Here is a 60,575-nt window from a genome sequence, read left to right on the forward strand (position 1 = left end):
TCTCGACAACCCTTGAAAATGTTTGGCAATGCCTGAAAATATTCTATAATGCCTAACAACCCCGTCAACCACTGATAATGTTCGACAATGCCTGGAAATCCTAAACAATGCCTGAAAGTAGCTACTCTACAATGCCTGACAACCCCTGAAAATTTCCGACAATGCCTAACAACAAGGCTGTCAACCATTGATAAGTAAGTAAAGACCTTTTTTGGAGCTGTAGTTCCAGGACAAGCTGAAGTTTTATCCCAGCTAGAAGTTTCACGTGTATTACACGTAGATTCTACGTACCTTGGGTCGTGTATTATACGTTAATTTTCACGTATAATACACGCATATGTGTAGACACTATTTCACGTGCATTACACGTATATCTGGTGGTGGATTTTACGTGTTTTACGCCCGCATTACACCTAATTTCCTCGTATCTGACAACACTAATACACGTGTTTTCCACGTATATTTGGTAGTGGATTTTACGTGTTTTACACCCGCATTACACCTAATTTCCTCGTATCTGACACGTAGATTCTACGTTCCTTGGGTCGTGTATTATACGTTAATTTTCACGTATAATACACGCATATGTGTAGACACTATTTCACGTGCATTACACGTATATTTGGTGGTGGATTTTACGTGTTTTACGCCCGCATTACACGTAATTTCCTCGTATCTGACACGTAGATTCTACGTACCTTGGGTCGTGTATTATACGTTAATTTTCACGTATAATACACGCATATGTGTAGACACTATTTCACGTGCATTACACGTATATTTGGTGGTGGATTTTACGTGTTTTACACCCGCATTACACCTAATTTCCTCGTATCTGACACGTTGATTCTACGTTCCTTGGGTCGTGTATTATACGTTAATTTTCACGTATAATACACGTATAAGTGTCGACACTATTTCACGTGTATTACACGTATATTTGGTGGTGGATTTTACGTGTTTTTACACCCACATTCTACCTAATTTCCGCGTACCGTATCTGAAATCAACAATTTAACACATTTGTATTTATTTAACACATATTGTTATAAGAGGCTACTGTCCAATTGTGACCCTTCTAGCACTCATTCGGAGAGTTAACGCTTGTTTTGAACTTTATTTGGAATTAGAGAAGAAAAAGAGCAATAGCAGTGGTGGGAATCGAACCCGCGTCAATGAAAGCCAACCAGCTGACAAAACCCCTAAGCCAACCAGCTGACAAAACATCCATCACTTAATTTGCTTTGTATCATCTTCTTTTCGCCATTTTTACGTCACTTAAACCGGAGCTTATGATTGGTTGGCGGTTTCATTCTAGTCATTTTTAGTGGCAGAATTTCGACTTGTTAAAGTGTCTACCGTACCAAACCTTAGTAAGTAATTGTTTAATATCAGTAAGCGAGACCACTTAAATTTACACTAAGAACTATCGTTAAAAGATCACATTAATTTGCGACTAAAAAATGTCATGAAGTTTCCTTTTTACATAACGTAATAAAAACGTGTAAAAACACCTACAAAAACACATAATCTAACTTATATCCTAAAAAATGCGGAGGAGCGTGGTTGACACCAATCCACTTGAGTGGAGAATTCTTTCTGTTTATACCGTCCTTGGGAGGTAGTTTTACCTAATACAGATTAAAAATTGCCCAAATGAACGAAAGAACTTCAACACGTTTAATATACGTGGAAAACACGTGTTACTTTTCAACAGATGGAAACGTGCAATACACGTGGAAACAACATATAATCAACATACAAAAAATTCCGGTAAAACATCCTTCTGCTCGGGTAAACATTTCTTCTCTTTTGTATGCCCTCTTCTGGGTGTAATTTTACCTTATATACCTTAAAAATTAGTCAAATAATCATAGGAATTTGAACACGTGTAATATACGTGGAAAACACGTGTTATTTTTGCAAGAGTTATATTCAAAAAAGAATCCCTGATAAAACTTCTAGAATCATATATACACACTAGTCATACTAAATGATAGCTAAAATATGTCTCTAAAAAAATGTTTTTTAAACAAGTGAATTTGTGTTGGTGTACACAAACTCCTTAATAACACCTGAATTCTATATAAGATACCATACTACCTAAAATCAACCAAAAATCAACGTGTAATATACGTAGCTTTCTAGCTGGGATTCAATTAATCTACTGAGTGTTACCAAAATGAAAGTTACTGCTGGCTACCGAAAGCTGTGCTACAGCATTTGATAGCCTAGTTATGGTGTGTACCAAACATTAAAATTGTCTTGGTTTGGCGGTTGGATCCGTGATGCTAATGAAGCTGTCTCAGCAGGGGGGAGGATGCCCCCTGCCCTCAAATTTTCTCTGGATGGGGGGCAATTGTGCCCTTTTAAGGTCATGTAAGCTACTGCAAATAGCCAAATTATAGGGCCTATAGCCTACAGTAGGCCCACACAAATTATCCCGTGGACTCATTTTATACTTTGCAGCAGATTGTGATGCTATGAATGTGAAATTTACCTTTCGTTTCTTGTTCAAGCTATTGCAATTATTCATCTGTCTCACATTTCGACTTTCATGGCTAATAGCGGGAAAACGAATGAGTTGCCCAGCATTATCGCTATATCTCATCCTAAAACTCTCGTCCTAAAATTGTTCAGGCGCCCCTCTATCTCAGGTTTGTAAACTGCCTACAACAAGCTTTAATGAGTCACTGGAAATAAGCTTAAATGAAAGTTCCAACGATCATGAAACAGAAGTTGCATAACCTACGTGAAGAAAGATTATTGTCTTGATTTTTCATAGTAGGCTATTCTGTGAAAACTTGAAATATACGCCAAACAAAATTTTCCAAAGGAGCTCAAAAGCCACCACTCGCCAAGCCCAAACCGTACAATAATAGCCTACCATAGATACGCTAGCCAAGCTGGCAACCTTGATTGTTGATTGTGTCCATAAAGTCAGTCGAGCGTGACGATAATTCCACGATTGCTGAGTTGCATATCTATAATGTAAGATATCTATGATGTAATTACATCAAATTTGATGTTTTTGGGTAACTTTTTGATGTTTGATGTTTTTGCCCAAAAATCTGATGTTAAGCGATTTGGTGTTAACTAGCTCAGACTAAATAAAATATAATCAATTTGGTGAATTCAATAACTTTAAAAGGACAGCTTCTAGCTCGCCAACTTGTATCCCAAAGTAGTGGAAGCTGCACCAGCTGGCAACCATTAAATAGGCTAGTGGAAGTTATGAGCGATGGTGGTCCACGTAAAAGATACATGAGCATGATGAGCCGTTGTGAAGAAAACTGATAGGCTGGTTGTAGTATCTAAAATGAAGACATTAAGGGCCATAATTTTAAAACCTTACTTGAGCTCAAGTCGGCCTTGACTAAAAATTCGACCCCATGAAGTAGGCTAAAGTGTAATACCAAAACACTGTGTACCAAAATGATACTTTAGCTTGATGTTTCATAACTAGCCAATTGCTGGACTTCATTCATCATAAAAGATGCATTTTGTAAAATCAGTTTTGCATTACCGTACATCCGAAGTGAGTCAAACTTGAAGTCGAGTAGGGTTTTAAAATACAGGCCTAAGTTGTATATACTGTAGGTAAGCTTACTTGCAAATATCAGCCGCCAAAATTAAAAAGGTACCGCATTGAAAGTGTACTCACTGGTCTACACGATTTTTGCTCTAGGCCTATGAACTTTGAAAACTGATTTAGAGCAATTTTGGGGTGCTGAATCCGACTCTTACCTCAGATTTATCCTATCACGTCAGGTTTGTGAGATAACAGCAAATTGTTACTTTTGTCAAAAGTGGAAGATATGATGTTGCGTTTATTGCACGTATGCACATTGTGCTATATCCAGAAATCCAGGCCATGTGGTGCATAAGCAGGGTTGGTTGATTTAAATCAAATGATTTAAATCATTGATTTAAATCATGATTTAAATCAAACAATAAAAATCAAAAAAATCAATTAAAAAAATCAAATGATTTTTTATTTGCTAAAATAAAAATAAATACATCAACAAACGTTTCACTGCTTCTCTGTAATGCAAAAGTTATATTTAAATACTTAAGGCTATAGGCTATGCATGCTTTGAAAGGCAACTTAGTTTACTTGGCAGTTCACAAACGGTGTTGTTCACAAAACATAGTTTTTGATCGAGTTTTTTCCACTTTTGGTCTGGTTAATCAGAAGCTCGAAATCGATTGGGCACTGCAAAAGCTGGCGAGCTTGTATTTATGTACAAACTTCTCAATGCAAAATAAACTGCAATTTTGTGTCATCTGAACTTTTATTGTTTTGGTATGGTACGTCGGTAACATAATTATATTACACCGGTAAACTTTCTTTGCAAAAAGTCTGGTTGTAGGCTATGGATCAGTTGAGCAAAAAAGCAAAGTGATGTGTGCTCAAACGTAAGGAAAGATCTTAGTGTAGTGAGATGACAGTCTGAGACGTACCTCAATCTCGATATGCACATTATGATTTAGTATAAAGCAACATATCACACCTACTTAAAAATGTGTGCAATAGACAGGCTAGCCTACAATATGATAATAAAAATGATTAAACACTTGCAAACCAAAGCCTTTCAATCAATCAAGGGGTTAAAAATAATTCTGCTATCTTATTAAAATGATTTCTTCCCCCAAGTAGACTCGACGCTTTTTTATATAAAAAAAATCAAAAAAATCTGATTTAAATCAAAAAAATCCGATTTAAATCAAAAAAATCCGATTTTTTTGATTTTTTTAAAAAAATCATGATTTTTTCCAACCCTGTGCATAAGTAGCCTAGCTGAAATACACCCACCGACTATAATTTTGATACCAATTTGTTGTCTAAGCAACATTATTAACAAGGCAGTAATAACAAACTAAAAGGGAAGCTAAAAGTATAACTGAACCCTTCCTCCGTCAATGTTTTGCATGAAACCACAAAGATTTAAACAGGCCTATGGTCAATGGTGAGAGCAATGTGTGGGGTGAAAACGAGAAGGGAAAAAAGGACTGAAGAATTGTTGGATATGCTAGAGATGAGAGAGACCATAGACCAACTGGCAAGGGCAAATGGAGTAAGATGGTATGGACATGTGATAAGGAGGGAGGAAGAAAGTTTCCTTAGAAAGGCACTAGATCTAAAGGTGGATGGGAAGAGGAAACGCGGTCGTCCAAGAAGAACGTGGAAACAACAAGTGAAGGATGAATTTAAAAAAGTCGGACTGAAGGAGGAAGATGCAAGGGACAGGGTGAAATGGAGAAAAGGGATTAAAACAATTGCTGCGCGGAAACAATCGGCCACCCCCACTAGTGGGGAACAAACCGACGATGGATTATGATGATGATGATGGCAATGCTTGTCCAGTAACCTTATTTAGGCTGTTTTGGCCTGTCTAACACTAACCTTTCGTTATAGCACTGCATTATGTTGGTAGTAAATGCAACGCCAAATCTTTCACTTTTGATAAAAGTAACAACAAGTTTTGGATAAAAGTAACAACAAGTTTTGGAGCAAAAAAAAAAAATTCTTTTTTCGTAGACCAGTGTTATTTTAGTTGCATGTAAAATTCTGCTAGCCAAGTAGTCTTTCTTGAAAACATTTTTTTTAAATAAACCTTTTTAAAAGTAAATTTTACGAAGAAAATCTAGATTTAATGTAATTGTTATCTTTTTTTATCATTTTATTGACAAAACGCACCCGAGCTTTCAATTTGATGTTTTAATCTTGAATTTGATGTTTTTTATGAAAAAATTTGATGTTTTAAAAATTGATGTGAGTGGCAACACTGAACCCTATGGAGATAATTGATTTTGGTGCTCATTTTTTGATGGAATGTGCCAAATATAGAGATGGTAGTAGGCCAGGCAATTCTAACTTTGTAATTTCTGAAATTGAAGGTGTAAAAGTTAGATGTGCCTGATTTTCCATTCAGGCACGTTTTAAACATTTCAAGGTTTTGCCACCTTTTCCCATTCATTAACGTGCTGGTAGATCTATAACGATTTTTGTAGTTAGTACCGTATCTTTTTCGTCCCGGACGCGTTAATGACGAAAAATAAAATGATTGATTGATGTAAAGCAATGCTTGAAGAAGCTCTTCAATAAGTCACCAAAAGATTGCCATCATCTCAGAAAATATTTCAAAATTTGGAGCTGGTACACAAGTCCCCCCCCCCCCCCCCCCGGTAACTCATGACAAAGACAGGACTCGACCAAACATATAGGGTGAAACTACTTTACCTTTGCTTTACTGTTCACACACTTCAATCCACATGTTTTGGTCAATTCCTCTTTGTCATGAGTTACCAGGGGGGGGGGGGGGGGACTTGGATATCAGCTCCCAAAATTTGGTCCACCTAAGTTCTACGTAGGCTATGTTTTAAGTCAACCATCATGAGCTTCTTTTCTTAACTTCCTGAAAGTAATTTTACTCTTTTGGAAGAAGACCAATACAGAAAGATAATTTTTGTAGATATTGGAAAGAAGAAGAACCATTTAAATCAAATAATCAGCTGCTATGCAACACACATAATTTTGGTTAGAAGTCGTGAAAGACTCTCAATTTAAAGAGTTGGCTTTCTATACGCTAAAATGCTTGGCAAGTCCAGTTAGCAATGCTGTTGAGAGAATTTTCTCACTCGTTACCTGTTGTAAAACTAAGCCAAGGAACAGACTGCAAATCAACACCTTGGATTTGATTGTCAGAATTAGGACTGATTTAATTTTTTCTTCAAAATGCTGCAAAGACTTTAAAGCAGCTGATAAAATCCTTAAGTTGTTCAATGCGGAGATGTATTGTACATGCAAAGTGAAAGCAACTGTATTGATGGCTTTGAATCGTTTTTGTAATTTTTTTCAAATATGATTCATGATTTCATGCCAGCACCAAATTTTTCCGCCTATATGTTGCGTGCAGCCGTGCACCTTGCAAGGTGAAGAAAGAGTGTATAATTACCCCTCATGTCCTAAATCCTAAGTTTATTTTGAATGTGCAACAGTTTTTCAAAACAGGCTTTCTGGGTCTTCATTCAATATTTCACACTCTTTTTAAGAGTGCAAGACTTCTTACTGTTTAGTTCAAGAATATTTTGAAGAGCCTTTTCTTAGCCAAACATATTTTTGTTCTGGTTATGCTCTCTGCATCCTACGAAGTAAAAAGTGTTACTTTGTGCTGTTAATTCGTCCATTTAATAACGTCAAGTATATGATGATAACTTGTTTTTAGTACTTGATGGTCGTGTGGTGCTTGTGCTTTGTTTGGCTTTTTTATTTTCGTTTTGGCTGGAGTTTTAGTCAAGTTTGGCTTTTTTTTGCAATTTTGATCTGGCAACCCTGACTGAATCTGAATTATGTCAGTGTGTGAGCTGTGAGGATCAATCAATTAATCATTGGTGTATTGCCAGAAACAGGAACAGTACTTGGTCGAAATATGTAAGTTGTGTAGCCTATACAGTAGGGTGGCCAAAAAAAATGGAAATTTTTTATTTTTGTTTGCACACCCTCTCATTTGAGGAGGATTTATGAAAAAATGACACTGTGAAAATTTGAAGTGAATCCGACAAGAGGAAGTGCTCTCCCACCGACCTCAAAGTTTGCTTTCTTTGGCATAATTTGTCAAAATTCCTTGAATATGTGACGTAATTCTTTTTTGACTTATCTACATTGCAGTTGCAGCATTTTTGTGTAAACCATTGTTTTACTCTGAATTTATGATACAATAAGTGTTTCCACATGCAGAAAAACAGAAATAATACACAAAATAGATCACGTTAACAAGCGTTTGGTATGAAATAAAATGCACTAAACTTTAGCTAAAACCGCATAAAAGTATGTTCACCGGTCACGATTGCAACGCTTCAGGTGACAACACATTGCCCAGAAATTGCAAGAGAAATGTTTGTAAAGAGTCAAGCCATTGGTTGACTTTATTGCACTTGTTGGAAGCAGCTTTCTGTGGTGCTTGACCACTTGATAGAGGAGCTGGCGCTGTTGTTCATTTTTTATATGGACTTCATTGAAGTCAGTAGCTAATTTGACTGCCCGCTCTGCACAATCATTGACGGCTTTGAGATGACGCCAAACTTTGCATGCTTCTTTATTATCATCACGATCACGCCATGTGTCAACAGAAGCAGTGACTCGAAAAGGTTAAGTGAACGCTGTGTTACAAACTGTGCCAAAGAGAGACGTTAAAACTTGACAATTTTGTTTGGGGCAACACGACGAACATCTTCGGGAAATGGGTCTTTCTTAAGAGCATTAACGATTGCCTTCTTTTCATCATCTGTGTTATTATCACTGAATAAAGGCAGTGCAGCAAGATCCTCACTGATGTACCACAAGCGCAACCTCAACTTTTTTCTGCCACTTGAGAAATCGCATTGTCAACCTCTTTATAATCCTCTGTGAGCTGTAACATTGCTAGGTCATTTGTAGGGGCAGATATTGATGGTGCTGCAAACCAAAAAGTGGCATAGATGGTAGTAGTTCATATTACTTCATCTACAACTGTACTGCATGCAAGTGGCAGTGTAATCTTATTGACCTTCATCTCGTAGTAGACGGCGAAGAACCACACCCCATACAGGCAGCTGACATGGCCCTCAAGAGAGTCAACAAATGGACACCCACTCTCTAGTGTTGACTCCCTTGAGGGGCTATGTCAGCTGCCTGTATGGGGTGTGGTTGTACGAGATGAAGATCAATAAGGTTACACTGCCACTTGCTTGCAGTACAGTTCTTGTGAGTGAAAGCTAATATCGCTACCACTGCGAAGACTCACGTTGTTACCAAACTAAAACGCATCCATCAAGAGCATATAGGAGAATCAAAGCACAAAGGGAGGCGAAAATCAGCTTCCCAGCTGACCTCAGAAGCTGACTTCACCCAGAGTTTAAGTGCATTATTGATATTGCACATGCTAACTGGGAATGCCGCATAACAATACCAAAAGACTGCCAGTTTTTGATAGACCAAGGTGGTGCATGACAGATACTGATGACAACAGAGGACCCAATGCATCGGCAAGCTGCTGCAAAGTATAGAAAGCGCAAAGATGATGAACAGAGACGCAACAGAAATCGCATTGATCCAGTACCATCAAGTGCTGCTGCTTTCTCATCTGAAAATGATTAGCAGATGATGAAGATTCTTCCAGTGACCCACTGTTTGCACCGTAAATCCAAATAACACCAAAACAAAAGAAAACCCAGTAGGAGCAGCCATTACCAAAACGCTGCATTATCGATAATCCACTGTTTAATGCAGCACTGAACAGAACTATAACATCAAGTCGTCAAGCAATGATGATCGTCACTCCTGCTCTTGCTGCAGTTGGAATTGATATAAATGAATTGACAATGTCACATTCCTCTGTCATGAAGCTCGAAACACTTCACGTGAAAGCCTGGCAGCTGCGGTGCTGCAAAAATTTAAACCAACAGTTACAGTTCCACTTGTTCATTTTCATGGTAAACATTTGACTGATGCCAATGGCACAAAGTGCAAATCTTTGGCCATTGTAGTTTCTGGTATGCATGTTGAGATACTGCTTGGCATTCCGAAGCTGCCTGTTGGAACGGGATCACTAATGGGCCAAAAAGTAGTGGAATTCATACACGAGTTGTAGCAGAGCACTTAGCTGCACTTTGTTTTGACACGACATCAAGCAATACGGGAATCCACAGTCCACACTGGAGCTATCACTGTCATGCAGCAGGCATTTAATCGAAGGCTGCTATTTCTTGCATGCCATGATCTCAAAGTCGTCAATGATTGTGCAGAGCTGGCACTGGGCAGTTAAATTAGCTACTGACTTCAATGAAGTCCTTACGGAAAATGAACAACAGCGCCAGCTCCTCTATCAGGTGATCGAGCACCACAGAAAGCTGCTTCCAACAAGTGCAAGTAAAAGCCAACATGCCAACACCTCCATTAAATAAAATCAATGGCTTGACTCTTTACAAACATTTCTTTTGTTTTTTCTGGGCAATGTGTTGTCACCTGAAGCGTTGCGATTGTGACTGGTGAACGTACTTTTATACGGTTTTCGCTAAAGTTCAGTGCATTTAATTTCATGCCAAACGCTTGTTAATGTGATCTATTTTGTGCATTATTTATGTTTTTCTGCATGTAGAAACACTTATTATATCATAAATTCAGAGTAAAACAATGGTTTACACAAAAATGCTGCAACTGCAATGTAGATAAGTCAAAAAAGAATTACGTCACATATTCAAGGAATTTTGATGAATTATGCCAAAGAAAGCAAATTTAGAGGTCGGTGGGAGAGCACTTCCTCTTGTCGGATTCACTTCAAATTTTCACAGTGTCATTTTTTCATGAATCCTCCTCAAATGAGATGGTGTGCAAACAAAAATAAAAAATTTCCATTTTTTTTGGCCACCCTACTATACAGTGCAAAAGTTGCACAAATTCCTATACTGATAGGGAGACAATGGAGTCCGCCCTGATAGCTCAGTTGGTTAGCGCGTCACTTCTGGAACAGAAAAAGCTTAAGATCAAGCGGTACTAGTTCGACTCTCGGCTGTGTGCACCTGAGCAACGCACATTAAGGACTGCTCTCCATTCAGTGGCATCTAATGGATGGAATAGTTCCCCGGCAACAAGACTTCAACAATCGAAAACTTCACTCTGTCAATCTTGGTGACCAGGCCTGCATCAGTGTTTCAAAGCCTCCACAAGTATGCAAAACTGCCAGAATTAAGCTCTGCAAGAAGCTTTCCCAGTCCGAGGATAAAGATTCAATTAATCAATGACCATACGGTCTACTAGTCAATTGCCACAAAATCACGCCATTTCACGCCCGGCTTTTTTCCGCATTTCCGCCTTTTACTGTTGCCCCAAAATTTAACTCTCATTGTGAAACGAGATTTTCTATGAAAACGAAACATGACGCATAGCGCGTGATGCTTAAAATCGGCAAAATAGTTGACGGCACTAGCCTCAGCATCAACGCACAACACTGATTGGTCCCAATACTTGCATGAATGTTTTTCCAGATTCTGTGTTTGATCTATTTATGAAATAGTTACAGCTGGTCTGATATATTTTGCTATGCTGATAAATAGATGAAGCATTTGTAAATTACTGTAATCACAATATGTGGAGGGATAGCGTTTTGTATATACTTTGTACATATGTTTTTTATTTGGTTGTGGCTATATTTACACTATGTAGTGTAATAATAGCCTTAATAGTATTGCCAGATAAGGAATTCTGCCTTTATTTGAGAAAAGTTTAAAGCTGTTGAAAACAAAAACTTGTGTTTTGGAAATTTTTTTAGTCTTATAATTTTTCACAAACGTTTGAAACAGCTAACGAAGTGAAATATTAAATCCATACTGATGTGGTGTGGTCAGACCTTTTCTTGTTAGGTTGTTGTACATTTTTTTATATAGGCATGTTCATCGGCGTCGAAATAGGGTGGGCAGGGTGGGCGGCGCCCACCCTGCCGTGAAACGAGGGTGGGCAAAATATGTTTCGCCCACCCTGTTTTCATGACACTTATGAAGTGTTCGTTACAATTATTTCCGTTTTTGTTAATCGCTGAATTATTCAACCAACTGCAGCGCAACTTCTTATTTTACGTTATATCTTGCGCTAGGTATCCGACAGAACAAAGCAATTTCATAACAACGCTGCGTTGAAAAAAATGCGGTACTCACTGCATTGTTGCTACGGCAACTGCCACACGCTGGCAATTCCTGATGAGAGAAAGCCACGTTTGATTTTATTTCCGAATGGTCTCACTTTGGTTACGTCACAATCAAACTTCAGTTCCGGGTCAGCGTAAGAGAATATGAGTATGACATCATAATGATCATCATCACATTTTGTTCCTTCCTCGTATGGAGGGTTGGATACAATGCGCCATTGTTCTCGACCATGAGCTGTGCGTACTGCACATTCATAAGTTAATGAACATGACAATAAAATAACCGATAGAAACCAAAGACGTACTGAAACAATCGCTTTTTACAAGTCTTTCCTCACAAACTTGTTGCTGGGTATAAATTGGGGCACCACACGATGTGTCATTTCATTATTGAAAAGTTAAACATGAAGCAAAGTCAAACATCTATTCGCGCATTCTTGAAACCAGCTTCCAAAAGGCGTCGAGATGATAACGCTGAAGAAGCAACGAATGAACGTAGAGATGACATTGATGAAGACAGCAGTGCTTCAAGGATGGACAGTGGTGAAGTCAATATCTCAGGCAATGCACCGGTAGTTGTAGACGACAGCATGAGCCATGGAAATCTACCTGCTCCATTTGACGTTAGTATGCTGCCGGATCAGCGTCCGGCTCGGGAAGGTTCCGTCAGCACAGTCAGCAGTCACCTGTCCGAACATTTTGCGGCAAATCCAAATTCGCTACTTTAAAGATAACAGGTCACGAGTCACGAGCTTTTTAGGTCGCAAAGGAAACCATAAAAGAAGTTTGTTCAGTTTAGCAGCGCTAATAAGATCGCAAGAAAGCAAACATCAAACCTATTAAAGCTTAATTGCTGCAGCGACACTAAACGCAGTCTTTGTGAGAAAGACTAACCATTGCGAATTTGCGAACATACACATTCAATGAAATCTGTTTGAAAACTCTCGCCCACCCAGAATTCCTCTCTTCTAAGAAAAAATCGACGCCTATGGGCATGTTTGGAATATTTTTGTAAAAGTGGACAAAAGTGATATAGGCCTAAAATTGGAACATTTTTTTCCTGAGCCACTTTTAGTATATCATTATCAGGCAGAGCCCCTCGACCCTTGAAGTGGCGAAGAACAAGGTTCAAACGAAGAAGAAGAAGGAAATACTCCTTTATCAATACACTTGTTGAATCAATCAATCAATCACTGGTTTATTTTTTTCTCAAATTATCACGACAAATACATTGGTACATTACATAGAAGTGAGAGAGGAAGGAAGCGAAAGACCTTATGAGGTCACCAAGTCAGCTTCCACCCCGGCGGCAGTACCGTATTTTACAAAAAAATACTACCAATGAAAATTATACTGAAAACACTTAGAGAAAATAATGAAACGTTGAATAAGGTTACAATCGCAATGTGGGGGTTAGTAAATGCAAGCCAAAACATGAGAAGATTGTATATGAACATAACATAAAAAAACAAAACAAAAACAGAGAAATCAAACAAAACACAAATTAGATCCCAAAAGTTGTCAGACATGTCAGATCAATTTCACTGAAAAATACACAACAGAGTTGCATTTAGCAAGAGTAACAACCGACCAAGTGCGTTTGATATTGCTTTTTGAATGAAAAGGGAGACAAACATTTAATTTCTGAAGGAACCTTACCCCATGCTTGGGGTCCCAAGTACTGTAGCATTTTTTGCCCAGAGTTATTATTAGTTCTGGGTAAGAAATATTGGGATTTTATCTTGTGGCGAGTATTATGTTGATGGATATTATTTAAATCATTAAAATAAGCACTAAAACAATCAGGTAGAAGTCCATTTTTATATTTGTGCATGAAATTGGCATACTCAATTTCAATTAAGTCATTAAGCTTGGGAACATCAAATTTAACATATAATAAATTTACAGAGGCATGTCTAGGGTAAAATAAACATGCTCTAAGAGCTTTATTTTGAATAACTTCTATGGGATGTAAAATAGATTTATCAGCCCTACCCCAATTTATTAATGAATATTGTAAATGAGATTGAAAAAGAGCAAAATAAACAACACGCAATGTACTAAGTGGTACAAAATGTCTGAGCTTATATAAAATTCCACAAGTTTTATTTAGCTTTGTGCGAAGACAAGTTAAATGTGATTTCCATGATAGCTTGTTGTCAAGGGTAACACCAAGATATTTAATTGAATCTACTTGTTGAATAGGATTTCCATTAATACTTAATTGAAAGGATTTGGCTTTGAAAGGATTTTTACATATTATCATGTATGCAGTTTTTGAATAGTTAATTGACAGCTTATTTTGTCTCATCCAAATATCGACAAATTTCATTTCTTTATTTACTCTTTTTTGAAGGCAAGTTAAGTCTTTATCTGTCATATGTAAATTGGTGTCATCAGCAAATAATGTTGTTTTAAAATTTCTTGCATTTGGTAAGTCATTCACATATAACAGAAAGAGTAATGGCCCTAAAACAGAGCCTTGAGGGACACCACATTTTACCTGTTCAAAGTCAGATGTATTTCCAAGTATTTTAGTACATTGTTGTCTATTAGATAAGTAGGAATTTAAAAGACTCAGAACTTTACCTCGAAGGCCATAATTGTAAAGTTTGCTTAGTAAGATTTTATGATCTACAGTATCAAAGGCTTTGCTTAAATCCAGAAAAATTGAGCATGTGAATTCCTTTTGATTCATGGCAGATAACAGTTCGTCATATATTCTTGTTGTGGCTAGTGAAGTGGAGTCATTACTTTTAAAGCCATGCTGGCATGTAGACAAAATGTTATGTTTGTTGAGAAATTTATTAATTCTTTGATATAGAATTTTTTCAAAGATTTTAGAGAATGTCGACAGTAAAGAAATTGGTCGAAAATCAGTTAAGGCTTTGGGATGAGGGTGTTTTGGTACTGGAGTGATTTGTGATAGTTTTAGACAATCTGGATAAACTTCTTGAGCAATGCATTTGTTGAATAGTTTGACCAGGACAGGAGTAATGACACATTTAGCTAATTTAACAGTTTTAGTGGAGACACCATCCAAACCAGGAGCTGTTTTTGTCTTCATGCCATTGATACAATCAGAGATTTCGCTTTCATCAATATCTTCAAAAGCAAATGATTTTAATTGACTTTTTATATCACTACGTGGATGTACTGATGGTATTTTAGCTGCCATTTTTGTTCCTATTTCAGTGAAATGTTTGTTGATTAGATTTGTAAAATTCATAGAATCAGTTTCATACGTTGTGTCATCAATGATTATAATTATGTTGAGGTAAATTATTTTTTGAGGAAGAGTTTTTGTATGTAGTTAGATCATTAATCACTTTCCACATTTTTCCAGAATCATTTTTGTTAACGTTAAACAGATTGTAGTAATATTGTTTTTTTGCAATTCTTTTTAAGTGTGACAGTTTATTAGAGTATGCTTTGTAGGAAAGAATCTGTTTAGAATCATCATGCCTGTAACACAATCTGAAAAGTTTATTTTTTGTTTTGATTGATTTGTAAATGCCTTTAGTTATCCAGGGTTTAAGTGTTAGTTTTTTTTCACGCCTGGTTAATTGTCTTAGAGGTGCATGTTTGTTGATCATAAGTTGTAGGTGAGAAATAAATTGGTAAAAGTTACTGTTTACATCAACATCAGTTAGCGCTATGTTGTTTTCAATCTTTTGCATACCATCTTGCAATTCTAGCAAAAAATCTTCAAGAACAAAATTTTTCCATGACCTTTTGTATTGAGTATGTACATTAGAGAAGCATACAGTAGAATTCTTTATGATTGCAAAAACAGGTAAATGGTCAGATATGTCATATTTACAAATTCCACTAGAAATGTTTTGTTTGCAGTTGTTTGAGTATATATGGTCAAGAAGAGAAGGAGTGTTGTTAACAAGAAATCTGGTTGCATTTTGGATGAGACAATTACACCCAAGCGAATTCAATGACTCTTTATAGATTGTTATATTGTTATTTTTTAGAAGAAGATTGATGTTCATGTCACCACAAATTAAGTAGTCTTGTTTAGAGTTTTCTATGGCTGATATGGAATTACATAGTGTTTCTTGAAACCGATTGAAGCTGTAGTTTGGATGGCGATACATGACACATATAACAAATGCTTTACCTGTTTTTTGAGGAATTTCTATCCACAAATCTTCACATTCTGGCAATTTAAGGTTGAGGTCAATACGCAATTACGCAATGCATATGGAATGTTCTTTTTTATGTAAAAGGCAACCCCACCAGCTTTCGTTGTTGAGTCACTATGAAGAAAGTTATAATCAGGGAGATGGAGATTGTCAACTGAGTTAGTACTTATTTTTGTTTCTGAAATGGCTATAATTGAGGGATTAAAGTTACTTTCAAGCATGAACTCTTCGATACGATCTTTATTTTTGCCAAGGCTTCTGGTATTGAAATGAATGATTGTTAGGTCTTGAAGTTTACAATTTTGAAAAATATTTTTCATTTTAGAGATTGATAAATAATCATCACCGTCATCAGCAACAAAACAGTTGTGCATTTCAAGTGGTACAGCAAATTCATCAGAAAAATTCTTGGGGCATATATTAACAAACGGGAGGCTTTTATTCAAACATGTTATACAAAAGTGAGGACTGGCAGATTTAGAAAGGCTTTGAAACTGCTGGACAGTCATACTTATGCAGTTTAAATGAGACCACCTGTTGCATAAATCACAGCAGATGCAGTTTTGGTTTGTTTTACAGGCATTGTTACAATTTGAGCATGGGTATTTGTAATTTCGAACCATTATTTCAAAACATTAAATCTTAAACAAAATACAAATCCCACAAAATGTGAAATTAGCTTAATTTTGACATGTCTGACCGTAGGGCGTGTTGATTTGGAAAAAAAAATTTTTTTTTGCAAATTTCTCCAATGACGGGGTCTAAAAATATGTGTTTGGATCTGAAAAACACGAATCTGCTAATATTTTCGCATTTGCAAAACGTTTAGCTTGGTAAATCTGCGTTTCAAAAAATAGCAACAATTGCTATGGGAAAAAGCATTGGCTTTTCACGATAATAGGCATTAAAACAACACTTTCATTTCTTAACATGAAACAATCTTATTCAGGCAATTTCCAGAGTTTTATCAACATTGTTCTTGCTTAGGACCGACAAGATTTTGTCCATTGTTGTTTTTATTGTATAATGTGAGGCCACCATAGGTTGTAGGCATTCTGAATTCTATATGTAATTTGTGCAGCATTACAGAGATTATACGGTAGTTATTCTGTTAAGCTGGTCAAAGATTAACATTTGTCCAACTCCAATTTAATTTGTTCTAGAATTTGCAATGACAGATAAATATGTTGGCACTTCGGAAACATTATTTATTGTATAGTGTATATACCTGTGGATAACACATCGGAAATTACTACATGAAAGATACTAAGAAACTGAAGAGAACATTAAATTTGTTTGTAGCAGTTAAAACATTTACACAACAACTTTCATCAAGTCTTGCTTTGACTCGTTCTTTGACATCAGCCGCCGACTTGCCTCTTGCCCTCTGATATAGCCTTCACATTTCTCGTGAGTATTCACTTTGGCTGCTGCCTCTGTGACTTGCTTCACACACCTTTCTATTGACTGGGTATGGCAGGGCCAATTTGGAACTTGCATGGGCTCATCAATAAACTGCCTTACTTCAGCTGTTGTTAATTTGCAGGTCAAAGGTGGTCCATACACCCCCACAGACCAGTCTATCAACTCCAACAGAGAAGAAGCATCGGGGTTGATTGAAGGTGTCTTTCTGAGACGAACGGAAAGATCACCCAATGTACAGCCATCTCTACCCCTAATGTCAGCAATCTTTTGTACTCCAACTTTCCTCTCTTCAATATCTTTTGAGCACAAGCGTGTTTGAATTACCATTTCACTAAACGCGTACCATGCTGAACGCTTGATTGATGGCATGACAGCGTCCACCACAACTTCCTTGCACCACAACTTCCTTTGCAGCTGAAACATGATATGACGAGGACCTTCTTGTCCAAGTGTGCTTTATCTTGATGTTGAACCAGCACGGAAAGTAAACTCCAACAACGTATTCCACTATTAGTCATAATGTTGTTGAGGGTTTCACCTTTTAAACCATGTTTTCAAACCCATGTGACACAGTCTGTTTGCTGTTGTCTGGAATGGTTCACAGGACCTATTTCAAGAAGTGCAAGATTTGTGGGAAGTTGCCCTGTCCTTATGGCCTTTGCGATCCTATATCCATACATTTGATCAGTAGAGAGATTCCTTATGACATCGTCATGCAGTGAAATAAGAGGCTCTTCAATGGAGATTTTGGTAAATGAAGGATCCACTTCAAGTTCAGTAGCAGTGTCTAGCATTTTTCCAATCTTGCCTGTCCACTTGTTATGAGACAATGTCTTCCAATCCAGTTTTGTGATCAAGTGACGTAAGGGTAGCTCATTAGTGTGTAGAGAACAAACCAACCAGACCAGCTTACGACCAAGTTTCACCTCTACCCAGTGCATGCAACCACCCCCCCCCCAACCAGTATTAGCGTTCGTTAAATCACCTCCAATGGCTTGCAGATTGTTATCAATACCCTTTTTCTTAATGAAATCAACGAGATTGTCTGCAATAACTTCTGCTGGTTTTTTCTGTATGCTTTTCTCAGGAGTGAAATGGTACAAATATCTTCCACCTGGCTCACTACATACACAATAATGCTCTTCTTTAATGACGCTGGGGAACTGACGATCGGAATTATCTGCTTTCAGCATAACTTTAGTCATATCTTGACGACCATCAAAGAAAATACAGTCAATTTCACCCCTGCTACAACGATCATCAAACTCTTGATCTAGAAACTTCATAACTTTTTCTTGGGCCCTCTTGACTTTACTATGATCAATTACAAGACTCTTGTCTTCTTCACTGACCAAACCAACATCTATTAAGGCAGCGGTGGAGATGGCAGCTGCGGCACGTAGGCCAACACCATATCTGATACTTTGCATGGCAACATTACGTATCTCTAACGTGTTGTAGAACTGCTTGTTGCTGTAAGCGGAAGATGCCGATGTACTTGGCATTTGAACTGTGACTTCCTCATCTTGAGTTTGAGCACTGTCACTTTCATCATCTGAGAAAGTAAACAAAACATCTGACTGACAGTTTTGCCTGTATTTATCTATCCTTCTTTTTCTCATCTTCTTCCCTTTTCTGCCTTTTAACTTGCCTCTTATGCTCTGGCAGATCTGGTAATGCAATCTGATGTGGTCCAATTGAACCAGTCTTTTCCCTCTGACCTTTGATGAATGTTAGTTCTATCAGAGGGATCTTCATTTGCTTAGGGCAAATACAAATAACATGAGTTTTTTGTTTACATCCACCATCTTTTGGGCAACCAAATTCAAAACAGCTAACAATTTTACATTTGCAGTTAAGAATGTCGAAGAGTTTGTCAAGTTTTGCAGTAAACTCTTCTTTGGTCATCAGTTTTCCTCTCCCAAGAGAAATGTTTTTTGCCTGCTCCCAGCTCTCTCGAATCTTTGTGAGGACAGTAGCTTGCAAATTTAGCACAGGACTTTCAAATAACCTGTTTGCTTGTTGCCATTTTTCTATAACTTGTGGGTAAATATCTTTAGCAAGAGCAGCTGTCGGATAATTTCTGACATCTTCGCAACTTTGTTCTCTTACCAGTAAACCAAATCGCAAAACATCTCGAAGAGTTGGAAGCTCTGACGGCAACAACTCCCTGCTTGTACCAATGAAGCTACTCATATGTGTGAATGCACTAAGCCTCGTCCTCTTGGAAGCCATTCAAACAGTAACAGAAATCTTTGAACTCGAAAACTTTAAGAAGCACAGCAGCAAAATGCCTTCGTTCTCTTCAGTAAACTCAGCTGTATATAACACTCAATCCAACATAAATCTACTCCTGAAAGTAGTTTTAACTTAACTCGAAGTAATTCACGTCCTACAAAAAATTCATAAAAGGACATGACACTTTTTTGGATTATGCATTGTTTAATTAAAACTAAGAGAATGGTGTTTCACCCTCACCACTTCAAAGTTTATTGTAACTGTAACACTACCGCAAACCTGTAAGTCTTAATTGCGAAGATAAACTTACCTTGCCAACAATAGTAAAACTTCTCACACGCTTATAATAGTAAAACTCTCACAAAACGTCATAACGCTTGCTAACTACTTTTATTTTTGCTACAACCAGCCCCCACCAGTGCCAACAGATGCAAATAATGCATCATTATTACGCAGTAAGGTTAGCATTGATGTAGATACAGTTGTTGCAGCAAAATTCTGTGTTACGTCACAATTGGAAAAGAAAACTTACTAATTCCTATCAGCAGGAGGAAAACTTGAAGAAGCAAGATTTCGATAAGTTATTTACCAAGCTAAACTGCTTTATTTTTCGTTTAAAAGGGTATTTTTAGAAGTTTTACACCAAGCCACAACTTTTTAGCACCAGTCATTGTTGGGATTTGGCAATTGAAAAAATCAACACGCCCTAAGTTGTCTGAGTGCTTGGATATTTTGACCCGTGGTGAGTTTCCATCTTTCCTCAAGAAAATTTCTCCATTGTTGGTCCAAACATATCGATAACGAAATTCTTGTTTTGCTTTTCGAGCTTTGGCAAACAAATCTTTCCTCTTGGGTGTGAGATTTTCGTTAATGAAGAGTCCTGACATTCCTGTTATGTTAAAGTTTTTGACCGTTGAAAATTTTGTTCGTTGTGAATAGATGTTGTTTCGTACATTTCGATTGATGAAGCGTACAATAATCGGAGGCGGATGATCTGAGTATTTTGATTGAAGTCGATGTGCAGTGCTAATCGATTCATGGGCAACTTCGATTCCAATGAGCCTCAATAAATCTTGGATTACTGAAATTGGTTGTTCATTTGATAGGACTGGAATTCCATGAAATTCCAAATTTTGTCTTCTTCCATATTGGTCTAGCTCATCTAAAGATTCTTCTGTTTTTACCACTTGCTCCTCAAGTTTTTTGTTATTGATTTCCAGAGACTCTATCAAAGATTTGTTAAGTTGATTGTTCTTTTTGTCTTCCACTCCTTCTCGTTTAATTTTTTCAAATTCATCATTAATGAAAATTTGGCTTTGTTTAATTTCTTCAATTTCAGAATCCTGCTGTTTTAGTTTTTCCATGATTGTATCTAATTTGGTTTCAAATTTTCCGAGGTGGTTATTTAATGCCTTCGATACTGCTTCAGATATTTGCCTTTCCATTTGATTCATAAGTTGCTTAATATCGTCCTTTGTTGCAGTTTTTCCAGACATTTTTAAACTTAAACTTTTAAAAAATTTAATAAACTTAAACACTTAATCACCTTATTCAAAACTTATTCACCTTATTCAAATAGAATAAGTTGGTGAGCACTTGGGCAATTGTGGTTGATGAAATAGGATGATTTGTATTTTTCATTGGTGATTCTGTTAAGTTTGTAAGCTCCATTCTGTCAATCTTTTTATGTAGGAGGCTATAGTTACTTGTAAAAGCTAATGTTACATGTGATGTAACAACAACCTGCAGTAATTTTACTTCCTCTGTGGCAAGGTAATTTTCGGCTTCTTTATTGTAACGTGTTATTTTTAATGTTATGTTCACTTTTTGTATTAAGGCTATCATTATTTGTTGTGTAGGCTGGTCATTTAAGTTTGATGGTTGAAAGCATTGGTTTTTGAATAACAGCAATTATGGATAAAGATTATGATGCCTTGTTTCGCATAATGATATTAGGAGATACTGGAGTTGGAAAAACATGTTTACTGCAAAGATTTTGCGAAGAAGAGTTTAGGCACAGTCATGTTTGTACAATAGGAATTGATTTCAAAATGAAAACCATCACTGTAGATGACATGAGAGTTCGAATCCAAATATGGGATACCGCAGGTCAAGAAAGATACCGTACCATCACTCGACAGTACTACAGAAAAGCCCAAGGTGTTGTTCTTGCTTATGATATCACAGATGAAAACTCTTTTCTTAATGTACGAAAATGGGCAACAGATGTATCAGAGTTTGGTGATGAACGTGTGAAAACAATACTAGTGGGAAATAAAAGTGATCGTGAAGACAGCCGTGCTGTTACTTATGAACAGGGCAAAGCAGTGGCTAATGATTATGGAATGGAGTTTTATGAATGTAGCGCTTACACCGATACCAATGTAACAGCTGCATTTACGGAAATTGCAAGAGAAGTTGTTGAGGTACATAAAGATGAAATAAAATCTGCAGATTATTTTGGCTCTTCATCGGAATATGATTCCAGTGAAGATGAAGGAATTGTTCAGGATATTAAAGTTGAAAATCATGGCAAATCTGCGCAAGAAGAAAAGTCTGATTTTTCATGCTGTATAATTTTGTAAAGTGACAAGTGATCAAACTAAATACCTATCTGACAGACTGCTTGAGATCTGTTTTCTTCATTTTGCTTTTATAATTTGAAAATTTATATTAAAACTCAAGTTTCAAGTAACACAAAGTTTTTGGTACGATATGTGTTATGCTCATGTAAATATTTATAATGAGAAAATGCTTTGCTATGACTGATAAACTTAGCATTCCCGTAAAACAGCACAATGTTGCCCAAAATTTGTGAGTTAAAGTTTGACCACAATATGGTGTTCATCTTTTATTGGATTTAACTAATGGATAGTATTGCTAACTATTATCCATTAGACCAGAGGTGGGCAACCTTTTTAACACAAGGGCCAGTTAGGACAATGTAATGCTTACAGGAGGGCCGCACATCAAATAAACACTAATTCATATTTTCAGCAATAGAGTTTATCTTACTGAAATTTTGTACAAGAATGTCATCCTCCTGCAGTGAATTCAATTCAAGCTGAATTTGTACAAGTGCAATACTTATTTCACAGGTAGGCTACAGGGGAGTGAAAGACGGTCATATCACTTCTTAAGCTTCGAAATTGTGTCAATCAAATGAAAATCGCCTTAATTTAAATAGCCTTATTTGGGGAAAAATAGCTGGAAGAAGATTAAGGGCTGCACAAAAAATGGAAAAGGGCCGCATCCCGTGGGCCACACGTTGCCCACCCCAGCATTAGACAAATCCAATAAAACATGAAGACGATTAACTAGGGGTGTTCAATTTCGATTATTTGAATATTCGAAATTCGAAATTCAATTTATTTTCGATTTTCGAATTTCGATTTCGAATATCACAACTATTCACCAAATTGCAAAATGTGATTTTATTGAAAGAAACGACATGAAAATTCGCTAGAAAACGCGAAAAAAAGACATGAAAATTTGCGAAAAAAGAACACAAAATAACGTCTACAGCTCCAGGCCCATGTTGGTGTTTATGAACACAAGCTGATCGACATGGTCACCCGTCAGTCGGATCTCAGTTTCGTGACGGTCAGGCCAGCTTTTGAAAACGATCGCTCCGCTGGAGCCGAGGTCGCTGGGATCCCAAACACTTCAAGTTCATTTTCACAGCGAGCGATTCACTGCCGCGACATTTCACTGCAGAGTGCAGAGGTTTCGACCCGAAAGCGACATCGAGTATGTTTGCAAGCGCATTAAGCTAAACGCACGCTCCGTCTACGTAGCAAATTATGTTGTTTTTGGGTGCATTCAACATCTGATGACATTGAATCGACAAAAAATGGTAGATTTTTGCTATGTCCCAGGCAGCAAATCAGTCATTTTTAGATTGCTTCAAAGTCTGCAGATATTAAATCAATGTAAAAATGACAGATTTTGTTGTCTGGTGTTGGATTGTAGCATCGCAACTCGTTCTAGAGATTATTTATCGCGAAGCTGTTGCGGTTTGCATTCAAAAAGTGTTTTCCTGCTGCCGATCGCTAGTTCATCTATTGTTTTATGTATCAATACAGCATAAAAAGTTGCCCCCACGCAGGCCCGCAGCCAAGGGGGCCTCTCACCCCTTGAAAAAAATGTCGCCCCCCCCCTTGGCAAAGTCTCAACATTCTCGAGCAACAGCTGCAATTATAATGATTTTGCCCCTTTAAATTTTTTCGGGCCCCCCTAAAAAAAAGTTGCCCCCCCTTGCTCTGCGGTCTGGCTACGGCCCTGCCCCCACGGCTTAGGCGCCTATGGATTCGGTAAAAAATGGATAAAACTGCGACAAAGCTCACCCTACACTTTCTGCTATTGCACAACCTAGCTATCTTCATTCTTGAGAAATTTGTGAAATTTGGCATTAAAAATGCCAACCTGGCATCCCTGGTGCACGACTGGCCGTTGGACCAGCGAGAGCGTGTGATAGTCACGTGATCGACGATGCGCATGCGTCGAAGTCTTTTTTCGCTTGCAAAATGCGACAAGACAGATTTCGCGCCACTCGCGTTACTTTCAACCGCGTTCAGCCGAAAGGGCGGCTATAATTTCGAATATGTCCGATACGAAAAACGAATTTCGAATATCACCTTAATCGAAATCGAATCGAAAATCGAAATTGAACACCCCTACGATTAACTCACAAATTCTGGATAAAGTTGTCCTGTTTTACGGTGCATGTAATTTATTTCAGTTCTTTAAGTTATTGTATATTTGCCTGTTATATATCTTGTGATGATTGTACTGTTGTGAAGTTATGTGAACTTTAAATCTGCATTGGTTTATTAATATAGCAGTGGTGCATTTGTTTGTCATTTTCTTAACACTGGCCAAATATTCATAACACATTAACGGTTGGTGACCTACGATACCATTTATGCTGTAAAACTTGGTTTTATTAATCTATTTTGTACAACACATAATCATTTGTCAACAGAATTCAATTTTTTTCACCCTTTCAAGGCTCATAAAATTGACTATATGCATCATAGTTTACTTTTAAACCTTAATATATGAAATATGGATGCAGGCCTCTTAGCTCCAAGCATGGCCTACCAGAACTTCTTCCCGGCGGAAATTTTCGGGCTCGGCAGCCAAAATAAAAAAATATGTTAATATTGTGTTTTTGCGTTCACTCAGCGCAAATAAGGCCTGCCAAAAAATCTGCAGTTGTATCTAAATTCACCGCTTTCCATGTAGATGAGCTAGTCCTCGAGTTTTTATAGGTTGACGACAACGTTTAGACTTTTTGCTAAACTTTATCAGCGATATTTCTCATCAGTGTTTGAGAGACTGTGGCTTGTTTGTGAAAAAAGGGTTGTTAATGGGAGTGAAGAGAAAATTGTGTGAAATATCAACAGAGTGGAAAAAATGCTGGCTTGTGGAAGGCGACAACCAAACATGGCCTACCGGCGCTGTAGTTTTAGAGGCCATTTAACAGCTTCTCGTTGGCCATGGCTGCTGGGAACTTAGAGGCCTGTGGATGTCTTAGAAATAAATTGTAGTATTGATAACATGAGTCACTAAATACATGTACGACTGTACGTCAGATGAAATTGTTGAACAGTCCATTTTTAGTAAATATATACCATGTTAAATACTCCAATTTCATGAAACTGCAAGTTTTAGCAGTACAGCCATGTTAAAGTATGTTGTTGCATACTGGTAAGTTACTAAATGTGTATGATCAGCAATAATGCAAGTTAATTAGCTATAATGAAATTATTTATATATACTCTACTTTTGTGTTTTTAATATATATATGTTTTAACTTTTAAAAATGTTGCAAAGGAACAAAAGAAATATTTTTGTATCATTTTATGAACAAAAACAAAATTATTTGTGATAAAAACTTTTTTTCGCATATTAATAGACAATAGTCAACTATAAAAATATGATTTATGGCCTAATGGATGATTGCCAGACACTGTTAATTTGTGGTTTTCACATTTGTGAAATTTTCCTTTCAAAAATATAAATAGTAAGAGACTCAGAAACAATATTAATCAATCATTTTTTGCACCCAAAATAGTCAAATCATTTATACATATTCTTAACAATGTTATGTCACAACCTTGCTAGTATTTATTGTAGACAAGCGCTTGTTGCGACGAGATGTCATGTGAGTGACTGCCATGTCTTGAAACCAATGTATATAATGTATTTTATTTTTGTAGTTACTGCTTTTTTGGACAATGCAGTATATACTCTGTAAGATTTGCACTAGTTTGTTAACCACTTGTACATCATTCAATATTTTTTATGTGACAGTTTTTCTTCACAGTTTTGTGTTTGCAAACTTTTTTCGTGATGTCGAGTATATACAGAAGGGTCTGCTACTATTCGGTGAGTCCGATTCGGTGAGTCCGATTTGGTTAGTCCGATTCGGTGAGTTCCTAACCTCTAACCCCTAACCCTAAAACGGCAATGATAATCAGGCTACGGTACCCGATAATTTAAAAAAAATTAAAAAAATCCCCCGTTACGGGATTGAACTCACCGAATCGGACTCACCGAAACGGGCCATTCCATTCCGATACAGAAAGCTATTCGTTTGTTAGCCCTGGCCTATCAAGGATGATATTGTTCAGATTGGGTTATAAACTGGATTGGTGGTTAAAAAAAGAAAACATTTTCACAACATACATAGGATCAAATAGTGTCCCAAGTTTTGTATTTTTTGAAAATCTTTTGAAGCTTATCATTCTGAATCCCAGCCAACCCGTCAGTCTTTTTTTAAGGTCACATGGCTTAAAAGACTGAGTTGCTGAAATATTATTTACGGAGTTGAAAAAATTAGTCGTTCAATACCTTGATTCACTCGCTGCAGAGATGTAATCAACGGAAAACCAAGCAATTTTTCCAGCAAAGGTGGTAGAATTTTGCCATGTTTTGGACTGAAATCTTGTGTAAAACACTAAGAATTGCAAAAGCAATTTTTGAAATAAAATTGTATTTTGGTTAACTTCAATGTAAATTGGTTTTTAAAAATAATGGAATTTACCTCACAGAAATTTATGTCTACCTTGCATATTCTTCATGAGTTTTGTGAGAAAGCCATTTCCAGAGTTTTGTATTACATTGCTTAAAATATAGCAAAAGAGCTTTTTGTTGATGCTTTTAATGTTTCCAGAGCTTTTTCTGTTTGATCTTTTCATAAAATGTATATTTTAAACCTAGATCATTACAACTGTGTAATTGTGCAGAATATATAATATTTATATATTGTTTCACCTAACGGATCATCAGAAGGTCTGCAAAAAACATGTAAACAGTAAAGAATCGATAATTCTGAAAAGATATTAAATATTACAACTGTAAATTAATCTGCCAAAAAAAATCTCTAAACCTGTACTTCCTGAGAAGATATTAAATATTACAGCTGTAATTTAATCTGCAAAAAAAACCTCTAAACCTGCATTCCTGAAAAGATATTCAAAGGCTTCAGATAGTAATAACTACATTTGATTTAATTCGCTCTGCTTTGCCTTTTTGCTTGGCATTGAGCACTTTTTGTAGTATTAATAGTTTTCATTGTTTTAATATTTATATATGTTTCAGCTGTAAAATCTTCAATAAATAGGAATATTTAGTTATATAATTGTGATATGACTAGTTGACTACTCAAGAGATATGGTCTGATTTGTAACATTCTTTAGAGTTTAGTACGTTTTGCTAACTGTATAAAAAAAATTGAAAACTTTATTTGGATGTTTTTTTACTGCTGTTACCAGGTGAAGCAATAAGGTTAAAATCACCAGGCTTAAAAAATTAAAAACATTTTGATTCTGTAAATTGTAGCCAGACGGTTAGCCACTTGCTAACAGTTTGATTGACCTCAAAATATGTCGTATCATTGCCAGTTATTGAAAAATGAAAAGATCTAATTCTTAAAGAATTTCAGTCAGTCAGCAACAGTCGTAAAATGTGACAAATCGGGTTGCATCTACAGGTGGCCATTGTAGTGAATGCGATGAAAGTGATGTGTACTGTTTGCCATCCCAGTGCTTGTAATAGGACTAACAGACTTTCTTTAGATATGCTTAAATATATATTGCAGTTGTGTGCCTGTTTAAAATAAACTTGTTATCAACATGAACATAAATCTGCTTTGCACAATTAATTTCCAACTCAATAGTTTCCATTATCATGTGACCCAGCATGATCCGAACTACTGTAAATCGCCTTTTTAAATTATGAGATTATCATCTATTTATACAGTTAATGCAATTTTAAACTCATGTGATCCCCATATCTAGTACCAACTGTTTAGATATCGTTAGTCACATGACATGAACCATTAGTTACATTTGCGTTATTGGGTGATTTGGTACAACATAGAAGTTGCAATTGTATGCGTGACATGGAAATCTTTCTTGCCAGATTGTATCAAAAATTGTAGACATTTTAGTGTTGTTTGTAATCGAATACTTCATTCTTCATACAATAGATAATTATTTCCTGCCAGATCATACGCTATCCAATGTTTTTGAAGCTCAATTCAAGCGAAGTTTAGGCCCTACTGTCATTTCTGTAGCAGTGGGTTATCCGTTCACTTTGCAAAACCAAAATGTCTTTGTTGCAAGAGCTTGTAAAAAAGATTCCAATGCTTATCTTGTATTTGCATTTTTGATTATGCAGTATATATACGTGATTTAGTACATTACTACAGTAAGTACAGATAGTACATTAGCACAATGCATTGTTAAGCAGTATCTTGTATCCAATTCAGATTAAAATGATCTTACTGCTTTTATTTTTTATTCTATTTGTGTTTAGTATTTTGTAATCCCAGATAAAGTATTGGTGTCAAGACGGTATACTTTAAATTTCTGTTTTTTTGTGTGTCAGAACAATAGAAATATAATCCAAAATTTCTTACAAAACGTGATTGTTTCTTACCAAGTTAGAAGGATGGATGCGGTGGCTGGCCAACCCTGTATTCCAGGTACCCAGTCCCAAAGCAATTGTTTTTACAATGATTCAACGTTTTCCAGCTGCAAAAAGACATCAAATCCATGTAGAAAAGGAATGTTTGAAGGCTGGACTTATTAAGCGCCTAGTTGAAGTTGTTCTTTTACATCATTTCAACGTACAACAATGAAAATGTGAATGACAATGGTTTTTTCAATGTAAACTATTTCCTGTTAAACTGTAAAACCGTGAAAACTGTAAAAGTTTTTTTTCTGTTAGCTTTGTAGTGAATTGCATTTACTATCTACACTCGCATGATAAAATACCAAAAACTCAACTTTGATAGCTATTCTTTGGCAGAGGGTGTTCTAAGCATGGTTTGTTTGGAAGTTGCTGGTTTTTATTGTATATAGAGCTTTGAAGAGTTATGAAATGCTCACAATTAATGAGTTGAACTTTCAGGCGAAAGGCTTTCCAACATAGAAGCTGGCCAATCAGGTCCTGGCACGTACGCACGTCATGGTTATTTATTTTCTTCGTTAACCGGAATTATTGCGAAAGATGTATCAACAACACCGACCACCGCCTTGCCCATCATTTCTGTGAAACCAAAAAAAAAGACACAAAGTGTTCCCGAGGTTGGAGCTATCGTTACCTGCAAGGTAATAATAGTATATACGACACGTATATATGTCGGGTCTGCTACTATTCAGTGAGTTCCTAACCTCTAACCCCTAACCCTAAAACGGCAATGATAATTAGGCTACGGTACCCAATAATTAAAAAAAAAATTGAAAAAATCCCCCGTTAAGGGATCGGACTCACCGAAACGGGCCATTCCGATATATGTCTTTTAATGTGAATTAGCAACATCCTGCTGGTGAATTCACAGATGCCATTGTCAAATTGCAACAAAGTGTCTGTCCGATGTTTGAAAGGACCTTGGCTCTGCACTATCAAACCAAAACTGAATAAACTTCATTAGCCCATCACATGCTTGTCTAATCCTGTACAATTTTGAAGAACTTTGCTTAATGGATTTCATCGTCATGGCCATCTAACCCCATGTTTCATCAAGGTAATTGTATGTCTTGGATTGATGGTGGCTTTGCATCCCGTCATAAAGTTAGATTATTACCCAAAAATAAGCAGCTGCAGGAACAATCGGTAGCGTTTTTTCATTAATTGTTACTGTCCTTTTGTATATGTGAGGGCAGATCGAAAATGCCAAAGATGGAAAAGAATGGAAGATTTGAATGATGTGATGGAAGGCACCTCTTTCATCATTACATCTTAATTTTATCATAAACTTTCTATATCTGCATCATGGCATACAAAAATTGTTAAGTGAATTACATTAAAACAACACGATTTTTGTTTGTTTTGAAACAAAATGATTGTTGCCCTGACCGTTGTTAAGGAAGTCGATCAGTGTCTTGTTTTCCCACCTTGATCATCACTGCAATTTTACTTCCGTTCAGTCATGTAGCCTACATTGCAGCGTAAACGTACATAATTTTCGGTTGTGTAGCTGAGTGGTGAGAGCCCTGGTTCGAAAGGACGCCGGTTTGACACCGCTTGAGCATGTACTTGTGTCTAGGGTTGGGACCCCGGGAAATCCCAATCCCGGAATTTTAACCCATTTTTTTGATCCCGATCCCGGGATTAATTTTATTAAAATCCCGGAATTTCTAGAAAACATCTACAAAAGCTGATGGAGCGCCATATCGCTTATCGCTCATATTATTTTGGTTTTAAAGCAGTTTTACAATATCAGCTGGTTGTCTTGAACACTCCACGTTAGTGTGATAAATATTTCTGTTAATTCTGCCCTATCTTTTTGCGAAAGAGAAGTTAAAATTTAGCTCAGAATGGCGAATTTTGAAGATGTAAATTCAAAGACAAAATCCGAGGTGTGGGAAGCAAAATGTAACTTCTCTCAAGTCGTTTTGAAAGAAGCTTCATCGTCCAGTACAAACGGATTAATAACTAAATTTTGAAATTAGAAAGGACTTGAAGAAAAGCTTTAGGTTTCGAATCGACGAGCGTCGGAATGCTGAACTGGTTCACGTTTTTGGGTACCTTAAGAAACTTTTCTACATTGATCAACCGCAGGATCAGATTGGTCATAAAATAAAGCGTCAGAAACTCGCTGCCCTGGCCACGCACCCTCTTTAAAAATTGTTTCCAAGCCCAACTGTTGAATTGGATCGAGGCTCTACTGAACAACATGAAAATGCCATTACAGAAGATTGAAAAGTATTAAGCCAACATCTGTTGAGGCTGAACGTGCGTTTTCAGCTCTTGGATATTTTGCAAGCAAAATCAGAAATCGTCTTAACGATGATACTCTCGATGCTTTCATGTTTTTGCGTCAGTATTACTATAACTAAATATGGTTTGTACAGCTTGCATGTGTATTTTCCTACTTTGCTAATCCCGGGAAATCCCAATCCCGGGATTTCAAACTTGATCCCAAAATCCAGGGGCTCCGGACACTTCCTGAGAGTGGGGGGTAATTTAAGCAGGGTGGGAACAATGTTTTGACATCGACCGGGGGATTATCGCATCACATATACTTCTGGGAGGTCGCCCCCCCAAGACCTTCCTCCGCATTACTGAAAACTTCAGTTTCTTATACAGCGTTTTAGGCGGCATGTTTTCTCGCCGAAGGCGCGACATTTTTGCCTTTCAGCACGATTTAAAATCGAAAAATTATTTCAACGAATCTAAAATCGCGAGCAAAAGCTCTTTAACATTTTCCACATTTTTTGAGGTTTTTAGACAATTTTGACTGGAAGAGGGGACGTACGCAAAAATCCCTCTCTGTATTCTTCCTTGGCTCAAGTCCTCCAAATTTTGCACTTCAGACGCTAAATGGTTAGATTTAAAAGATCAAAAGCATTAAGGTCAAAGCTTTCTATAACTTAATTTACAATTCTATGAATACGACACGATAACCTGTGCTATAACATCCGCAGTGAAAGAAAAAGTTTCAGCATCTAGGCCTAGGGTTTAGGGCAGGCCTACATTCAATTCACAAAAAATAAAAGCTAAAATGCATTAACTTTTTGTTCCAGACAATTGTTCACCAAATCAAACGTCATATAAAACCGTTCAGGTCTACTGAATCTTAGCGTATTACGTTTTGGAATATTCTAAAAAATGAGCAGATTGCACCATTGTTTGCAAGACCTGTAAAACATTGCAGCTGCAGCATAACATTACATCATCGTTAAATCTTGAATTACGAGATATGGTGTAAGCCAAATCTAACAGGTGCTGGAATAGCTTCATATTGGTTATCATTATTACGTCACAGTAGCTGCTTACGTGCGTTTGAAATATTGCAATCTATTCTCGTCATTTTGAATTGTTGCTTGGAAGGTTGGTCGCATATTTAATTGTTTTGCTTAGTGCTTGCCAGCCGGACGAAATTTCCGTCTTTATTTCAGTAATTTGCATTGTAGTGACAAGTTTTAGTGGTGTATCGCGTTGCACTCCAATTTCGACAGCCAGTGGGCTATTTTTACAGAAATACAATTCTCGAATAGACGTTTTTAGAAGAGTGTTTCTTTTCGGTCATTACATACAGACGAACGGATCCGGGAACTTTATGTTACAATTTTCCCACGTTTACAACCCAAAATATAAATACATTGAGACAGTGCAACTGTAGTGGGTTTCGTTCGTGAGTGGTAAAAGCGAAATTGAACAGTTTGTAGCAGTGAGAAACTATGACGTCACACATGCGCTTTGTGATTCTTTTTTGACAGGATACATAGTTTGGCCATAGATGACTTGGCGTTGTCTTGCAAGTCGGAGTTTTCAAGCAAAAACCTCAAAATTTGTGCAACAAAATAAAAACATGAAAATAAAACACAAAAAGTAAAAAAAATTAAAAATGAAATTTCTATCTCTATATTAGTGGGGGGGTAATTTTGCATTAGTTACCCCCCACTCCGATTAGTGGGGGGGTAATCACCCCCGCGGGCCCCCTCTAACGGAGCCCATGCCGAAATCCCAACCCTACTTGTGTCGTTGGCAACTCCTGATTAGTTTTGGAAAATAGGGAATAGCCTAATGTAGATTAGCACCGAAAGCTAAAGCGCTCACTTATAACAAGGATTGTGTAGTGTGCAGGGCGCTTCAAATGAAAAAAAAAACATAAACCATTTTGGTAAACTGTTAAGATAAACCTTCCCAGAAAGGCAAAGCTCACATGTCTGAAAGGTGCAAGAAATTGTGCACAAGCTTAGGTACGATGGCAATTACCATCCGTGTAAAGCTTTTTGACATGGATTGGCGACTGAGAGATCATTGATTTGTGAAATTTATTTTGTGAATTCCAGATCACACAAATCACACCGCGGTTTGCTAAATGTCAAATCATTGCCGTCAACAATCAACCTTTAACCGAACGATTTCGTGGAATGATCAGAAAGGAAAATGTGAGGGAGACAGACCGTGACCGAGTTGAAATATATAAGTCTTTTCGTCCTGGCGACATTGTGCTGGCCAAAGTGGTAAGTTAATACTAGGTTGCTTTTTACAAAGTAGGTTGTTGCGACGTCGCTAGACTTTGAATGGATGTAAAAAGGATTGATGTCCTGGTTGAGGCGTACCGTAGTTGAAATGTTATTAGATTGTTGAAAACAAACAAGACGGAAAAGTCATCGATGAATTTACTACTCTGCTTGTTTACCTATGACGTGGTTGGCCAGATATCGCATGTGTCGATACTAAATCAATTAGACGTTGAAAACAATCGATGAAATGCGAAAGAAATGACTATTAACCTATCCAATAGGTATGCAAGTGCACATCGCTACGCCCTTATGTGTGTGTCTCAAACTGTTTTCTTCACCAGATAAAAAAAATTAAAGGAATACAGCTCTTTCAAAATAAGTCGGGTAGGTCTACGTATGTGATTGGCGTTGCTATTTTGTTCATGCTGTCTTCTTACATCTTAAAAGTGAATAATGTTTTTAGCGGCCTTCAGCGGTAGTCGATGTACCCAACCAGCAACTGAACAGTCATCCCGGTTTGTAGTGTAAACAAAAAACTTGGAATATTGGCGACACACTGGCACCAAATCGCATACGTCTTGATTCTTGAATACGGTATCGTCTCGGTAGTTTTATTTGTTTACCGAGCACAAAATTAGAGAAGTGGTTGTTAGATTTGTATGTTCCAGTCGCAAACACGGAGTTGTCTTACTTCTTTGGGCAACAGGAACAATTAGACATTTATTGTAGCTTATCGTCCTACCTTCGTTCTTGGTCTGTGCAAGCCATAGTCCACCTAGCCCAGCACTGTGGTGGCTCTGGCCGTTATATCAGAGTGACTGCAGTATCACTCGGCATGGCTGTCTGAGGACTATTGGTCAAAGCACAAGCAAGCAGAGCAACAAATTGAGTTTGTTTTTAGGTTTCAATTTTAGATCAAAAACATTGTGTGCATTTTTCGACAGCTAGCCTTGTGCTACATGCGCTTTTGGAAGCTATTGATTCAGTCAATTAGGCTTCCAACAGCCTAATTATTTGCAACATCAAAGTTGACGTAACGGGCACAAAAATCAATAGTTTCCTTTCCGTTGGATAGCGAAGTATTTGAAGCCCCAATCTTCACATAGCGTCAGTTGCAAACGTATATTTTTGAACATATGATTGAATTTTTTCAAATATAGTTATTACTATCTGAAGCCTTTACAAATTGTTTCACCTAACGGATCATCAGAAGGTCTTATTCAAATATTCTATTCAAATATTCTATATTCTAATATTCAAATAGAATATTTGAATAAGACCTTCTGATGATCCGTTAGGTGAAACAATTTGTAAAGGCTTCAGATAGTAATAACTATATTTGATTTAATTCGCTCTGCTTTGCCTTTTTGCTTGGCATTGAGCACTTTTTGTAGTATTAATAGTTTTCATTGTTTTTGATTGAATTTTTTAATATTTTTATCGATAATGCAGCTTCTTTGTGGCCTCAAACACCGTTCGTTTAAATGGAGTATACTGACTCGTGTAGAAATTTCAAAAGACTATAATGTTTCTATTTTTACATTCACTCGGTTAACTCGTAGGTGGAAAAGCACCGTATTGTAATGAAGAGAAATTGTACATTTTAATTGTCAGTTCTTGCTACTTTCGGCTGCTGAAAAATAAACCAGGCAGCAATTTCCTTCATTTTACTGTGACGTTGAATCAATGTTGAATAGACGGATTTTTTTGTCTAGGAACCTACCGATTGACGAAAAAAAGAATAAACGTTGGTGAATTTCGAAAAAATACCTTCAGTAAACTAAGCTCGCTCGTAACCGGAATTCAAAACTGAAAATTACCGTTTCTTTTATATTCTTATTTTATCTGTGAACAATGAGTTACGGGTATCACTGCACCAAAAACCCAATGTAAATCGAGTGGAATGTCTGTTACGCTTGAAAGATGTACATATGACGTCATCTTGGTGGAAACCACGCATATTGTTGTCCAATCTTCCAAAACGATATGCATTTGTATGGTTTTGTTGGTAATGCACTGTTCAAAACCGTAACGACAGACAAGACACAAATGTGAGATAAGAAGCTGATTGCAAGCTGGTGAAGCGTTGTGATGGCTACTTCCTGAGGTTATTTGGCTTCAAATCTTCTCACCAAGCAAACCTTGTTCTGTAACATCGTTTCAACGTCGTCAGACGCAGTGTTTTGAAAGCAATTGCAGTTTGTGTTCTAAGCTCGCAAACGCCACCAGTTGTTGAAACCACGTAAAAACAGCAATCTTTTGCTCGCTTGGTCAAGAAGTCAAAAAAAAATAGTAAAAATTTCCAGACCACAAAATCTGTCAGTTTTCCCAGACAGCAAAATCCGTTTGCAGACGTTGAATCAATGTAAAAATGACAGATTTTGCTGACTAGGTTGTCTCCAAACAAATGAAGTTCGTGTTTGAACCAGACTTTCTGTCTGGCTTCATTTTTATTCGTAGTAATAAAACATGAAAATTTTTACATCAGTTCAGTTTTTTTATTTCTGACCATTACAGCAAAATTCCCACCCTTGCAATTTCTAATGGCATCTTTTCAATCAACAAATCAGTTTGTTTTTACATTGATTCAACGTCAGATTTGAATCAGTGCAAAAAAGAGTTGATTTGTTGGCTGGGTTTGCCACAGTTTATCCAATTCATTTTCGTATTATTGAAATAACTGAATTAGTGGAGTCGATTTTAAGTTTACATGTTTGGTTAAAATATGGACAATTGCGGTATGGTTCTGGACTTCTGGTATTCATTCACAAGGCTTGAACGCTTTAGGTATTGACTAAACTTATGTTTTGTTTCAGCTTTCTTTAGGCGATGCATCGTTTTATTTGTTGACTACCGCTGAGAACGAACTCGGTGTGGTGATCGCACAGAGCGAAGAAGGGAAGAACATGATCCCACTCAGCCACAACGAAATGCAGTGCCTTTCTTCATTTGTGAAAGAACACAGAAAAGTCGCGCGACCGCAAGCTGAGCATCTCATCTTTCCCGATCGATGATTTTCCAGACATGAAATCAGTCGATTCAACGTTTATAGTCGTTGAAGCAATGTAAAAACGGCTGATTTGCTGTCTGGGTTTCGACCGATTTCACGGGAAGTCCCGTCACAAACAAGCGGTTTATCGACGGAGGGGATCAAACAGGATTTTGTTTTCAAGGATTTCCTTTCTGACGTTTGTGCCATTATTGCTTTGCAGTGATTTCGTGAAGTCGCATGCCATTGGGGTTCAAAAAATTGGCAATTTGTAGTGTGAATTTATGGAATACATTCTGTGCTCAGTCTAAACTCTATAGCTGGTCTATACTTTTTAAGTCACAGAAAAGTTTTTGTGAAGTCAATATAGCTTTAGAGAACCGCATGCTTGTGTATTTCGATTAACCTATAACCGCTGCACGTAAAATAAAAAGCATTTTGAAGGAGCAGTAACAATAAATTCACATTTTAAGGCTTTTCATAAAATCTATTGTCATGTAACACAGTGATATAAAGTGGAGATGCAATGAAAATGAATCAAAATAAGACTGTGGAACATTGTATAATAATGTTGGGCCTGAACTGGTCAACAGGTGCTACCGACATAGCCGTACGAGACCAAACCATTTTGGGGGGGCAGAACGTAAATTTGCCCAAATGTGCACGCTTTTATAGAAATTGCCCAAATATAAGGTATGCGGTGCATGATAACAGTGAAAATAACGTAACAAGATCACCAACAGCGGCGTAGCCGGTAATTTTGAAAGGGGGGGTTTTGACGGCATGTTTTGCTTATGGCGACACCCAGCAGCGGGGGGGCCTCCCCCAGAAAATTTTGAAAAATTACTTTGAATTTGGTGCATTCTGAGAGTAGTTTCAAAATGGTGCTGTCCGGTGGCATAGCAAAAGGATAAGATCATGTTTTGTTTGGCATTTTTCGGAAATAAAGCTACAATTCTCTATGTTTTCTTGTTGCTAATTCCAGGCTGAGATATTTGAATGTTTGGTAATGGCAAAACTCGCTCTTTGCAATACCCAACCCCCTCCCCCCCCTGGCTACGCCACTGATCACCAGCTAGCTAGAATTTCTTACCAAAGTAATCAAGATAGAACAACTGAATTCATCTTTGAAGATACCTTGCTTGTGCATTGCTCGATGCTTCTGCACTTTGGCATGGTAAGTAGGATTAAAAAAGATTGTTTTACACACCACAAATAATAAACAAGGCCACTTAAATATTCAGTTGTGATGTCATAGAAGACCCAGAAAAATGAACATTGCAGGAAATCGGCTCAAGGTGACCATGCGGATTCAGAAAAAAGTACATAATAGGGAAATTATAATTAAATGTAATAAAACACAGACATACTATTTCTATTCAAATAAACTTTGTTCAATCAATTAAAGTAGTTTTGATGATGCGAATTTTAGTACAAAAATAAAAAGGTCTGGCAGCACTACTTCTAAAAATTTAGTTAGGCTAGGTAATTTGGTGGCAAAAATAACTAAGTTCAATATATTCTAAGTTTGCATACAGACAGTGACGTAGGATTCAAAGAACCCAATTAGCCTAGCAGTACGTATTTACATTGATTCAATGTCTGAATATTGAATAATATTCAATCATCGGATTTGCAGAAGGCGTAGTTGGATTTCAAAAAATCGCCGAATAGTAGCAGAACCTTTTATAAAAGTAACCAAGCAAAGCTAAGCAACACCTTAACATTACTTTTAACAGGTATAACATGTTTTTGTTAAATGTTGTGGTGTTGCTTAGCTATGTCCGTTTATGGTTGAAAAAGTACTGTGACCTCCCCACCCGAATTGTTTTATAAAAGTAGGCTATTCACCAGATTTATATAAATTCATATTTTGTAGCTGCTCAAATCAAGATGATGCATTTATAGATATTATGAAAAAATTAAAGACTTTGTAAATTTTGATGCGAGGCAACTGCATCATGCCAATTTGGGCAGTTTTATAAATAGACTATGATCAGATAATTTCATATTTGTTTGTTGCCCAAATCTAAACAATACAGTTATGTAAATGGGAAAAATTAATGAATTTGTTCATTTTGGGGAAACTGCCTCATGCTAATTTGGGCAGTTGCATAAACAGACTACCGTAATCAGTTTCATCAAATAATTTCATGTTTTCAGCTGTCCAAATCAACACGATGCATTTGTGAAAATTAGCTATATAGCAAATTATGCGTTTTGATTTGGGCAGTTTCACAAAAGTATTAAAGACATATTTTGGTGGCTGCCCAAATTGGCATGATGCAGTTGGTTAAATGCATTTCGTACTACAGTTTGATCACCATGCAATACAAATTATACAATACATCAATACGGGTGTGTCAAACGAAAATTTTGCCGCATATTTCTTGTGTAAATAAGAGGCTGTACTTAGTTTGATAGGTAAAATATATTAATTTATAGTTTTTCTTAATTCATGCAATTTTGTAGCTTTTTATATAGCAATTTTTGCCCTAATAATTTCAAGATTTTGCCCGAATCCGCGACGTTTTGAAACAACAGGGGGGGCGGCTGCCCCCCCCCCCCCCCTGCCCCTCTGGCTCGTACGGCTATGGCTACCGACATTGTATGTTTCTACTTTAACAATTAGCCGGAGAAGGATGCCACGTGACAGCATGAACAACGGATTATGAACGGACATCGATCAACAGTTATCGTAGATTTGGTAGCAAATATTACGTCATTTACTGAAACTGACGGGGAATTATTTAATGAGGCGATTGTGTCCAATAATACACCTACAACACACTTGTAAGGATTCACTCAAACCAATAAAAACAGGATAAATGGCTTTGTGGTTCGTGGATATGATGCTGTTCTCACTAGAAAATATCTATATTAGCTAACGTTTGAAGTATAAGCATTATAGCATGTTAATAAATTAGTAAGCTTGAAAAAAATCTCAGCAAAATAACTTGGATCGAAAGTTTAAATTAACAGCAACTATCTATCAACTAAAGTGAATTACATTACCGTAACAAAAACCATCTATCAAATAAAGTGAACTAGGCTACTCCGCTTGATCATCAATCACAGGTTCAAGGAAATTAGGAGGCATGAGGAAGTCGGCTTGCCCGGAGAAAAAGTCTGGTCTGCACGACTCCATGAATTCTACATACGACTGCTGCATATTTTTCAACTTGAGGACATAGTTGTTTTTTTCTGTTTCTGTTCTCGATAATTCTGCTTCCGTCGCCCGTTGCTGCTCTTCTTGTTCTTTGAGTTTTCGTTTTAGATCGAAAATGATGTCATTGAAATCAGTTTCAACCTGGAAAAAAACAAAAAAGACTTTTTAATCTTTTCAACAAAAGGATGAAAAAAACGACATGCTTTTCGTATCCCTCGCAATAGTGCTGCGTAATATTCGAGAAAAAATTGGACGTGCCAAAAAGCATGTTATTCAACGTATAAAGCAACCGCCCGCTTTCACACCTCTTGTTCACTATTTGAAATCTTGCGTTTTTCAATTTTTTTTGCCTTGTAATGTAGCCTAATGATTCCTGAAATTTTATTCCGTACTTTATTAAGTTACGTAATTCGTTACTTTATTATTATTCAGTACTTTATTATTGTACTTTAAGATGCGCATTGTGATGGTACGCGAAACGTCAGTGAAACAATCAAAAAACTTGTATATTACTACTTTTACTTTCGCATGCATCAGAGATGAAGAGTGCAACACTGCAACTATTGCTTCAATAGATAGCAATCTTGATGAAAACCTAAACTTTACAGCAACCTTAGGAATTACACAACTTACTTGAGCTACACGGTGGTCAGCAAGGTTTCTTTGCACTTCCGCTGTATCCCTGAGAACACGTCTTCTCTTTTTGTACAGCAAGTTTCTCAGCTCTTCTAATTCAAACAAGGTATGCTCTTCATCCTGCTGACGCTGTTCCTCCATTTCTTTCTTGTACTCACTAAACAGAACAAATCAACGTAAACTCAGGGTGCAGTTTGTCTCAGGCCCCTCTGTTACAGGGCCATCCCAGTCAGGAAACCAGTAATTTTTTACATTGATTCACCGTCTGTAAACGTACAAAAAGTAACACAGTTTAGGCTACTGTAGTAGGCTATAGACAAACAAAACAAAGTAACCTTAGCGGGTTTGACATGTTGTATTGCACAGAGACATAACATAACTAAAAAAATCAACTGAAACATCCCACACAGCAATCCGTCATTTTTACATTGATTTAACGTGTGCCGACACTGAATCAATGTGAAAATGGCGGGTTTTGCTGTCTAGGATTTTCGACACGTACGTGTGTCCTCATCAGAAATTACTTAAATCTGCAATATACATAAACTGAAAATTGTAAGATAAATCTGACTATGCGCTATAACTGTAACGACATTCCGGACTGAAAAGTACAAACTCAAGAATGATTACGAGTAAATTATACGGATCACATGAGGTGTAAAATACATGCATGTGACAAACAATTACAACACACACAAAAGGAACGATGAGCCACAGGCGAATAACTTCCGGTTGAGAGACGGATTATTATCTTTACTCAGTCAATCTTGGTCAGTTGACTGAGTGAAGTTCCTGCTTGTTTCGTTTTCTGTGAATTAATCCATCCGCTAGGTGTCGCTGAAAGAACTAACTGTCTACTCTCTACTGTGTATAGGCCTCAAAATCAAATTGCTCTGAGGTCCAAACGAATACTTGTAACTTAACCCGATGGCCGAAATACACAATAAAAAGTCAGCAAACAAAATAACACTTAAAACGCAATAAAAAAAAGTAGCAAGAACACACCAAGAACGTTAGATCGCAAGAAAAAGTAGAAAGAACAAAGAGATGGAAAAACAGTATACGAACGAAAAAGAATGCAAACAAAACAAGAACCTGGGGAGTAGAAATCTTGCAATCAACTTTCAAAATGCGCGGAAAAACTAAACCCCTTGGAGAACTGCTGCCCCAAATTAGCTGGTTACTATATATTGCGATAATGACACAATAAGTGAATAGGCAATGTGACTGATGTAACAATACGAGTTTCTCGCACAAAATGGCGCGACAGTAGTGCTAAAAAGTCGTATGAAGTTTGAAGGGAATTTTTCAGATTTTTTGAGCAGTTCTAAAGTGATTTTTCTTTTTAGATCTACAGAAAAAAAAATATACGATAAATGGTATTAATATCCCCAAGGTTACTTAAAGAGACTTGATTGAAAACTGAAGTGATTGAAAGTAAACAGAGAAACGATACTGGTTCCACCTTTGAGAAGGTGCCTTCCCGCAGGTAAAGCGCTAACAAATTAGGTGACGCGTGCGCAGCAACAATTAAGCAAATGAGCCTCGGGAACAATACCACAAAAGAGTGCTCAATGACAAGCAGAGCTAATTCAATCAAAGTGAATAAATTTACTTAAAAAGTAACTAATGGTGTTACTAAGTTAGAACAGAGATCTGTTTCAAACTGTGATTTACAAGTCACATTATTTAGTCTAACACAGGGGTCACCAAACTACGGCCCGCGGGCCTGAACCGGCCCGCGAACTGATTTCATCCGGCCTGCCACGTGCTGCAGAGATAACAGCTGCACTACAACTGTTAAGGAAAAAAGTTACCAAACTTTTTGTAAAGGACTGACGTTGCTGTTTATCATTAGGTCACCACAAATGGGAATTGGGGACAGCCTAGGCTAAATTTGGAAAGGTGTAATGTTTTTTCAAGAGCACGATGCCCTGTAGTGTATCACACTAGCCGGCTACATAGCCGAGTGGTGAGAGCCCTGGAACGGCAGTCGAAAGGGCGCCGGTTCGACACCGCTCAAGAGCATGCGGCTGTGTCTCTGGCAGGACACTTAAAGGCATGCTTGAAGGTAGACACGAAGATTGGCTTCCTTGCCTTCCCGCCTACTTAGTACGACAAACACCAGGGGATAACTTTTCCGGTAACCTTTCAATTTTCATCACAACTTTGCTATTTCACCGCTAACTTTGTTATATATTGTGCTCAAGTCAATGGAGATTCTAAATAGTTGTATATCTTTTCGCAATTTGCATCCGGCCCGCAGCTGTTAATCTCGCAGCAATCCGGCCCTTTGAGAAAAAAGTTTGGTGACGCCTAGTCCAACAGATAAAACAGAGCATAACCAAACCTCTCTTGTTTTTTACTGGCTAAAAACGCCAGAGCTTGTTCTTCTTCTCTGGTTGCATGAATTTCCGCAGTTTTCTCAATTGCAAAATGATTCTTTAGTTTTTCTATAGTTTCCTGCAGCTTTTTCTCCCCAACCTTTCGTTCTGCCTCCACCTGTTCAACAAGTCGTCGTTGCAACGTTTCTGTAACAAATATGATTTTTCATTTACTGTACCAACTGCATTAACATTACCCCATACCTTGTAAAGGACCTTACCAGACACACTAATTCCCAAAGCAATGCAATTTGAAACAACATTATCTTAAATGATTTTCAACTTTTTCTGATCAAATGCTGCAAACTTTAGTTTAAAAAAGTATTTTCTTAAGTAAAACTCAAGTATTTATTTAGGTACTTCTTCGTAAGTGTATTATTCAAACTTTTCGTAGCCTCATACATGAAATATATTGGTGGCAAGCTTTATCAAATTAAACATTTCAATCAATGTTTGATATGACAAATGCATCTTGAACTGTCTTTTTTGTTAGTGTTTTCCAGTCTTATTTCTTGTATGATTGACAAGAACACCACAAACGTTGAACCATTTCTAAAAGGATGCTAGAATTGATTGCTCCAATCAGTGCCGGTCTTTGGGGTGTGCAAACCGTGCGATCGCACAGGGCCCGCAAATTAGGGGGCCCGCAATTTACTCAGAAAATGCAGTAATTTTTGTCATGTACAATGGAAAAAATTCAATTCGATTCCCAAGCAAGTATCGGTATCCTTGAAGTCAGTTGCGGCTTTAGGGTTCAAGGCAAGTGCTGAGATTGTCACGTCGGGCCACCTTTACATGCTTTTAGGCCCCCACGACATTTCACCATGTGCCAAATAGTTAACATGGCAGTGTGACAACATAATTTCGTTTTGTGGCAATTGGATTTATATAGAATATTATACATGTTACTTTCTATGCAAAACCATTGTTATTATGCCATATATATGGTATGTAGTTTTAAAACTAATCATTTAAAGGGCCCGGATTTTTAAAACGCCATGTATCAAATCACTTAATGTTCTATGAATTCTGGAAACTTCACTCTTGTGAAAATTTAAATGTATGTTACTTCCAGTACTAAACTATCATTATTATGCCCTATGCATGTAATTTTTAAAATCTAATATTGAGGGGCCCAGGTTTTTTCAAAACGCCATGTACCAAATGTTTAACATTGCTCAGTGACAACAGAAACCAAAACTTTCAATCTTGTGGCAACTGTGTTTAGATACATGTTACTTCCAGTACGGTACTAAAATGTCATTGTTATTCCATGGGTTGAAAAATAACATTTAAGGGGCCCGGATCTTTTCAAATTGTTTCAAGTTGATTGCTCTGTAGTACCCAACCTAAACAATTTTTAAATCTTAATACACCGGTACTTGTTATTGTACTTAAATACAGTTTGTGCAGTAGGCTACATTGTATTATACATTTAATCATTGTTTGGATTTTTTTACTGAATAATAATATAATCCTGTGATTGATTGATTGATGATATACCAATGTAATTTTTGTACCAGCAAAGGTTGTTGAACTCAATAATAGAGTACCATTAGTGCTTTATCCATTAGCTATGCCTAATCATTGTAAAAGTGGAGCAAAGAAAAAAAGGATTTAAAAAAAGAGTTGTTGAGCAGTTATACAACGCATTCTTCGATTTCTAAGTTTTTAAAATATACTAGTTGCAGTAAATGCAGTAATGACACCAGTGAATCTATTTCTTTGACAACATCTTAAATGATGACACTACTGGTGGTAACAGATTAATTCCACTAAATTCTGAGGTCAGCTTTGCCTTATTCAAACTCCAGCTGCTTGCAATGATGTTAGATCAATAGCAGAAATGCTCGATTTCCTCTAAATGTGATGTGCTGGCTAATTTTTACCCAAATGACCTGAACTCCAAGTCCTTGCTCGAAGAGCTAGTGTGCGTACAAAATGTCTATTCAGTTAAATTTGGTGTTGATGATAAGCAATCCCAGATAAATATTTTCTCAAACGGCCCTGGCCATAGCATTTTTGCATGTATTTTACATCATTCACTATATAGACCTAATGAACTACATGGCATGCTTAGTGTGCGCTATACCATAACCTTAAAATTGTTTTACAACATGTTGTTGTGTTAATGTTGTGGTGTTGCTTAGCTTTGTTTGGTTACTTTTATTAAACTACCCAAATTAAAATGATGCAGTTGCGCCCCCAAACAAAAATATATATTTAGTTTGTTTATGCAACTGTGTCATGTTAATTTCACTAACATTTAAAATGCTACTGCTGAAATCTCAACAATCATAATATATTCATTTATTTCAAAGCTTTCCAAACTCAAAACCTGCCATGCAAGCTGGCAAAATATTTGCTTTGCAAGATCTTGTGCGAAACATGGCAGCTCCACTTTTTTTCATAAATTTCTGTTCTGTGGAGACAAATCCAGTTGTTTGCATTAACTTGACCTGCTTTTTCTGGTTGCAAAAAAATGTTGGCAAGCTGCATGCATAGAAAGTGTTTCATACTAGTAGTCCTTACTGTTGATATATTCCGCAACTTAGTAATTGTCAATTGTCACGGGGAGTTTGTAAATGTAACCTTACAGGTTGTTGTTACTCTGAGCTACTAGATGTGGCATGCAAATAGCAAGTGCAGTGGTTTTCATTTTTTTATTATGTTATACATATACTTCATAGCCTACCGGTATTTAACTTATTGAGATATATATACATCTCAAATTCTCAATGTGCTTTTTTCCTTGGATTGAGTAGCTGTATTTATTTTTCAATATGTTTGTATAACATGAGGTATTTCACCGCAAAGTATTAAGATGCATGATTGCATGGTTTACGTACTTGATGCATGATGTCTTCAATAATAACACCTTCATTCGTCTTCAAAATTTCCCCTTGTTGCCTTGCCTGTTGTGGCTTAGTTTCATGTACGAATCCATTTCTAGCCTGCTTGATTATGTTTTAACTTGCATTTGCAGGAATGAGGCAAACAATTTACTTAAATGCTGCCTCTGCCACTGTATAGAAACTGACTCTGACAGAGAATATTGCCCATCTTCAGTTGCAGCCAGGGTTACTTTGAGTTTGGCAGCCAGCAGTTTTAGTAAAAACTTTTTCTAAAGTGAACCTGCTGGTCATTTTGCAAGCAATTCAAACAACTTCAATCTAGGTAGGCTACCTACTTCTGAGTTCAGATGGATTCCGACCAATTTAAGCATAATAAGGAGTCCTTGCTGGTTGCTGCACAGGTACATTTGGTTGGGTTTGTTTCTTTTGCATTGTTATATTTCATGCTTAAATATTCCCATAAAACAATATGCACACATTTTTTGAAAGTTGAGCATTGTGTTTTTAATGTATTTTCATTCATGCTTTGTATGCATATTTATGCAACCAAGTAAAAGTAAACCGATTTTCTTAAAACAAATTGGATCAGTAGCGTAGCCAAGTGGGGGTTTGGGATTTACACCCCCCCCCCCCGCCCTTGGAACGCGTGTGATGTCACGATATTGAAAATTATGCTTTCAGTGTTTTGTACTTTCTAATCAACACTAAATTAGTATGGTGTAGGATCTATAATGCTCTGCAACTGTTTAGTATCCATAGTAGTCTGCAGCCAACTCGTACAGTCCATGGAAACATTGCAATATCCACAGCTGTGAAAAATTGCACTGACCTGTTATATATAGCTGATTACAGTGGTTCGTTATACAAAACTTGAATATATCAGAAATGAAGTAAGTTCACTGTCTTAAAGCTTTTTTGTCTGACACTCATCGAGATGTATGACGTCTATTTACATTTTTTTAAACTGTGGGTTAACTTTAAAGCATAAAAGTTAGTGGCTTACCGGAATAAGATCGTTTTTTTGATCAACCAAGGACAAAATTAATCAATAATAAAACTGTCATAATCTGGCAAAAAAGCAATCAACCTACCGGTATGTCTCTAAAACAAAGTTTGCCTAATTTTAAACGATACTACATTAAAAGAGCTAGTATTGCGAATACCAAACATTCAAATATCTCAGCCAGGAATTAGCAACAAGAAAACATAGAGACTTAGCTTTATTTCCGAAAAATGCACAAAAAAACATGATCTTATCCTTTTGCCCAACCACCGGACAGCACCATTTTACAGTAATATTCATACCCAAATTTTTGTTGAACATGCTCTCAGAATGCACCAAATTCAAAGTAATTTTTCAAAAATTTCTGGGGGCGGCCCCCCAGACCCACCCGTTGGGTGACGCCTTCGGCGAGCGGGCCGTAATGCTTCGCCTGCCGGCCGCCAACACCCCCCTCCAGTTTCTAAATACGTTACTGAATCGGATCATTGTCCTTGGGGCCCGCAAAACATATTTCGCACAGGGCCCGAAATACCTTAAGACCGGCACTGCTCCAATACACCTCTAATTCAATAAAGACAAACTCCTCTGCTTTAAATAAGCTTAACGGCTTTTATTATCATTTATTATGCAGTAGACAATGATCATATGTTCATATTCAAAACTGCATTTATTCTCATGTCTCATAGTTAATTTAGACTCGGCTGACTGCATTACGTGTTAGTGGATCATAATACATGCCTAAAAAAACAATCCTGTTGTAAAAAGTACCGTATAATGAAAATGATTAATTCCAACCAAATCATTGAGCACAAAGGAACATTGCAAACAAAATGCTTCATGAGAACACTTCAAAATTAAGGAAATTGATGATACCACATTTTGGCATAAGTTCACTGTAATGATGTAATGCTGATGCAGTACTAATAATTACTTATGTGTTCATGACATTATACGAGATACATATGCCTTTTCACAGATGTTGATAAATATAATATTTGTCAACTCTGGTAAATTTTGTTAAATACTTTAACAGTTTTACACTGTTAGGGGAAGGTGGGGTAAGTTGAGCAGGTTTTTATAAACACGCGTTTCTTGAAAATGTGTCAGGCGTCAGAGAATATTTTTGTCATGGATGTTAAAGATATGCTCATTGGCCCTGCTTCAAAGCAAAAATATTTTTCTTGTCTCTTATATTTCATCTGATCTGAATAGTTTTGTAAAAGTTGCTCAACTTACCCCACCCTTTTTAATGGGGTAAGTTGAGCAACAGCATGGGGTAAGTTGAGCAACAATGAATTAAGGCGTTGATTGCTTACATTAATAAGAAATCAAGACAACTTCAATTTCTTAAGTTGCAAAGTTTAGTATTAATCCATGTTTTTATTGCAACTGAGCCATTGATTTACCACTCAGAATATGTTTTTGGTCTTTGTATCTACTGTAGGGAGGGGGTGGTTGCCCCAGTTTTCAATATATCACCATATAAACTATTTAAATGTGAGGCTGTAGTGAAGAGTGTTTGGAAAAATCTCTTGCAGACCGACCACGTAATGCTGTAGTAGGCCTACGACTTAAACGGTCCGTACACAGCCTTGTCTAGAGGCTGTAGTTGATGCGATGTGTGGGGTGGTATGGTTAGCAAAACCATACCGCTAGCTCTGCATAGCTCTACTGACTGAAGTCACATTATCGGCAGCGACAGCATTCTTCACTCGATTCATGTAACGAGTCAGCGTCATCCGTTTAATACCATGATCAATAGAAGCAGCATTTACGGATTTTCCATTTATAACATTAATTATCTGCTGCACTCCTCAGCACAGCATCTTGAATGTTTCCCCTGTTTGTTTTTCTTTGGTATATACGTGGCATTGTATTTAACTGACCAAGCAATATATTTGAAAAGGTAACCTGTACATCAATTGTAGCTTTAACATGAAAAGGAAATAAAAAACAAGATAATTAGCTGGCTTGACCTGATCAGCTGTCATAAGTTATTTACTGGGGTAAGTTGAGCAACTGCTTACTACCCCAAGAGCAATTGCTCAACTTACCCCATCTCCACCATTTTTTTTTAAAGTTAATTTTTTCAAAGACTGCTAGAAAACTATATTGCATTATTGGCTACAAGCCGAGGCAGATGTAACGTCTACCTTAATTGCAAAACGAATTTCATCTATCGCTACTAATAATTCAATAAATAGAAATTTCCGCCGCTGCCAAATATTTAATCCTAAGCACCTAAACTCAAAAAAGTGGAACCATTCCTAAACAAAGCTTCCAGTTGTTTAGATCGATATAGTGGCTTAAAAGGCATTATGGGTAAAATAACTTGGTGGCGGAAAAATTCGTTTTAGCTTTTCCGTTTTCCCGGAACTAGGGGTTGCTCAACTTACCCCATTGCTCAACTCACCCCACCTTCCCCTACGTGATATTCATATCCAATAACTAGCACTCTGAAGGTGGTCATCGCTCCGATTCATAAATGAAAATCAATAGTTTTTTTTGAATAACAATTTTTACTTCCTAAAACAAGGACATACATATATGCAGAATTTACCTACCTTCTGCATGTGATATTTCTTTCTGAAGATAGTTTTCATTCATTTTCTGCATTTGTGCCAAGTCTTCTTCTTCTTTATTTTTAGCTTCCTTGATGGCTTTGTGTACGCATTCGTCTTTATATCTTTCAGCTTTTTTCCATACATCTTTTTCACATTGCTCAAGAGCATCTTTAAGATTTGCTTCACTTTCTTCATCATTTTCTTCTTTAATTTTCTTTCCAATATCTAAAAAATACCTTTCAGTAAAGATTTGTTTTTAGGGGCATCTGGCTGTGTTATCGTAATACAATAGCATTTTATTAAGCAGCATAAAAACAAACACACCTGTACTATTTACAAGTTTAGAATATAGACTAAATTCAGACAACTCATATCAATTTGCATGATTTAATTTTGTACTATTATCTAAAGATATAATTTAAATCAGAGATAAAGTTGATTATGTTTTTATTTGCGCCCATTGCGATAACATAGTATTAACATACAGTACACTGTGATCACAGATGCGATACAACAGACGACAGGAAGCAGTGAAGTGACATATAGTCTTCGAGTCAGCTGCTCCCCTTATTTTGGCTTGCCATTAAGTGTCTTTGCCGAGACACAGCCGCATGCTCTAGAGCGGTGTCGAACCCACGTCCTTTCAAACGTCACACAGATGTTCTCACCACTCGGCTATGCAAGCCTATAGTTTGATATAAGATAGACTATTTATAAACAAAAACACAGTCACATCATGAGGAACTAGACTCTTTCGCTAAGTACCGGTAATCACTGTTTACAGTTGTCTTAATGGTAGTTCTGGATGATTGCATTCAATTTATTTCAAAATGGCAACATAGAATACCGTATATATATACCAAAAACTTTTCCTTTGTGGACCCTTTAAAACTGCTGTACAGTGTACACTGTACAGAACTCCAGTTTGAGAGCTGCTGGTCTAAATAGTAGCCTATTGTTATCCATTTCACTATGGTATATGGCTATTGAAGTATGGTATTATTTGTCTTTACAGAGACAATGTAGCCTAGTGTTTTTATGCCTTACTGAATAGCCTACGAGTAGATACTATACAAACATATAACTTATAAGTTGATTCAAAAGTATATATATATATATACAACTACGAAGCCTGGTAGAAATACAAGGCTGAAGCAGTAGATCCTACTCCGGATCCTACTCAAAAATAAACTTTACTATCAGCTTGAGATGTGCAGTCTACAAAGCCTTGACTGTACTTGCTCCAAAGAAACTACAAACCAAAAATTTTCTTACATAATTTACCTAAAATTGAAACATGAGCAAATGCTTGATTTAAAGCAGGCTTTGTATCTTCATATTTTCGAGGCAGAACAGGACTGTGGTGTACAGCAATCACAGATGGATCCATGTTAGACACAACAGTAGCCTGCAGTACTACAACTAGTCGGGATGAATGATTTTTAAAAGGACTAAGGTCTTGCCCTAATTGACACAAGTTCATGAGATATAAAAAAGTTGCTGGCAAATAAAATTGGTCACTCATTCCACACAGGCTAAATTACTATATAAAGAACATCTCCACTATGCCTATACTTCTGTTGGAGTAATTAGTAAGAACCAACCTTAGCTTAGCGCCAAATAGGTAGGTACCGTACCCTATGGGTTAGATTCTCTTGGCTGTGCGTGTTGTTGTCATAGTTTGCAATTCTCCACCTGAGGGCGCCAAGCCGCCAACTACACTGCCAGTGATGCCAATGACAAACCTAAAACCATAGACACCTTAAATAGAAGGACTAGTATCTGCTATGCTCGATATTTGGAACTTGGGTCCCAAATCCAAACTTGGGTCCATCTAAAATGTGGTATAAATTATTCATAAAACTTTGCTTTTGATGTCTTTTACAGGGTTTTGGGGGGCAAGGATTCCATTTTTCACACTTGTTTTGTTCTAAAATATCAATGAAAGGTCTTTTGAAGCTTATTAGTCGCAAAAATATTACAATTTTGGCAAAAATGGGTGTTTTTTTTACTTAAGTCAATGGAACAAGAATTAAATTAAATTTTACACACCTTTTCACTATCTTACATGATGAACACCTGCAAAATTTGAGTGAAATTTATTGAGAAACACGAGAGTTATAAAGCATTTAGTTTGGGGGGGTCTGCCGAGGGGGCACTATTTTTTTACTTTTGGCCATGTTTGAGGTCCTATTACTGCTTAAGTAAATTAGGTAAGAACCTAATTTTTTTACAGGTGATCGTACTTCTGCCAAATATTGAAAAAATAACATCGTTCATATTGTCACTCTAAAAGGTCAAAGGTCAAAGACATCCAAATGTGGCTGTTTCCAGCTCTCGGTTAAAATTTTCCAAACTTAACCTTGCCAAGACCCTATTTTTGGTTGGTTTTGGCTGACATTTAGTAGAAATGTTGTTTACAGGATTCTCTATGAACTGAGAAAATTTCAGTACAAAATATTAAAGGGGTGGGAGGTATTTAATGTGAAACATGGGTCAAAATGACAAAAAGCAAAAAAGAGGTCCTTTTAATATGCCGGTTACTCATGACCCCAGTAAAAATTTACACTGAAATGTCATAGAGAATCCTGTAAACAACATTTCTAATACATTTCAGCCAAAACCAATCAAAAATAGGGTCTTGGCAAGGTTTTTAAATTTTGGAAAATTTTATCCGACAGCTGGAAACGGCCACATTTGGATGTCTATGACTTTTGACCTTTTAAAGTGACAATACGAACGATGTTATTTTTTCAATATTTGGCAGAAGTACTATCACCTGTAAAAAAATTAGGTTCTTACCTAATTTACTTAAGCAGTAATAGGACCTCAAACATGGCCAAAAGTAAAAAAATTGTGCCCCCTCGGCAGACCCCCCCAAACTAAATGCTTTATAACTCTCGTGTTTCTCAATAAATTTCACTCAAATTTTGCAGGTGTTCATCATATAAGATAGTGAAAAGGTGTGTAAAATTTAAGAAAAATTGAATAGGTTGAATTTCTTGACTGTGTGAATTGACACGGAATGGCCCAATGGTAAATTTTCAAGTGGCTGGTTGCAGATCAAGCTCTCGTCAGATTACATTCTAAATTTACACAATTAGTTTTAGTAGTAATTGGCAAGTTTTCCAACCCCAAGCTAATAAAAATTTTATAAAAAGGTTTTTTCACTCCACCCTACTACACAGCTGTGTATGTGACCTTTGTTAAACGGATGCTGTTTTACGATCTTCATTGTAGAGTGCTTCAATATCACGCCAGCGTGCAACATGCATTTTCGCCTCTTTCATGAAAGAGAGTTCTTTATTGTGCTCAGTTGCAATTTGTGAAAAGCGTTGCAATTATAGTTGCAATTCACATTTCTTTGTCATGCTTTCGACGGTTTCAAACTTCGTTACGCTGCTGACCAACTTCTTAATTCAACTGTTTCATCACAAACCATTTATTTGTGCTGCAATTCATTGGCAAACATTGCTTGCTCGTTAACTGCAATTGTTGTGGATATTTTCAATAGATTTAGCAACAGTTAGCCAAAGTAGCCTACAGTAAGTCATAGTTAGGCCTATGTATGCCCAATTTGCGCAAATTACGCATACTAGTCTTAAGATTTTGGGACCCAAGTTTAAAAACCCGAGATTGCGAGTTACGAGTCCTTCTATTTAAGGTGTCCATGGCTAGAACTATAAAGTATAAACCACATTCTGGAAATCTTCATCGTCGGACTGCGTAAGCTTATTTGAACTTTACCTTATTAGCTTTGCATGCATACTTGAGGAGAATGTTAGTAGCAAAGGCCCGGTTACCGAGATTGATAGAGTGAATTTTCCGTTTGTTGTGTGTTTGAATCATTGGAGCTTGCTAATGACCTGCTATGTCGTGAATTCATCCTTTACATTCTATAGGCTAGGCTACTCACTATTGTTGCTGGGAACACTTCCTTTCTAAGTGTAGTCTCGTTTTGTATCATAAATCCGTTTCTTAACTTTAATGTGTTCTTTTTTGTGATAGTTGTCAAGTTGTCAGGTTCAATCATCCCTGCAATTTTTCAAGAATTGTTTTCTAAATGAGGAAAACTCCAGTTGCTTTCGACATGAGAGAACGACTGATTAGTTCGACTAACTCATCTACTTGTTTCAACTATCAGGTTTTGTGGTGTAGCAACACAAATGTCAGCTGCATAGCCGAGTGGTGAGAGCCCTTGGCAATCGAAAGGGCGCCGGTTCGACACCGCTCAAGAGCATGCGGCTGTGTCTCTAACATGACATTTAAAGCCATGTCTGACGGTGGACATGAAGATTGGCTTCCCTTCCACTTAATCTAGATCTTCAACCACCGGGTATAAGCCTGGATACGACAAACAAAACTAATACTTGTTTACAAAACTTGGTTTACATAAAAAGGATGACACATTTAAATAAAATTATGATAAGCCATACAAAAATTCAAATATCAAGCTTAATGTTTTTTTTATTTATTAACCCCCAACTCCTCTCCTCCCTTGCGTACGCCACTGTAATTTGACGTTACATTAGACCGGACACTGACTTACAAAAAAAATCTCACGAAAGGTTGGTTGGTTTTGAATCCAGGGATATCTAGAGAAGGGGATACGAAGGCTTTTATTACGTCTGACAATAGAAGGGCTTCTATTTATCTTAAATAATCTCTGTTTATGATACAATGACAATTGGCACGTATAGTAATTTAATAAACTTTGTTATGAAAACCTGCATTGCACTATTACAACCAGGTATGGATATTCAATAAATGCTCATAATCACTTTGTTAATTCAACTACCCGTATACTTGCTTTACACCTAGCCAACTGCAAAGGTTTTGTCAAAAAAAAAAACAGCCAAACTGGTAACCTTTCAACTGTCTTTTCAAACAAATATTCTTTAAATATGTTCTACATAACACTTGCTAACTTTCTTGTGTAGCTGAGTGTACCAGCTGCACTACAAAACTTTCTGCAATTTAAAAAAGAACCGCATGTTTAACGCGGTACCAACTACCGCCCTTCTAGTGTCATGAGAATCAATAATCGCTCTGAGCCTTCGTATCCCCTTCTTTAGATATCCCTGTTTGAATCTTTATCCTCGGACTGACTTGATAGGTTATTCCTGGTAAGTTAGTTTTGCATAATTGTAGGTAGAGGCTCTTGACGCAGGGCGGTTACATAAATTGGCAGAGTAAAGTTTCCGATTGCTGTTGAAGTGTAATTGTTGCCAGGGAATTATTCCATTCACTAGGTGCCGCTAAATGGAGAGCAATCCTGAATATGCCTTGCTCAAGCGCACACCCCGAGAGACAAACTTGCGCCGCGTGATCTTGAGCCGAGTTCGTCACCACTGAGCTAACAGGGCGGACTTTAATCAAGACAGCGGTTGGGCTCACAGTCGTTAGCGCGTTGGGCTCACAGTCGAAAGCCTGCATGTTCGACTCCAGCCACCCGCACTTGCTGTTGTTTTTCTAGGCAAGAAGCTTTACGATAATTGCCTCTACCCAGTGATCGATTTCGAGTAATGGGTAGTACCAAATTTAAGTCATAAGTAAAGTAGACAACCGGAAACAGACATTGCCGTTGGCTGCAGCGTGGGTCAGGTGTATGTCGGAAGGCGTACACCAATGCATAGCGCTCAAGTCCGCTCTCCCGCAATGCAGGATAAAGATAAACAAACAAACAAACACCCCATCTACAAAACCGACCAAACTACAGTAGCCTATCCCCAACTAATATTAGGCTACAACGGAGTGGCAGAACTTCAGGAATAACAAAACCCTTTCTGGTGAAGAATTACTCACAGACCCAACAAAAGCTCTCGCAGGCTTTCACATGGCTACCAAACATTATGGTCGACTGCAAACCGCAGAGGATCAGAAAAACTAAAACAAATGACAACCTTTTTCGATGGGGGATGACAGCTCAGCCAAAATGCAACACCCCAATCAGTCCACAGACCATCTTATATTGGAGTGCCCACTAGGCAAACCAAGCTTCCAGGAGGATACATAGCCCACCAATTTAACAACGTTCTCATACATTGGCTAATAAATGAAAACTGCTTGGACTTAGCGTCATGCGAAATAACAGCAAGGTTAACCTTTTGCGATCCAAGTAGGCTACATCCCTGGGATGCAAAATAAAATTATGTAATAGCTTACGGTCCAACGTCACCCCTGGGATGATGTCTACATATTGCTGCTCAACAAGGTTTGTTTCTTTTGTTTTGTTTGTTTGTTTATCTTTATCCTGCATTGCGGGAAAGCGGACTTGAGCGCTATGCATCGGTGTACGCCTTCCGATGTACACCTGACCCACGCTGCAGCCAACGGCAATGTCTGTTTCCGGTTGTCTACTTTACTTATGACTTAAATTTGGTACTACCCATTACTCGAAATCGATCACTAGGTAGAGGCAATTATCGTAAAGTTTCTTGCCCAGAGAAACAACAGCAAGTGCGGGTGGCTGGAGTCGAACATACAGGCTCGCAGTCGCAGTTGGGCTCGCAGTCGTGCTAACTCCGTGCTAACCACGCGCTAACCACTGCGAGCCCAACGCGCTAACCACTCTCCGTGGGATACGTGCTTTTGAAAATTTTGAAATTTTGAAAAAAAAAATTTTGGAGCCTACGGACCAAAACCAGAAAAAAAAATATGGACCTCAAAAGATTAATTCGGTGTTATGTGATTAACTAGCCTACTATGTGAGAAAGTACAAAATATTAATGAAAAACTATAGAAACAATTAATCGTCTTGTCTCAGGGGTTCAACGGCTGTGGAACGATGGCTTTAAAACCAAGATGTAAACTGCTTTTCGACCACTAGTAGGCTTGATAACGAAAATATACTATCAATATCCATTTCATCTTCACCTAAGAAAAAAAATTTACCATTTTTGGCTACATGTTTTTTGTAAAAAGTTAAACAAATTTAGAGAATATCGAACTAACTTACTTAGTCAACGGTGTTCCAATTTCATCTACAATATTCGTATTGTCTTTTCAGCTTCATACAATAACTTAAGTTAATTTCCCAACAAATAGATCCTGTATTCGAACTGCAACAATCAAAAAACTTGACTTTTAAACTTTTTCTAACAAGCCCAAGGTAGGCTATCCCTACATGTTGGTAGACTACTCTACTGCTAAACTCACACAAATAAACGTGAAATTACTTTTAGCAAGAGCTTTTTCGTGTGATAAAACTATGATTGGTTACTTTTTGATTAAAAAAAATTGCATAGGTCTACCGGTATAAAATGTTAAACTTAAAACAGAGAGAGACTGTTCACCAGGCATTTGATAATTAAAGTAACTTGCGTTCTTCTGGTGACTATTTACTAGGTTACCTCCTGATGTTAAAGATGATAACTAGCTTTTTGTATTTCCGACGTTTTTAACTCTGATTCTTGCTGCTTTATTTTATTCATTTTATCAGTATGTTTTTGTGTTGTGCCATTGTTGCTGAACAGGTTGTGTTAACCTGTTTTAGGCACCTTGATAAAGTCAGTCGTGCTGACTGACGAAACGTCGGAAATACAAAAATCTAGTTATCATCTTTAACATCAGCAGGTAACCTAGTAAATGGTCACCAGAAGAACGCAAGTAACTTTAATTATGTTAAACTTAGATGTAAAATTGCAAGCCGAAAGACGCTGCACAAACTAAACATATGTGGTTCCCCATGAGAGGTTTGGGAAGCAGTAACTACGGTCTTGCATGACTATTGAACTTTTGTAGCAGCTTTTTTTAAACAGCTAAAAAACATTAAACAGACTAAAATGAGTGGGCCTCTAATAAGCTGTGTTCATAAATCATAACGTACAGTACCGATATCATTTGATTTAGGCTATTTTTGATTTTAAGGAACATTTGTCCTTGGTATAGGCTATATGTGAGTCTTCTAAAACTTGATCTTGGCGGTTTAGTATTCAACGTGTAAAGGCTTCAAATTACTAAAGCAGACCAAAGAGCATAATGTACAGTAGGCAGGGTTAATCGGTTTAAACCGGGGCCCGCCCGGTTAAAACCTGGTTTAAACCGGGCAGTTTTGACCACCTATTACTAGTCAAAACTGGTCAAAACCCCTTTAGTGTATGAATCAAGTTGCTTTTCAATTGAATTAAAAATATTATCCTCCAGTGATGATGAACTGTTTTATTTTGGTCAACGACGCACGAGTACAAAATAATTGACACGGCGAGAAGAACACAATAAACATAGCCAGGTCAGAGACTTTAAAGAACCGGCCTGCCACGCCCCGTGGAGGCGGGGAGCGGCGTGATTATGGGGTGGCGATGCACCCGGAAGGGAAGTCCACCAGCTTAGGTCGCGGGGGCCAGGCTGGGGAGTCTAGGTACCTGTGGAAGGAAAGTGTGGATCGAGATTTTTGTGCGACTCGTCCGCAAAAGTTAGAATGGCGGAACGGGCCAGGGAGACGGATTTGCTTTCTGCAAACGCAAAAAGGTCAGCTCACGACGGGCCGGGCGACAGAAGTTTTATAAAGCCAGGCAGCGCCCACGTCTCCATCACGTGACCGTAACACAGGTACGTTTGACTCCTATACCCGGTCTGCCCGTAGGCAGAGCGGATAAACTTTGGGGTCTCCCACGAGGAAGAGAAGCTTAGCTACAAGGACGATTTGAATACTCGTGGGAGACGAAAATTATATAAAATCTGGAGCAAAGGCTCAATTAATTGGTGTAAAAAAAAAGATGGTAAGTGGGAATATATTGTATGCTTTACCTACCGAAAAAGTGTTGACGCTGAACCAACGAGCACGGATGTGCACTGGCCAGACGTTGAGGCAGGTTCGCCCAGATGGGTCGGGGGGACTAGCGATCGAAGCGTAGATATGACTAGGCTACGTTACCAGGAAAAATATAGAATAGTGGGATGAAACTTTGGAGGTTGCATCGAGTTGATCGGGAAATCATGATTATCGATGAGTTAAAAGCAACGTGAGGTTGATCCGAGCGGGAAAGAGCAGCATATCGGGAGAAGGTAGTGTGTGATAATCTAAAATATTGAAATATGAAAATACAGATCCAGTGTTGTTAATGATATTACGTCATTGATGATGATATGAGTCCATTCACGATATGCAATATATACTTAATTCATATATTGCTATTTTATTTTATTGATGATGATTGTATTCTTCATTGAGCTGCAGCATGCTGATGAAACGACAATTGTTTACAGGTAAATTGATAATGAAACAATGGATTTAACATACTATGACGTCACACAATTACTGGCGGGTTTTGAGGTTTGCTGTCTTGCGCGCTCGGATGCTTACTGCAGAGCTTCTGCTGTTGGGGAATTGAGCTTCTGATCGCTGGAATCGTCTTTTCTATGACGTAGCCCCTCCACGAGTGAGCCCGGCGTTCCAAGCTTTCCAGACACGGAGGGAACCTTCGATTGAGAGGGAGGCCACTTTTCTAGCCACCTCTGCTACCCCACGAGCAGGAACACCCAAGGCCGCCAAAGCCCGAGAGCTCAACGGAGCATAGCTCCCGAGGGAGCCTACGACGAACGGAAGTGACAGGACGTCCCTGCAAGGGCGCTTCCTGTCTTCCAATATGTTTACACATAACTCGCCGTACTTGTCGTGTTTCCTGTCGGCGGCTTTTCGAAGGGAATCCGCGCCGTAGTCGAACGGGCAAGTGACGTCACATACAACCGTGACACCGTCAGGGCGTTGCAGGACAATGTCAGGGCGCAGATCAGCACCGCCCGCTTCCACGTGTTGTGGAACCGTACTATCTATGGTAAGCAAGGGTTGCCATTCGGCAGGTACATGCTTCACGATCTCCCACAATACCGAATTGTGTCGTTCCGTGACAACAGGCATCACGGTAGGGCAGTGATTCAATATATGAGGGAGAGTCTCTTCCGCTTTCCCACACGCGCGACATATGGCAGGTTTATATGGGTGGCCATGGCTTGGTTTTGATTTCAAGGGAAGTAGGTTTAGGCGGGCTTTATAAGCAAATGCACGGTTCGCGTGATCCAGGAGCTCCGGTCGCCGAGTCCAAGAATTCGAAAATCCGGACAGACAGTGGGCACTGACCGTCTTGCCTTGGTCAGGTTTGGATTCCCACTGTCTCCTCCACCACAAGTCATTGTGTTGGTGGAGGGTCGGAACCACTTTTTTTCTTAGGGGAGGGGTGATTTTGGAGCTCCCCGCGGTCAACTCGAGACCGCCATCCGGGCGTGCGGACCAACGTACATTTAGACGACGGGTAGCCGCCGGGACGCGGCCCCACAAGCTTTCGCCTGTTGGGCACGGTCGAGAACGGGCACCTTCAGGTGGGGGGTCCTTATTCAAGTAACTGGCTAGCTGGCACGGGGTAGGATCTGGAGTGCCGAACCTCAGACTGGCACAACGCCTAAGCTGCCCGAAAGCGATGGCAGAGACACGGTCGTCAGGAGACGTCAGCATCTTGAAGGCCTGGGCTATCAAAAGCGTGTCGCTTTCGCGACACAGATTCAACACACCAAAGCCCCCCAATGCAGGCTTACAGTAAAAGAAAGCGCTGCACGCCCACCTGGGAAGACGCCACGCCACCTTCAAACACTGCAATACCAGTCGATCGAGCTTCAGAAGCTCATACTGTCTGAAGCGCCGCACTCGCAGATGGTATGACGCGGACGGAAGAATGATAGAATTAAGTGCCAGAAGTTTCTGGCTCGGAGTAAGGAAAGATTTCATTAAAGAGGAAATGTGTTTCTCCAGGGTGGAGATGAAAGGTTGGGTAAGGGACGCATCCGAGGCGTAACCGGTTCGAGCGCCAAGATATTTGTACGTTTCGCCTTTGGGGATGACTCGGATTTCCTCCCCGGCTAGGGAGAAAGGTTCCGGGTCGACCCGCAGACGTGACGCCGACGCTTTCCTATAGGATAAGGTGCCACACTTGCGTGGGTTGAACCGTAGCCCGGACCAGGAAGAGAAGGGATCAGTAGTAGATAAGAGGGAGATCATCTGCTCGCGATCGGAAGAAACGAGACAGATGTCGTCCGCATATGCCATACAACGTACTTTAATGTCTTCTTTAGCAGGAAGGTTGTAGCCGCAATCTGTTTTGTCACGGACGCCCCTGAGGAGCACCTCGATGACCAAATTGAATAGCAGCCCAGACAACGGGCAGCCCTGACGGACTCCCCGCCCCACAGGGATACGGTCGGTTTCACCATTGCCACAGCGGACGGTGCAGGTGTTAGCGACGTATATGTCGGAGATGCACTCAATAAGGTCTGTGGGGGCGTCGAAATGACGCAGGACCTCGGCTATGCATTCGTGCCGGACACTGCCAAAGGCGTTTCGAATGTCCAGAAACGCAACCGACACAGGCCTTTTGCGTGACTGTGCATCCGAGAGGATGGTGTCGAGCATGAACACATGCTCGTAGACGCCCTCCGTGGGCATGAATCCCTTTTGCTCTCGGCTGATAACATTCCCCTCCACCGCCCATCGCTGCAGGCGTCGGGCCAATACGGCGGCGTAAATCTTATATATGTTTCGGCAGATGGAGATGGGCCGCCAGTTGCTGACGTCGTGCAGATCACCCTCAGGGTCTTTGCATATGAGTGTGATCCTGCTGGTTCTCCACTGGTCCGGTACACGACGGTTGATCCGGCAGGTCTCGAAAAGGCTGGCCAAGAGTCCCCCTCTTGGGTCCAGGGTCTTCCAGAAACCGTAGGACAATCCGTCAGAACCAGGGGCGGAACCGACATCAAGCGACTGGAGGACCGCCTCCACCTCCCGGGCCGTAATGGGACCTTCACCGTCATCGATGAGGGAGAGGTTTACATTGCCATACTCGTAACGGTGGGCGTTCATCCACTCAGGCATCTGCGAGCAACTCCCAGCTTTAGGAGCGGCCATGTCACGTCGAAATCTCTCCTCAATTTCTTGAGGGGGAATTTCGCAGTGAAGGTCGCAGTTTTTTCCTTCAACGATCCGACGGACCGTTCCCTTC

General features: G+C 38.1%; 3 protein-coding genes across 3 annotated transcripts; 2 read left to right on the forward strand and 1 right to left on the reverse strand.

Annotated features, from left to right (window-relative positions):
- Positions 1-21,405: 21,405 nt before the first annotated feature.
- Positions 21,406-22,083, forward strand: LOC145778453 (ras-related protein Rab-15-like). The gene has a single exon (XM_082589932.1). The coding sequence runs from the start codon at positions 21,412-21,414 to the stop codon at positions 22,081-22,083; it is 672 nt and encodes a 223-aa protein (XP_082446058.1). The 5' UTR covers positions 21,406-21,411.
- Positions 22,084-24,805: 2,722 nt separating this feature from the next.
- On the forward strand, positions 24,806-36,354 carry LOC145777959 (exosome complex component CSL4-like). The gene is made up of 4 exons (XM_082589330.1): positions 24,806-28,493; positions 28,922-29,121; positions 32,812-32,985; positions 35,805-36,354. The coding sequence occupies exons 1-4, from the start codon at positions 28,460-28,462 to the stop codon at positions 36,000-36,002; spliced, it is 606 nt and encodes a 201-aa protein (XP_082445456.1). The 5' UTR covers positions 24,806-28,459; the 3' UTR covers positions 36,003-36,354.
- A 319-nt stretch (positions 36,355-36,673) lies between these two features.
- LOC145777957 (uncharacterized) lies at positions 36,674-50,221 on the reverse strand. Its single transcript, XM_082589329.1, has 5 exons — positions 49,873-50,221; positions 48,589-48,813; positions 42,133-42,313; positions 39,780-39,939; positions 36,674-39,287 (listed from the first exon to the last, which is right to left on the reverse strand). The coding sequence occupies exons 1-5, from the start codon at positions 50,111-50,113 to the stop codon at positions 39,030-39,032; spliced, it is 1,065 nt and encodes a 354-aa protein (XP_082445455.1). The 5' UTR covers positions 50,114-50,221; the 3' UTR covers positions 36,674-39,029.
- Positions 50,222-60,575: the final 10,354 nt, after the last annotated feature.

Source organism: Aplidium turbinatum, chromosome 10 (genome assembly GCF_918807975.1).
Source record: "Aplidium turbinatum chromosome 10, kaAplTurb1.1, whole genome shotgun sequence".
Classification (NCBI taxonomy): Eukaryota; Metazoa; Chordata; class Ascidiacea; order Aplousobranchia; family Polyclinidae; genus Aplidium; species Aplidium turbinatum.

Excerpts from the sequence above, each read along its gene's own strand:
- LOC145778453 (XM_082589932.1), top strand. The coding sequence starts at position 21,412 with ATGGATAAAGATTATGATGCCTTGTTTCGCATAATGATATTAGGAGAT.
- LOC145777959 (XM_082589330.1), top strand. The coding sequence starts at position 28,460 with ATGGATGCGGTGGCTGGCCAACCCTGTATTCCAG. Across the intron at positions 28,494-28,921 it reads TGGCCAACCCTGTATTCCAG|GCGAAAGGCTTTCCAACATA; the intron begins GTACCCAGTCCC and ends TTGAACTTTCAG. Across the intron at positions 32,986-35,804 it reads ACATTGTGCTGGCCAAAGTG|CTTTCTTTAGGCGATGCATC; the intron begins GTAAGTTAATAC and ends GTTTTGTTTCAG.
- LOC145777957 (XM_082589329.1), bottom strand. The coding sequence starts at position 50,113 with ATGAGTGACCAATTTTATTTGCCAGCAACTTTTTTATATCTCATGAAC. Across the intron at positions 42,314-48,588 it reads AGAAATATCACATGCAGAAG|AAACGTTGCAACGACGACTT; the intron begins GTAGGTAAATTC and ends TATTTGTTACAG. Across the intron at positions 39,940-42,132 it reads GCCAGTAAAAAACAAGAGAG|TGAGTACAAGAAAGAAATGG; the intron begins GTTTGGTTATGC and ends TGTTCTGTTTAG.